Source organism: Parambassis ranga, chromosome 5, assembly GCF_900634625.1.
Source record: "Parambassis ranga chromosome 5, fParRan2.1, whole genome shotgun sequence".
NCBI lineage: Eukaryota > Metazoa > Chordata > Actinopteri > Ambassidae > Parambassis > Parambassis ranga.
Genome location: NC_041026.1, coordinates 28,513,902 through 28,579,237, shown reverse-complemented (window position 1 = coordinate 28,579,237; position 65,336 = coordinate 28,513,902). Strand labels below are relative to the sequence as shown.

Here is a 65,336-nt window from a genome sequence, read left to right as displayed (position 1 = left end):
TCGCTCCACTAGGGACAGGTTCTTGAACGTCTGTCATTGATTGTTTAGCTTCCAGTACTTCCTGTTTCAGTAAACAATGGCGATTAATAGAGAGGTGCGCATCAAGGGCTACACCGTCGATTCGATGCAGAAGTGTAAATCAGGCTTGAGTCTCAGTGAAAAACAATAACGGCTTCTCTTTGCCATAGTCTTCTTCCAGCTATTCAAACTGTGCTGTACTTTAGCATCAGCAGGAACATAGATAAGAAGTTGTGCCAGTATTTTTCATCTGCTTTTTTTCTTAAGACTGAGTTATATCTTAATAAGACTAATAGTGAACATTATGTAATATTCCTAGTATTTGAGAGTCAAGTCAAATGCATATGAAAGTGCTGTAGTGACTGACTGGTGGTGTGAATCCCAAGCATGTTCCTTTTGTGTGTTTGTTCACACATTGAGAGTCTTTGCAATCAGAGGGAGGACACAGCAGTCTTCCTACACAAATAAAATGGTGAGGTACATGTCTTTGCAGACTGCAATGTCTACTCATAAGACAAAAGGCGCTTTTTAACCACAGGAACCTTAACCAGGAACTTTCCCCTTAAACATATTTAATATAATAATAATATGCTGCTCACAAAGTCTGACTATGTCTGCTTCTAATTTTTCATTGTATCACACATCTGTTTCAGCATCTGTTACGCTAGTACATGAAGCCACTCACCAACCAACCCATTGTTCCACAGACTCTCAATGAGTGAACATTACAGAGCCTACAATAGCCGGGATATCCCATCTGTCAGTCAGGGTTAAAGAAACCTGTTGAAACTCTACAGCCGGTTCTGTTCCTTATGATCCAGTCCACAATTTATTATTGGTCTTAAATGATGTTGAGACTGTTCGGGGAGGATAGAGGTAGAGAAGCTATCCAGTAGTCAGACAGCTCAGTGTGTTCAAGTGCCCTTAAACCAAGCACTGAACCCAGAAAACAAGGTCTAGGGCACAGTCTGGGCAGGGGTTGTGTTTATTTAGGAGTGACAGTTTTTCTACCTCTACAAGTGGATAAAGAGAATAATGGCACCATTCAAACCTCTGTCAGTGAGTGAGAGCAACAAGGGGAGAAGTTCAGGGCAAACCTGCAGGGACTTCAGAGGGATGTACAGCTGTGGATGTTACACTTTCAACCCTTCCCCTCCATTTTCCTCTGTGGCAGAAGTATTACATGTGTTTAGTTCTGGTAAATGAAACTATTTTAAATACTGCAATGAAAAAGAAATAATATATATATATACTGTATGTATTTTGACAGATGTTCTCTTTTTTCTCAGTGAGTTTTATGCCATTAAAAAGACACAAAACAAACAATAGAGCACTGTATTTAAAATGAAAGTAAAGAAACACTGCAGATGTCTAAATGTTTTTTAAAAGATACGTTTAGATTTTGTATAAGATGTGATATTTTGTGTGATTTGTCTACGGAGAAATTGAATGTACTGTGATTGCCAACAGGCATACAATTAATTGAATAATTAATCAATTAATGAATAAATAAACTATTGAAATTCTGGAAAAACGTTTGCCCAGATTGTTGTCCTTTTTAAAAAAAAACATCTTACAGTTTTTTCTGAATGCTTAAACACTAACAATGATTCTTATAGCACAATTTCAAAAACTATTAATAGTTTTAGCAAAATCACTCACTGAGTTTGCAAAACTAAAAGCAGAAACACTGCTTTACACTCAATTTGTACTTTTGTAACACACAATTTGCAATTGTATGAATACTGCACCGCTGCACAGCACTCTTTTTGCTGAACTGTAAACACAACTCACTGCTTTACACACAATTTACAAATGATCAACACACTCCTAGTAAAACTACACACATTTATGACTGGTATTTACACTATTTTGCCAACTGTCTGGCTACACTGTCACATGTGAGAACTGTTTTACATCATTAGTTCACTTTGCAATCAGCATGAGCACTGTGAATAAGCCACAGGTAAGCTTCAGTGTGGAGAACAATGGAGGGAGAAGGAGACTGAGAAGAGAGAAAATTAGAGGAGGATGAGGACATGAGGAAGCAGGAGGAAGAGGAGGAGGACGAAGACTAGGAGGTGAATTTAGAGGAAGAGGACGAGGAGGTGAAGAGGAAGGAGGAAGGGTAAGAAGAAATAAAATTACTGATGTCATCAGAGCTACAATAGTGGATCATGTGATCAACCATGGATTGACCCTGAGGGAAGCTGGACAACAGGTTCAGCCTGAGCCGCTACACTGTAGCAAGCATCATAAGGACATATTGATGAGAATGGGTTAGCACAGTTCCCTCACACTAAGTTTTGTAGGTGTATCATACTCTAATGAGAAAAACAACAATACTGTACATGTAAAACTGAAACTGTTACTCCACAGAATTACTAGACATCCAGCATCTGGAAGGAGGCATGCGAGGATATGGACCAGGCATCATGTCAGGCCTGGATACGGCACTTCAGGAGACATGTTCCCCGGTGCCTTGGACTAGAAGACATTGCATGCGACGTTGATGAAATTCTGTGGCCGGACCCAGAGAGACAATGAGACTGATTTTCTCTCTCTCTCTCTCTCTCTTTCAGTGAAATTGTATATTTTCTTGTGATTGTTTTGATGTGTGTGAATAAACATTCATACTTGAAATTTGAATCCCTGTGTGTTTATAGAACTATTTATGACAAAAGTTTGACCTCACATGGACAGACCTTGTGCACAGAGAAAGCAAAAGCCAGATGTGTTTTCAGTTAATACCATCAGTGTGTAGTTGGCACATTGTGTACTTAGTAATATGATGGTTTGTGTTAACTGTGTGGTACAAAAATACCATTTTTACAAAGGTTTGAAGAGTTAAGCAAGATGTATTAGCTTTTGCAAGAGATCTACAATGTTTTGCTGATTTGGTGTAAGGTTTTTTTATTTGTGTGTAGAGTTGGTTGTAAGCAATCAGAAAAAACTGTAAGCATTCAGAAAAAACAGTAATGACATTACTGTGAGGTAACAAAATGCAGAGGTGCAATAACACAGATGAACAGAAGATGGCACTATTGGTAAACTATATGAAAGCACTGTAAGGCAGCAGGTGTATCTTTATGCACATGATTCTGTTATTATTATTTTCCCAAATAAACTATTAAAAAGTATACTTTGGAAAAAATATATTTATATCATATTTTTATATTATATATATATTTAATCTGACAATTTTTGCACTTACAAATAACATCCACAGTGTGTAATGTATACTTATATTAATGTATACTAAGCTATACTGAAATAAGAAATAACTATAAAGCAGACAGGCAGGAAGTGGCCATCCCAGGTTATGGATGAAACATGGAGGAGTCCCACAGTCATGGTTTGGACACATATGGCTGCTTCTGCAGAATGTTCTGGGAAAATGGTTCCCAACCTTTTCAGAATCAGAATTCCTTTTATTTATCCCAGAGGGGAAATTATTTTTGTTACAGACAAATAGAAATAGAAATTGAGACAGGGAGGAATGACTTCCTGTGTCTCTCAGTGGTGCATCTCCTGTAGCTGGTGAGTAGCATGAGTAGCATAGTGAGGAGCGGGTGTCAGGGACAGTCAAGTATAGCCTTTATTTTGGACAACATACTCCTCTCACACACCTCTGTCAGAAAGTCCAGGTCCTCTCCCACAACATGGCCGGCCTTCCTGATGATTCTGTTAAGTCTATGTCCCTCACCCTCAGACTGCTGCCCACCACAGACTCATAGAACATCCTCAGCATCGTCCTGCAGATGTTGAAGGACCTCAGCTGCCTCAGAAAGTAGAGGCGACTCTAACTTTATCCTTAAAGCCTGCCTTGCCTTAGCCCCCCAACCCCAACTCATATCTAGGTCTAGCCTAGTCTATAGCCCGCTAGCTGACCTATAAGGTTTAGATTATCTCTTGGGTGTCTTATTGGATTTTATAAATTTAATGTACACATATATATTTTTGGTAACCTCACAACCTCAGTGCAGACAAAATTGTGCACACCCGCTGCGATCTCTACACCCCAGGTTAGGAACCGATGTACTAGGACACCGAGCAAGGACATCCCTTCAGCTACAGTGCTCTGCTGTAGCTGTTATCACAAGTGGTGTTGTGACAGTTGTGTTTTGATATGATGTTTGCTCGCAATAATAACATCCTTGACTGTAAATTACCAACAGTTGAAGTCAGGAGATTGAGAGAGTTCAGCCCTCACACTGTTTGCATTTGCACTTGGTACTGAAAAAATAAAGAGTGCAAACTAAAACAACAACAAGGCTACGCTCTGTAAGACAGCACCAAGATACAGTGTTGTGTCAGGAGTTTAATAATGCATGCTGATTTTTTTCATTTTATACATACAGTTGTAGTAGTCCCTGTCTATATTTTGTGTTTTGTGTTTATTATATTCGGATATTTTTATATTTATTATTAATATAATATTATTTATTATCATTTTTTACTGTGGCCCTAAAGCTTCTTGCTGCACATCGAAATAAAGTGTGGGTCATATAGATTTGAGAATAAATACCTGGCTGGACATTAATCTGTTATCTTCTAATCTATTTATTTAATCTCATTTTTCTTACGTAAAGAAGGTGAAGGTGAAGTGTCCAAGTTCTTACGCACTCCCTGCTCTGACAGAGGGCGGTACTTTCTGACATCAGCCAATCAGCGTCTCGTTCGTTAATAGGACAACTGGAACTGACTTGGAAACTTCCCAGTGACACGTGGGTTCCGTTTACTTTTCCTGCACCCCGCTGAAAATGAGCGCGTCTGGCTGCGTGAGGTGTGTCGGAGCTGCAGCCTGATGTGAAAACAGCGTCATGATGCTGCTGGACGAGCGGATCTGTTCGCTGTTTAAGCTCCACTGGCAGCAGACGCTCACATACTGGAGCGTGTTCTTCAGCTTCGGCCTGTGCATCGCCTTCCTGGGACCCACCATCCTTGACCTGAGGTGTCAGACACAGTCCACCCTACAGCAGATCACCTGGGTCTTCTTCTCCCAGCAGTTCTTCCTGTTGGTGGGCAGCTGTATGGGAGGACTCTTTAAGAAAACGTGAGTGAGTTTCTGATACGAATTTTGCATATATGGGTAAAATAACAATACAGTTAAATGTACAGTGTTTCTGTGTGAATTTATACACACGGTAAATATTGACATTCTTTATCAGTGTACTGTACAGGCCACATGGGACCACTTTCAGGGCCATACACAGTAGCTATAAGTGTGGACAGCACACTAGTTTGGTGTGGTATCTCCAATATTGTAACAACAAATAGTTTTTTCCCATAAGCATAAATCTGTATATAGTCTAAAATAAACATGGGATATTTTATAAAAATACCATGAAAAAGGTTTAAATGTATTAGAAAGAATTCATTGAATACAATTAACCCTTCAGGTAGAACAGTTAGACTGAATGTTGCATTTGACTGTCAAATCTATAGTATTCAAATGAGGACTGTGTGAGGGCTGTGTGGGGACTAACACAGGATGTAGGACTGTTTATAAAAATAATAATAATAATGAAAGAAATGATCCTAGTGAGATCACTATGAGGTTTTGGAGCAGCCATAGACTGTAAATAAATGCTGACCTATAGGTCACAAAGCATTGTGAGAGCTTCATCATCTTGGCAGTGACTGAGTCCACCTGACTCTTCTGAATGTGCATGTAAAGGCAGGCAGCCAGTGAAACAGGCAGAAATCTCCTATGTCTCATTCAATGTGGCCACTTAAATATTAACCCGAACATACTACTACAGATACATGTTGTCAGTTGTGGGTTCCTGTGTGAGTTTATCAGTCTGTCACATCACTGTGGAGGAATTTTGGTTCGTTCTTCATTGCTTCAGTTCATTGAGGTTTTTGGACTTTCACTTATTCACAGTCCTCTGAAGGTCTCACCACAGCATTTCAGTTGTGTTGAGGTCTGGACTGTGATTAGACTAAATGAAATTGCTGCTGTGCTTTGGATCATTGTTCTGTGGTATGACCTAGTTTCCACCAGGCTTTAAGTGTCAGATAGATGGACTCACATTTGTCTCTAGAACACTCTGGTATACAGAGGAGTTCATGGTCGACATGTCAATATCTCTCCACCCGCCGTGCTTGACCTTGCGTGTAATGTGTTTGTGCTGAAATGCTGACATGGTGATGAGCATTTAGAACAATCAACCTCAGACATGCTTCTATGTGTTTTTAGACAGAAGAGGCTACAGGTGTACACCAGAGATGTGCAGGATTTCAGAATTTAATTCAATGAATAAATCTGAATTTGAATTTAAATTGACTCCACCCTACAGGATGCTGAATTGAATTTAAATTACAGGAAGTGGAATTGATGAATTCAGAGAAATTCATTCTTATCACATATCAGTGAGAGTGTGATACTTTCAACATACATTTTCCGTCCAAATGGAAGCACAGACTTCCATTCTTCTCATTTACATTAGGTATACATTCACTTAATGTTGAATATTTAGCAATATCTTCATTCAAGTAATGAAATGAAATGTTTTGGTAAATGCAGTTATCATTTATTAAAGTAGGTTACAGGATAACATTGTTGCATCTAATGGTTAACAGTTCCAGTATTTTGTCATTAAGGCGGCATTGTTCTGGCCAGAATACCACACTAAATATCCTCCCATGTGTGTTATTGTTTTGCATATTACAAAAATCAAAGTACAAACCAGCTCTGGCCCTTAATTATTTCAGTGTACTCCAAACACAACGGCCCAACCATTTTGAAGTGAAGTCTTTTCACAATTTGAAAGTTATTACAATTGAAACACAACACTGTGTTTCAAGAGTGTTTTTTTTTGTTATTTAACTTTTTATTCATTCAGGAAGAGAACAAAAAAAAACAAAATATAGTACATGTTGCACTTTTTTGTACATATCCTTATGAAAATCCCATTAATACGGCAAAATAAGAGTAGAAATTAAAATTATGTACATATACTTTTATATAAAAATCAGAGTATGAAAAAAAAATAGAATTTATCATTTGTAATTTTATCTCACTTTTGTAAAACATCAGAAGAATTAGAAATTATGATTCAAGTAAATAGGATGGATATGACAAAAATGTATGTAAACTCAGCTATAGAAATTATAACAAAACAGTGAGATAACATCCATTGTAATGTCAAAACAAGTAAAGTACGTTTTGTGCATACATGTATAGTTTATACATATAAACTATAATAGCAACAAGGAAGAAAAGATTAAAAAAAAGAAAAAAAAACAGCCAAAACGGATGAGTGGAATCAGAACAAGGTGGTTTTGTTTTTGCCCCATTTTACCCAGCATTTTCTTTATACGTTGCTATATAGGTCAGCCAGGTACCCCACAACCTAAGCTAACCTTTTTCCAACCTAAGAATGAATGTTAGCTTCTCCATTTCATAAATATCTTGGACCACTTTAATCCATTCCTTAATTGAAGGAGGATCTTTTGTCAGCCATCTCCTTGTAATCGCTTTCTTACTGGCGAGCAGAAAAATGTCATACATATATTTATTCTTGAAACCCTTTACTGTGTCTGGTCTTAAGCCCAGGTATAAAGCCTTAAACTCCAAGGGGATCACTATTTTCATGATATTTTCCATCATTCCCTTAATTTCTTCCCAAAATTTTAAAATAGCCGGACAGTCCCAGAACACATGGAAATGAGTTGCCTTATTATTCCCACAGGATCTCCAGCAAGAAGTGCATCCTCTTAGAGAGGACCCCAGAGCTGGAGTTTTGAAAAACCTAACCATGTTTTTCCACCCGAATTCTCTCCAAGAAAGAGATGATGTACTTTTCCATTGTTGTAGAATTATTTTGTCCCAGGTCTCCAACTGCAGTGTTATGTTACTCTCCTTCTTCCATTTCTCCTTTATGTATATAGTATCTCCCCCATTTAACTCTTGTAACACCTTATATATCTTTGATATGTTTCCCTGGCCGGGATCTGACCTGTAACCTAGAAGAAAAATCTTCAGTATGAAGATAGAATGGATTACAAATATCAACCAGGGTTTTTATCAGTGCTGCTTGATAGTAGTTTTCAATGTTCGGAAGGGAGAGGCCACCTTTGTCTTTTGCTAATTGAAGAGTCTTATAACGAATTCTTGGCTTCTTTCCCTGCCAAACAAATCGTGATATTAATTTGTCTAATTCTTGGAATTTAGCCTTAGGAAGTTTAGCAGGAATATTTTGGAAGAGGTATAGTAATCTGGGCAGCACATTCATTTTTATTGCTTCAACCCTCTGCCCTAGCCCTAAAAATGGCACCAGATCCCATCTGACCAGATCAGATTTGATTTTAGAGATTAAGGGGTCATAGTTTTCTGATATAATCGTATTTAGATCCTTTGGAATATTCACTTCTAGATACCTAATTGACTTTAAGTTCCAACTGACTTGAAGTTCCTCTTTAATTGATTGGCTAGGAGAGAAATTAAAAGACAATATTTGGGATTTATGGGTGTTGAGCTTATATCCTGAAAATAACCCATATTCACGCAGGGTTGGAAGAAGCTCCTGGAGGGAAGAGGATGGCTGTCCCAGGTATATCAAAATGTCGTCCGCAAACAGAGCAATTTTATGTTCTTCAAGAGTGTTTTTAATGTCTTCATTGTTAAATATACTTTAATTATGTATTATGAATTTTCTTCTTTTACTTCCTGCAATTCCGCTTTCTGTTTGCAATCTCAACTCAAATTCCAATTCAAGAATGGAATTGGAATTTAGGGGTCATTCTCAATTCAATTCTGAATTTTGTACAACCTTTTTAACATTTATACAAATTCCAGATGATGAGGAAATCTGTGATCATTGTCCAAATGCACAGGGATGAATGACCCCTATAGTTACTGTATCAGTCAACTCACCCTTTGACAGACTTGTGGCCAGTATAACGTATCCTAAACAAGGTTAGGAGGAAGGTGGAATGTTGGCAGGAAAGAAGGAGAATACAAGGTGAAGATAACACTTCGATAAACATACTGAGTAAACAGACGTTCGTGAAGTAGCAGACTATCAAGGTGATCTTACTGCAGCAATATCAGACTGGGATTTCCCTGTTCAAGCTGGCCCAGGTGGAGTACACTAGTGTCACTATTATAAAGTTGGCCGGAATAGCAAAGCCATAAAGCTTTGAAAATGTTTTATTGGAGGAGGAGCAGCATGGAGGACTTAGTGCCAGCAGCTGATTTAGTGCAGCTAATATATAGCAATTACTGTATTACATTTCTTTTGATAGATACCTGTAAACATTGGTCCTATTAATCCCTAATAATCTGACTGCATGGTGTTGTGTCTTCCTTAGTCTCCTGTCCTCCCTGTCAGCCCTCTTCTCCTGCACTCTTATCATCTCTCTCGTCTTTGCCATCATACCGCTATGCTACCACGTGACACTGCTGTCCATCGCCATGGCGCTTGCTGGCAAAGCCATGGGGGTCATTGACACGATCGCTAACCTGCAGCTGGTGAAGCTCTATCACAAGGACTCCGCCATCTTCCTGCAGGTCAGAGAAATGTCATGCGCACTTAGACCTTCAGGCGTCTTGGTATATAGTTTCATGCAGATCTATGTTCATGTCCCTCTTTAGGCCTTGCATTTTTTCATAGGGCTGGGAGCACTGGTCAGTCCCCTGGTGGCTGATCCCTTCCTGGCAGATGACAGCTGTGTTGTACAAGTTAACAGCACCGCCAATTCTTCCATGAACATAGACCACCTCCGAAGCAGCCTGGCCGGGCACGGAACGACACTACACAACATTACCCACTATCCTCTGCAAACCGAAGGTGTTGTCATCACGAGGGTGGCATATGCTTTCTGGATCATGGCACTTATCAATGTGAGTATTTGTCAAAAACAGCATATTTACACAGTGCATGCTGGTAAATGACGTGTGTAATAAACTGAAGGACGCAGAGGGGAAACACAGATATAAATGGAGGTGTGGCTGTACCATTTGATTATGATTAAGGATACCTTTTCAACTGTGGCTTCCCTGCACAGTTTACTGTTGAAGATGGTATCATTGCTAATGCTAACAGCAAGTTTACACACTGCCCAAAACAACCAGATTATTATCAACCTAACACAAATGATTATAGATTATAATATTTTTGTTGTCATCTGCCACTTCCAGTAAGGTTTTACCTTTAACCTTTAGGGTAGAAGCTACAATACGCATTACCATGCTTGCTTTAAGATAGTAAAATATTATTCCAGCTTGGTAGAAATTAAAGATTGTTTTTTTTAAACTACATTATCTACTTGTTTGTGCCACTTAAATAAGATAAAAGTTAAAATTATACTGTAGAAATAAAGTATTATATTATTATTATACTGTAGAATATAATATAATAATAATTAAATAAAAAATAAAATAAATAATTGACCTATATTTTCTCGTAGCCTTAGTTGGGTTTGCATGATAATTTTAGTGCTGCAGAGGTTTCCCATATGGATTAACCTGAGATAAAGTAGAGCTTCTTCCTGCACTATTTTCTGTGTGTACGTGTTTCAAATGAAGACAGTGTGGATTCCACTTTTGAGAGACGAGGTTCACAAATCCAATCAGCCGAGAGGAAATGTTGTCTGTTGACCTGGTGAACAACAGTGTCTTTGTGTGTTTGTGTGTGTGTGTGTTCTGGCAGCTCCCTGTACCAGCAGCAGTGCTTGCATTGATATACCATGAGAGACTGCTGCCCTGCTCCAGCAAAAGTCAACGTCTGCTCGACAAAACCATCCCGTCAGGATCCAGCCCTGCTCCAGAGGGCGACCAAGGTGTGTGTGTGTGTGTGTGTTTGTGTGTGTGTAAGAGAAAGAGAGAGCTCTCTATTTAAATACAGTGAGAGACCTCTGAGTGTCCCTGTCTCCTCAGGACACGGTAACGTGTTTGGATGCTGTAACCCTGATAAACTCCGCGGTCACCCTGCCACTTTCTTCATCCTCCATGCACTAGGAGGGGCCATCCTCTTCATCAGTGACGGGATTATAGTGAGCATTCCGTCTACCACTACACAGAAACATATACACTGATACACATTTATCTGAGGTAGGCAGAGGCGTGAGATGTAGGGAGGAGGCCTGTCAGAATTTTAAAAATAAGGTGAAGGTGGAAATTATGGCAATTTATGTAAAATATTTTATGTAACTTGTGGGAAAATACATGTATGTACACACAAACATGACACTGTTATGTACTTTACAGCATTACATTAGGAAATAACATAAACCAGGAATAAGCTAAGCTATGGAAAGTTTTTTTGCTGGCTAGAACTGCAGCAACAGAATACAGTGATTTCAGTACTAAATTGTTATTGCACATTATCAGGCATGGTGACTGTGTATATAAAAGCCTTTAATGGGAGATAATTATTGATAATCTGTATTATAAAATGCCAGGAATACAAAGTTGAATGTTTTACTGTAAGCTAACCCCCCAGGTGTCTGATCCTGCAGGGCTCCTATGCCGGCTTCGTCTACACCTACGCTGTGTCCCCTCCTCTGCTGATGGGCCACAAGACAGCCGGCTGCTTAAACAGCATATTCTGGGCTTCCATCACAGCAGGAAGGCTGGCTTCCATCTACTTCTCCTACAGATACACAGCACCCAGACTGCTCATCTTCAGTCTGGTATGAACACACAAAAAACCAAACCACACAAATTGAGTCAGGACCCGGCTCATAAGGGTGAACCTTCCTGCTGACAGTCGGCCGGGTAGAGGAGGAGAAGAAGAGGTAGACAGGACAGAGAGGATAAAGAAGAGAGAGATAGTAACATACATGCACAAACATCATACATTATGACACAGAGAACAAATATGACAGGTTGTTATGATTGTAATGCTGATGTTGTTAAAGGTAATTATACTAGTACTACAGAGAAAACAACAAAGGCAGGTGTTGACAGTACACACTGGGTTTTTCAGAGGGCTGGATGCCGTTCAGCATGTTGATCTGGACTGAGAGAGACCTGCAGAAAGATACACAGAGAGAGAGAAAGGGGGAGAAAGAAACAAAAAACTAAGAGGAAAACTGGACATACAGTTAGTAACATGAAATATTAGACATTAGGTCGGCCTGATGAGAGTGATGAGGGTAGAGGAAGAAGAAGAGAGGAGGTGGGGGAATAGAGATGGTGGTGTTGAGGAGATGGGGGGACTGCTGGTAAACCTGCACTCTAAGATCTGAGTGTTCGATTAGGAACATATGGTACTATCAGGTCCTGCTGATAGAATGGAGCTAGTCCATGTAGAGCCTTGTAGGTAAGGAGAAGGATCTTGAAGTTTTTTCTTGACCCCACTGGGAGCCAGTAAAGAGAAGCTTAGATGGAAAAGACGCTTTTGGTGATTCCTGTCAGAACCCAGGCTTCACCTGGCTCCACCTGACTGGCTGTAACCATATAAGTTCCAGCACAGCAGCTGACTGATGCAATGCAAATATTTGATGTGGGTGTGTGTGCAAATGATTAGGTTGCAGTGTTAATTGGAGGATCTTGTAGAGTAGATACACAGGGCATCTTTGAAGTAAGATGCCCATTATGGCATGGCTTTACTGTCTGTTGTCCTTGTGTGACACAGTGTTTATCCTGGAGACTGTATATAAAGATGAAGGACATGACAGCTCCTCAGAGATGAGGTCTAAAACATCTTGACTACACCCTGGTGGATTTTATCACGTTGATCTGTGTGCAAAAAAAATGAAACGTAAAAGAAAGTAACATTGCAGTCAGCAGCCATTGCTGCGCCAAGCTACGCAAAATGCTAAAGGAGGGGTGTGCTCCACACAGAAATGGATGGGTGTAGAGGCAGAAGATGAATGATGCAGCTTTACCTCTTGACCTTTAGACCCTGGTTTCACAATGGCATCATTTTCCAACATAGCCCACACATGAGATATTTTGGCCTCATTCTTGCACAATAGGTGAAGGTAAAGTCTTGTCGTCCATCTTTATACACAGTGTAAGTTTCATTAAATTCATTAGTGAATTGACTTGCTGTTTTTGATTTTATTGTTTTCAGTCATGTTCCTATCCACTTTTCATTGTGTTTTGTGTTAAGAATTACCTAATTGGGACAGTTGACGAAAAACTGAATCTGTTAAGATGAGGAAAGGTTGAGGAAACCTGGCCAACCTGCTCTAATGTCCCACAGTATTATTAGTTGCACTTACAAGTGCTGGCCACTAGGTGTAGTAGCTGGTAAACCATTTTGTGTAGTGGCATTTAACAGAGAGCAAAACAACACCCTCCCATCCCCTGTGTTTCTCTCAGTTGGGGGTCATACTGGTTCAGTGTCTGTTGATGATCTTCTACACCAGCTATGTGTTTCTGTTCATTGGTACCTGTGTTTTGGGCCTGTGCATCAGCTGTGTGTTCCCCTCCATGCTGGCCTTCACAGAGGACATATTAAACTACAAAGGTGACATTAAAACCACTGATTTTGTTTTTTTACCTCAAAATATTATTATCTCACATCTATAGATTATTTCTGTGTCTGTTGTCTTTTACAGGTTGTGCCACTACAGTTCTGGTGACCAGTGCCAGCACAGGAGAGATGATGCTGCAGCTGCTGGTTGGATCAGTAAGAAAAAAAAAGAAAAAAAACATGCTGAACTAAAGGCTTTTATGTCAGTTTTTGTCAGAAATGAGTGGCGTCCTGCTGTGTGAGGATAACTAAGGCTGAAAGTAGAAACACAGTTGGTCTAAAGCTGCTTTGTTGATACAATGGCTTCCAGTGGTGATTGTCATTGTCTGCAGGTGATCCACAGTCAAGGCAGTTACTCCTTCCTGTTGTGCTGTACAGTGGCATCCATCATCGGCCTCTGCCTGTTCCTGCTGCTCCTCTATGTCCAGCATATCTACAGGGATAGCCACACAGGTAGATACGGACACACAGATAAGTCTGTGAACCCTGCAGAATTTTCTATAGTTTTCTAATTAAAAAGTGTAAAATGAGAACCTCATCAAACCCATGGAACTAAACTATTTCACATTGTCATGTATTTATTTAGTAAACTGATACAATATTACATATTTGCAAGTGGCAAAAGTATGTGAAGGCCAGGCAGACTGTGTATAAATGGATGAAATGTAACTCCAAGTCCAGTGTTACAATCCCCAGCAATGGTCCATCAACAAAGATTACAAGTCATGTAATAAGCCACAAGGTTGAAAAAGTAACATGGTAGCCTCTAAACAGCTAAAGGCTTCTCTCACATTGGCTAATGTTAATATTCACCATCAGGAGAACACTGAACAACCATGGCGTGCATGGCAGAGCTGCAAGTGGACAGACACTGCTCTCTAAAAAAAACAAACATGGTGGTTGTAGTTTCATGATTTGGGTCTGTTTTAAAGGTAGGGTAGGAGATTTTAAAAACTCAGTGAGAATCAGCCAGATTTTGAAAGTAAACACACGCCCCTTTCTCTCCTCCCAACCAGTCTGTGACTTCGGCCATCATGCACGTACCTCTCTGGTGCGCGCAGAGCAGGAAGAGAGTGACAACCAGCCAATAGTCCACGCAGGGGCGCCTCGTAGGATTGGCTGATGTTTTTAGCATTTTATAGCTTCCACAGATGATTCATATTCTTCGTTTTAAAGCGAAACTGCCAAACTAATTGGTTGCTATCGGATTGTAAAGAGAAGTTACACTAATTTAACAAAAAGTGCATCAGAATGAAATCTCCTACCCTACCTTTAATTTTTAAATTTCAGGACTCGTGTGAAAGTCCTGAAATGAATATGAATGAAATATGACCCAAAATCACATATTATCATGGATATAATCTGAAATATCACCCAAAACACCCAGGATGTTTTAAATTCTATTTTATATTATTTCATATTTATGAAGTTATAGAAGTATATAGAAGGTTCTAAAGGGTTTACACCATATGTAATATAAATAATCTGAAAATGATAAATGATCATTCAAGCACCCTGTGCGTGCCAGTTGCTAGTTCTGGTGCGTTTATGTCTAATGAACAGTGTTGTCCTCTCAGATGTGTCTAAAAGCATGGACATGACAGAGAAGCCAATGACAGGAGGCACGTGACCAACCAATACAACTCAATACATCAAGGGGTTAAAGAACAAAACCCACCTCAGGACATTCCTACATGTTTCCAGTGTGGGGGGTTCACATCCCGACACACAGAATCAGCTCCTACAACACATTTTCAAGCCTGATGATCAACAAGTGGTTAAAAATGATTTGATTTGTTACACTGTATTCTCTTTCAGCACATTAAACTCTGCTTCAGCCTAAGTCAGAAGACTCTTTATTGATTTTACTTACTTTACTTTTTAGTACAAAAGTTAAGGTAGTAATAAAATGTGATTCATATCTGCCTGTGTCTTTGTGCTGTGGTTTCCTAATGTGTTGTATGTAATGTAGGTGTCCTGGGCCAGTAAGAGTTTAAAGATTTATTCCACATTCTGCTGGTATCATGAGGTAGTACTGCATCCGCAGCCCAGTCAGTCCAGGTCCTCCAGGATGGTGCACCTATATGGGACACATTGGAAATACCAGGAGACAGGAGATTACATGAGGGGAGCCGAGCTGGACAGGGAATTGGCAGGTTCAAACATTTGTCCACACCTGGCTACCTACAAAGCCAGGAAGTAGTTTCAGCAGCCAATTTACAGTTTTTTTTTCAATTGCTAACAAGCGCTTCCCCATTCTTCAGATCCTTTTTCTAAACTCTTAACACAGACACACACCTACAAAGCACAGTCGGCCAAAGGGTTTATTTCATTCTCAAAAACACATTTTGTTAAATAAACACTAACTCTTCGTTTCAAAATACGATACATCTTTCACTAACACACTAACCTTACCAAAACACTGGAAATCAGACTCAAAATGAAATCATTCTGTCACACAAAAACACGTGTTTTCAGTTCACAAGTTACATGCAGTCAATCAAAGTGCACCAGGCTTAAAAATACTAGCAACTGTTAGCATTACAAAAACTGCATAGACTTTCATGTTTCAGTTTTACAGGTATTTGCATGCAATCCAGCGTTTTTACACTACATGTCTTGGTTGGGAACTGTATGTCCCCATGTAATGTTCACATTCTAAAGCATTCCAGTAAAAAGTCAGGTTTTTTTACTGTATACAACAGGACACACAGTAGAAATATTGTTTATGAAGAAAAGGGTTTATAGTACACACAAAAAACAGCAGCAAAAAGGCTCAGATGGAGGGGGGTGATGGATCCAGCCTTGGCAGTCTTCAACTGCAGTGTCCCTGCAGGCAGCATCCATGGCATCAAGGACTGACATGTGGTCATGTGGCTGATGGTCAAAAACTTTCCACCTCCATGAAGAAAAAAAACTCCTCTATGGGATTGAGAAAATGTGAATAGGGTGGAAGGAAGACATGGACCAGTCTTGGGTGGACTTCAAACCATGTTGTGATGGCTTGAGAGTGATGGAAAGCCACAACATCCCAGGTGATGACAAAGATCCTCATGTCCTCTCCCTCCCGATCCTGCTCTGGAACCAGGTGCTGGTAAAGGTCATTCAAAAAGGCAAGAAGGAGCTCGGTATTGTAGGTCCAATCTGACATCTATGACGGATCAACCCAGTATTTCCAAGTGCTGCACACATTGTGATGTCTCCCCCTCTCTGTCCTGGCACTTCAGCTGTGGTCCTTTTACCTATAACATTCTGTCCTCGCTGACGCCTTTTGGCCAGATTGAACCCTTGTCCAGACATTACTTTGTTTGTCTTTTCATGTGTACTCTCCCAAAAACATCACTCCTCAAGGTCCTCCTTTGTGTGTCAATTTCATTGAAGAATCCTCAGCACCTGTCTCTGCAATCCAGTCTACAATCAGTTGTGGTTGGCCCAATGTATCCAACATAAATCAGCTGTTTGTCAATGTTTGAACTGTTTGTTAATTATCAGCTTATTTTTGAGCTCATGTGTTGTTTTTGAGCTGATATTGTTGCAGAAGTAGAGGTTTTATACTGTAGCTAAGGTTTGAAATATTGTTTTTATTGTGGTGTTGTGTGTAAAAAAGACAAAAATGATCTATCATTTTGGTGGTGGGTATAGCTTGTCTGTTAAGAAAATGTAAGCATTGTTTACTGACTGCATATTGTGTAAAAACGTCATGAAAGTTTTGAAAATGTGACCCTTGTTTGGACAAATGCTTGTTAGTGTCTGAAAAAACTGTAATGCCTGTCATGTCTACATTTGTCTGAAGAGCAACCTGTCAATCACACTTCAAGGAAATCAGCCTGTCCAGTTAGGATCAACACTGATTGTGAATCAGTTTCAGCTGCTGTTGTGCAAATGGAACAGACAACAGGTGGAAATGAGAGGCAGTTATCAAGACAACCCCTATAAAGGAGAGGTTCTGCAGGTGCTGACCACAGACCATTTCTCTGTTCTCATCCTTTCTGCCTGATGTTTGGCCACTTTTGCATTTTGTCAGTGCTCTCACCCCTAGAGGTAGCATGAGGCGGTGTCTACAACCACACAAGTTGCTCAGGTAGTGCAGCTCATCCAGGATGGCTCATCAATGAGAGCTGTGGCAAGAAGGTTTGCTGTGTCTGTCAGCACAGTGTCCAGAGCATGGAGGAGATACCAGGAGACAGGCCAGTACACCAGGAGACATGGAGGGGGCCGTAGGAGGGCAACAACCCAGCACCAGCACCGCTACCTCCTCCTTTGTGCACTCAAGTTGGATCAGCCTGTAATGTGATTTTCCACTTTTATTTTGAGTATGGTTCCAAATCCAGATCTCTATGGGTTAATAATTTTGATTTACACTGATCATTTTTATGTTATTTTGTTCTCAATGTATTCCACTGGTTAATGAATGATTGAATGAATGAAAGATTTTCAGCTTAATTATTTCTCTTATTGAGACCTAGGATGTTTTATTTTAGTTTAGTGTATAATCAAGTATTTGCTGCATGTGGCCAAGTCAGTAACTGACATTTTAGTAACACAACACTGTTGATCTTACACTGTGACACTTTTGACATAAAACCTGGTGCTCAGGCCTCTGTTGCAGACAGGTGAAGTCTTCAAGACATCCAAACACAGGTGTGCACAGGTGGCAAACGTCCTCATCCTCTGAAAAACACACAGAGCTGATTTAGCATGTTTCAGACTTTATTCAAAGAGTGTCACTTCAACAGGAAGCAGCTACCGTACACACAGCCTGCAGCTGGAGTCCTCAGCATGAGACAGGCCAGATACATACAATACAATTATAATCAGACACTAATACAATAATACAATCGCCACAATGAGCAAAAACAAGAGCTGCCTGTGAGCCAAGCACCTGTTATGTACTGCAGTGATTGTTGGTTCACGTCACGTTTAATTATAATCCCACATGAATGCAGCACAGTACACTGACTCAGTACACCTTGTTTTAGCTAACCAAACGCCGTCTGCTCACTGTTAGTCAAACTGGACTTTTTAATCAGGCTTTGGCTAAGCAGCTTACTTGAAACTGATGCAGGAGTCATGTTAGTGAGCTAGCATGGCTAGCAAGGAGTCCATAAAATCAGAGTCCTGAACTTCTTGTAAAAAAACAAAACTAATTAAACAGCAATGCTTAAATGACAAAGTGCATTAAAATTACAAAGCATAGTTAAAATAAACATTTTTATGTACCAAATTTGAATCCTCCAAGTGTCTAAAGAAAAAAGGGAAAAAAGCAAACAGACAAACCGAGTGTAGACAAAGACATCTACACCTAAAAATAAAAATATCATCTCAGCACTGAAAACAGCAGCTCCTGTTCCGGTGGAGTGGTGCGTGAGCCTCCACAGCCCCTCAGTGATTCGAGAGGACGCCACTCAACCTCGCTAAAATACTTCATCAAACAGTATCAGAGGTCCGACGATGAAAGCCCAATAAATAAAGCAACAACGGCAATATTAGGTTGCTCATCTTGTATGAAATGTCATACAAATTTACACATGAACGGTATTAATTTGGCTGCTAAAGCTACTTCTACAATTGGCTATGAAGTTCACCTTACAATGGAAGCTAACTATGTTAGCAGTGAGCCAGTAAAAGTTAGCTTGGAGACCGGCCGGCCATGTAGGTAGCAGGCTGTAACCACCCCTCGCTGCTTCCTAGCTCTGCCCCCTAGATCCAAATATGGTTAACGATGGCGACCAGGAAGTAAGAAAATCGGGCCTTCAAAACAAGCACGCGAACCAATGGGTGACGTCACTATGGCTATGATGTCATTATGACAAATAAGATGTCATATGTGTCAAACCAAGTATGTATCTGGACTGAGCAAATGCCTTTTTATCATTCAGTTACTCAGGAGCAATGGAAACCAGTCAATTTAACCCATACGGCTTGAAGGGTTTTGTGCGCTGCTGCAACAGGGCAAGACTCCTGGCAGAGCCTACTGATCTCAATATGTTTTTGGTGGAGTATACAAAAGAGCTGCAAGATTTCATGGAGTCCTATCCTGGCACAGATCCAGAAATCATCTGCTTTGATTTTGAAGAACATTATGAGATGCGTTTCTTCAAAAATCTTTTGGAACACAGGACCAACAAGGAGGCTGCTGATGCACCAACCTCCACTGCTTGCAACATGACGGCCGGACCTCAGTTTGTTGGAAAAAAACGGACACAGTTTAGGAGACGTAAGGTGCCAAGGCGTCGTATTAAGCAGGAACATGCTCCACGACCACCCTGGGTTGACACCGTAGCACTGGTTCATACAGAAGCAAGAGTACCGTGGAGCCGGTGGCCTAAGCCGAGGCCTGTTGCAGGGTTCAGTCTGTGGCCTAAGCAGGTGACTGTTGCAGCTGACAATTATCTGAACTCTGCCCCCCCACACACACTCAAACAGCTGTGCCTACAGAAAATGAAAAAGCCTCACTGAAAGCACTCTCATGCCACTTTGATTGGTATCTGTATTTAATGGCCAATGCAAAACATTTACTTTAGAAACAGGAAAAAGTCAAATGTAGAATGACTTCTTTATGTTTTCTCCTATGTACTAACATTACATATGCAAACCATCTTAGTAGTCAGAAGTTTCTGGGAGGACTTCTTTCTTTATTAGTTTGATTGCAGAGCAAAATGCATTTTGTCAGTGCTCTCACCCCTAGAGGTAGCATGAGACCGTGTCTACAACACACACAAGTTACTCAGGTAGTGCAGCTCATCCAGGATGGCACATCAATGAGAGCTGTGGCAAGAAGGTTTGCTGTGTCTGTCAGCACGTTGTCCAGAGCATGGAGGAGATACCAGGAGACAGGCAAGTACACCAGGAGACGTGGAGGGGGCTGTAGGAGGGCAAAAACCCAGCAGCAGGACCGCCAGTGGGGCTTGTGCTTACAGCCCAACACCGTGCAGGGTGATTGGCATTTGACAGAGAACACCAAGATTGGCAGTCTGTGCTCTTCACGGATGAGAGCAGGTTCACACTGAGCACATGTGACAGAGTCTGGAGATGCCGTGGAGAATGTTCTGCTGCCTGTAACATCCTTAAGCCTGACTGGTTTGGCGGTGGATCAGTAATGGTGTGGGGAGGCATTTCTTTGGAGACCACACAGCCCTCCGTGTGCTAGCCAGATGTATCCTGACTGCCATTAGGTACCGGTTCCTTCTGATGATGACAATGCCAATCCTCATGTGGCTGAAGTGTGTCAGCAGTTCCTGCATGATGAAGGCATTGATGTTATGGACTGGCCTGCCCATTCCCAACATCATGTCTCGTTCCATCCACCGCCACGTTGCACCACAGACTGTCCAGGAACTGACTGATGCTTTAATCCAGGTCTGGAAGGAGATCCCTCAGGAGGGCATCCGCCGCCTCATCAGGAGCATGCCCAGGTGTTGTAGGGAGGTCATACAGGCACGTGGAGGCCACACACACTACTGAGCCTCATTCTGACTTGTCTTGAGGAACTTCCACTTAAGTTGGATTAAGTTGGAACTCCCTGGTTGTAAAATTGAAAAGGAGTCCTACCACAGCTCTTGAGTGCAGTACAATACTGTTGCACTGTAAATAGTTTGTATAGTAACTAGTTTTGGATTTTCATGTTATCTTTCTGCAGATTGTGCCTTTATGCATATATTGATGCTCCCTCTAGGAAACATCATCCAGAAGCAAGGCATAAACTTTCATTGTTATGCTGATGATACCCAGCTGTATTTATCCATGAAGCCTGAAGAAACTGAGCTGCTAGTCAGACTACAGGCGTGTCTAAAGGACATAAAGGACTGGATGACCTCCAACTTTTTACTATTAAACTCGGACAAGACTGAGGTCATTGTTTATGGACCTAAACATCTCAGAACTAGTTTATCAGATAATACTTTCTCTCTGGATGGAATTACTTTGGCCTCCAGTACGACTGTGAGGAACCTCTGAGTTATTTTTGATCAAGACATATCGTTTGTCTCTTATATTAAACAGGTTTACAAGACCGCTTTCTTTCACCTGCGTAATATTACTAAGATCAGGAGCATCCTCTCTCAGAGTGATGCTGAAAAGCTCATCCATGCTTTTGTCACTTCAAGACTGGACTACTGCAACTCTTTATTGTCTGGATGTCCACATTACTCCATCAACAGTCTGCAGCTGATCCAGAACGCAGCAGCTAGAGTTCTGACAGGAAGCAGCCAAAGGGATCATATCTCTCCTGTTCTAGCGTCTCTTCACTGGCTCCCAGTGGGCTCAAGAATACACTTCAAGATCCTTCTTCTAACCTACAAGGCTCTTCATGGACTTGCTCTATTATATCTGCAGGACCTGATAGTACCATATGTTCCTAATAGGATACTCAGATGTCTAGCTATCAGGCACCGCTACTATGGAACCAGTTACCAATATTGGTCCGAGAGGCAGACACTGCCTCCACCTTTAAGACTAGACTTAAAACTTTTCTGTTTAGTAAGGCGTATAGTTAGCCTTAAACATAGTGTGTAGGGCTGGTAGGCATAGTTATAGTCGCCTCAGGTATAACAGGTGTCATAGGGCCGATAAAATCTTAACTTTAAGCACAGCTCTGCTGCTCTAGGCCTACGCTGTCGGGGGGCACAAACATGATCCACTGAGCAGTTTCCCTCCCACCCTCTGACCTCTCCTCTACTCTCATTAGTCTGGCTCATACTGGTAATATCCTCTCTTAAATCTGTGTTTACTATCTTCCTCGTAGTTTTGTTCCTTGCTCTCGCTCTCTCTCTCTTTGCAGGTCTCAAGACCCAGGTCTCAAGACCTGCATGCTGACCTGCAGTCCGGCCCCTGAACTCTCCTGTGCTCATTGACTTCACTAGCCCCTGCTACTCATCCTTGTTTTAATTACTATCAAATTACTATTCCTACTTATGGACTGACGATATATATAGTTATCCATTATAATACAATCACTGTTTCATCTTGTTTGTCATGTTTGCTCTCTGTAATGTATCATGTTTGCTACATGTTTGTTCCTCTCTCTCTCTTTCATCCTCTCTGTCCTGTCTCCCTCTTCTTCTCCTCCTCTACCCGGCCGACTGGCAGCAGGAAGGTTCTTCCTTAAGAGATGGGTCCTGCTCAAGGTTTCTTCCTCTTAAAGGGAGTTTTTCCTTGCCACAGTGCTCTTAAGGGGGTTCAGGCTCTGGGTCTCACGCTCTGGGTTTCTGGAAGCACTTTGAGACAATTTCTGATTGTAAAATGCGCTATATAAATAAAACTGAATTGAATTGTGTATGTTGTGTTCTCCTGTTCAGAAGTTTCACCACAGTAAAAATCGATTTTCATTTTTGTTATTTATTGCACTGTATATTGAGGAGTATTGTCTAATACAAAGCTATCTATGATCACAAGCTTCTAAGAAACACTTTGCAGTTTGCAATTTAATTGCACTGTTATAAATGGTAATTTTGATGTTTATAGTATGTTTTTTGCAAAGTGTGCATGTTTTCGTTTTTTTGTTTTTATAAATTTGAGTGTGATCTCAAAAACTAAGCAATGAATACACAGTCAGTCAGTGTCTGGTGTAGCAGTCTGCAAACCAAGAAACACTGATTAGGACAGCTATGCAGGCCTAATTTCACTTATGGCTCTTTGCTGCTGAAAGGTTACCATGTCAACACTCACTTTTTGACATTGACATTCCATCCCAGTCAAACAAATGCTTTTGCCTTATTCCTAAAAATGCATCCTCAGACAAGACTACTATTACATGTCTTTTAAATCTCACTGTTCAGAAACTTATCGATTACTAATCCAACAACAACAGGGACACATCAGCATTCTTGCATACCTTCTTTCAGCTCCAATGAGTGTGAACCAGTCCAATACTGACTTGTGTTCGAGCTCTTGCTCAGTTGCTTTTGTACTATATATTCTCCTCTTTTGTTTCTTCGCCCGTTTTGCCATAACATCCACTCAGAGAATAACAAGCTTTATAACTCCAGATAACAGTTGCTTATGAAACAGGATGGAGGACATGCCTGAGGAGGCCTGGGATCAATTATCCCTACAGACAAATGTGGGACATTAAAACAGGTAATAAGGATATTAATTATTTCTACCGAGCTACTGATCCAGCAGGTTTCTGTTTCTGTTGCACAGGATAGACCGACACCCTGAAGCCAATTATCAACACGCCTGGCATGCTGGAAAAAGAGCCTTTGTTTAACACCGGGGCCACTTCTTTTACTCATGTACTTAATCAATACGACTGCACGCACACACACATATATTTTCCCTTCTCTGGACCAAAAAAAGATCTACTGCTTCTATTCTATCTTGCCCTTATTTCTCATCTGTGCATGTAATACAGTGATGGGTCACTGTGCCACCACACATACATTAATTATGCTCACACATGAAACCCTGTCATATATCCTTAAATGATCATATTTGATAGCTTTACCAAAAATGGAAAGAAAAGAGGCTATTCAAATGATACACCAAATTTATCTGATCATCCTTTTACAAAGGCAATGTGTCATCTGAGGTAGAAAGCACACAAACTGACAAACTAGACTGTGCTATACTGCCATCATGTGGAGGAAATGTAGAATACAGTCTATATTTTTTAATTATGGAATTATCCCTCTAATGTGTACAAAATGATAAAATTAGAAACATAGAAAACAGTCAAATGTGTGATAATACTAATAATCCAGAGTGACACAAAAATAATGCCTGAATTCATATTAAATTAATCCTCCTTGCGATTGATGGATTTGATTATTGTTTACAAGATAATTAAAAATGCACAACTGCCCACAGGTGTTGCCATTCTCACCAAAAAAAACATCCATAGATATTTAACTGTTGATATTTGAAATTTTGCCTTTTTTAAACTGAAGCTCACATGATGTTTAGATGTTGTCATGGCAGCTGGTGATGTCAGTGGTGATAGCTGCCATGGCTGCTTTGATCTTCCTGCTATATATACACAGGCTTTGTTTCTTGCTGTCATGGCTTTAGAGAAACACTCCATCAACCGCAATCTTGACGAGCTGAATAATTCCCTCAAGGCCAGGAACAACCACCTTGAGGATGAAAGCAGCAGACTGTTGAACGCCTCTGAGAGACTGACGAAGCTTCTGGAGATAAGTGAAAGACACTTCAAGCAGCAGACCGAGGAGTTCAACAAAAGCAAAGCTGCCAAGGAAACAAAAATTGCTAAGCTTGAGACAGACCTGCAAGTCCACGCTCAGCAAAACCAGGAGGTCGTCCATGAGCTAGAACACCAGAGCACTTCCCTCTTCAGCCGCAACAAAGATCTGGAGGACGAAAACAGCCAACTGTTGACTGTCAACAAGAAGCTGAAGAACGAGCAGAGCAAAGCATAAACCTCTGCTGACAATGACAGCACCCTGTAAGAACAACTGGAGCAGAAGAGGCAGTTGCTGGAGGCCGAGAGGCAAAAAAATAAGTCTCTTCAAGAAGAGGCCTCGTCTCAGTTGCTGAAATGCCAACAAGAGGTTGCACAAAAGAAAGAGGAACTCGCACAAAGAGATCATGAAATCCTCCAACTGAGGGAGGATAAGGAGACTCTGACTGAAGAGGTTCTTATGAAAAACATTGAGAAGCTCCAGAATGAGGAGGCCTGGAAGCCCCAGTGCAGCGATCTGGAGCAGAAGCTCAGACACGAGACCGCCCTGAGAGAGAAGATGGACAAGGAAAACAACGTCCTGAAAGAGGCCAAGAACCAACTACAAGACGAGAGGGACCAACTGAAAGAGGTCTCTGAACAATGCAAACAGAGGAGTTAAAGAAGAAGAAGCAGAGGAATAGAGGAGGATGGAAACAGAGGCAGAGAAAAAAAGTCATGCAGGAGAGGTGCACACACCTAGAAGAGGAGAGGAAAACTGCAGGAGAACTATGAGGCCCTAAAAGAGGAAAAGAAGTCAGTTGAAGAAAGGTGTGAAGAACTAGAGAAGAGACAAGAGAGTCCTAGTTCAAGACAAAATGGAGACAAGCACAAAAGAAGAAGAAAAGAAGATGGTGGCAGTATTTTAGAAAAGACTGTAACCTAACCCCACTTTTCAACTCCATCAGATCCATTCAGATAACTGACTCTGTGAACATAGTTTTTTAATTGTTATTTTTTTATGTTTGACCTTTTTGGCTGCAATAAGTGACGCTGGATTGGTGTCAATGAAATATGAGAATATCAGCAACAATAAATGCAAAAGCAGCATTATAGTCTCCTCTCATATCCAGACAGACACCAAAACATGTTTATAAGAGACATTTCCTGCTGCCAGTATGTGGCGCTCTGAATATTGTTTTATAAAACAATATTCAGAGCGCCATGTGTTTAGGGTCAGACTCTGACCAGACAGTAAAAACAGAAATTATACACTGCAACAACTTAAAATATTCAAATGTGGTATATAATGCTTAAATGACAAAGAATGCATTGAAATTATAAAGCATAGTAAAAATAAACATTTTTACGTACCAAATTTGAATCCACCAAGTGTCTAAAGAAATAATCCTGATGAACAGTACATTCGGGAAAAAAGCAAACAGACGAGCCGAGTGTAGACAAAGACTTCTACACCTAAAAATAAAAATATCATAATCTCAGCACTGAAAACAGCAGCTCCTGTTCCGGTGGAGTCTCGAATCACTGACGGTCAGTGATTCGAGAAGACGCCACTCAACCTCGCTAAAATACTTCATCAAACAGTATGAGAGGTCCGATGATGAAAGCCCAATAAATAAAGCAACAACGGCATTATCAGGTTGCTCATCTTGTATGAGATTTACACATGAACGGTATTATTTTGGCTGCTGAAGCTACTTCTACAATTGGCTATGAAGTTCACCTTACAATGGAAGCTAACTATGTTAGCAGGGAGCCAGTAAAAGTTAGCTTGGAGACCGGCCGGCCGTGTAGGTAGCAGGCTGTAACCACCCCTCGCTGCTTCCTAGCTCTGCCCCCTAGATCCAAATATGGTCAACGATGGCAACCAGGAAGTAAGTAAATCGAGCCTTCAAAACAAGTACGCGAACCAATGGGCGACGTCACGATGGCTATGATGTCATCAAAGGACATGACAAATATGATGTCATATGTGTCAAACCAAGTATGTATCTGCACTGAGCAAATGCCTTTTTATCATTCAGTTACTCAGGAGCAATGGAAACCAGTCAATTTAACCCATACGGCTTGAAGGGTTTTGTGCGCTGCTGCAACAGGGCAAGACTCCTGGCACAGCCTACTGATCTCAATACGTTTTTTGAGGAGTATACAAAAGAGCTGCAAGATTTCATGGAGTCCTATCCTGGCACAGATCCAGAAATCATCTGCTTTGATTTTGAAGAACATTATGAGATGCGTTTCTTCAAAAATCTTTTGGAACACAGGAACAACAAGGAGGCTGCTGATGCACCAACCTCCACCACTTGCAACATGACGGCCGGACCTCAGTTTGTTGGAAACCGACAACGGACACAGTTTAGGAGACGTAAGGTGCCAAGGCGTCGTAATAAGCAGGAACATGCTCCACGACCACCCTGGGTAGACACCGTAGCACTGGTTCATACAGAAGCAAGAGTACCGTGGAGCCGGTGGCCTAAGCCGAGGCCTGTTGCAGGGTTCAGTCTGTGGCCTAAGGAGGTGACTGTTGCAGCTGATAATGGTCTGAACTCTGACCCCCCACACACACACACACTCAAACAGCTGTGCCTACAGAAAATGAAGAAGCCTCACTGAAACCCCTTTGATTGGTATGTTTAATGGCCAATGCGAAACATTTACTTTAGAAACAGGAAATAGTCAAATGTAGAATGACTTCTTTTTGTTTTCTCCTACAGTATGTACTAATATTACATACACAAACCATCTTAATAGTCAGATGTTTCTGGGAGGACTTTCTTTTTTTATTTATTTACTTAAATAAAAATAATTTACTAAATAAAAATTTAAAAATACATAAAAAACCGTATTTATATTGTGTTATGTTTAAAACAACAAAACAAGTTACAGTTACAGTTGAGATAAAGTAGTAAAGGTTTTGATGAGTGCTTACTTGGGGTAGCCACAGGTTTGAAATAGATGCCGCTTCAAAATGATGTGGTCACATGACCATATTATTCTATGGTTTCCTAAATAACAGGGGTGGCACTACTTGCCCCTTGGCACAAATTACCCCACTCTCCCCTAAGTGGCAAATACACCTACTGTGTGCAACTGGAATAAAAATAAAAAATAGGATAGTGGATGGTGATGCTGAGAAAGTGAATGGGGAGGGCCATCTGTGGGGGATGTGGGGTGTGGGCTGTGGATTTTGCACCACCTTGTTTTTGTAGGAGATCAGGTCAGCACTTTTACCTTCTATTTTAACAATTGTAAAGGGCCCTAGCATTGACGTCTCTAGTTTACCCCCCTTCCTTTGCTCTTGACGAATATTTTGTCTCATGACCTGATCTCCCACATCAAAGTAGTCCTCATGCCCTGCCTCCTCCTCCTCCTTCCACTTCACTTTTGCCCTGACCTTCTCTGTGTTTTCCAGGGCAACTGCATAATGTCTGATTTTAGTCCACGGGACAGTGATTCCTGCCCTAACAATTTTTCCACAATGCTATCAGTTAGCAGAGAGGAAAAATATCACTATGTTGGTAAACCAGTTTGACGGATTACAGTTTTTAATACGTGTGGACACCACGGACATGAGCACCAATAGAAATGAATGAGCCTTTTTGATACAGTCATGTAAGCGATTTGACCCTTAATAAACCTTTTTAGGAAACGATCACTATTATATTATTATTAAACACAAACGAACCGGCCCAACACGACCATCTATGTCGACATACACGTTTATTTGATCGATAAAAGTTGTTTTCTAATGCAACGGTGCTGGATATGATTGTGTGCGACAGCATTTCCTTATGAAATGACGGGAAATGGGGCGTGTAGAAGTAACGTGGAGACACTTGTTGAAGTGAGCACGTGGTTAATTTATTTTTGAGAACGACTGGATTGAAACACGGTGAAAGCTAACGTCGGTTAGCAGTTGCTCTGGACGGAAGCGTCGTCACGTTGCCATGGTAATGCAACTTGCGGGCCCGCTCGTGGTTACGTAAATTGCCTGCGACAACGCATGAATTTTACTAAGCGATTTCACCTAAATAAACGGGTTTTTTTTACTTGATTTTAATGTATACTTCATCTCCAAAATCTTCTACATATTTATCCGTGTCAATGTTTTGCCTGGTGCACGTTTGTTCATATTGTTTTCTAAGTAGTTGTATTAATATTTAAATTCAGTTTTCAATTCAATTCAGTTTTATTTATATAGCGCATATTACAATCAGACATTGTCTCAAAGCGCTTCACAGGAACCCCCCTAAGAGCACTGTGGCAAGGAAAAACTCCCTTTAAGAGGAAGAAACCTTGAGCAGGACCCGTCAACTTAAGGGGGAACCAGTCCTGCTGCTAGTCAGAGAGGATGAGGGAGAGAGAGAGAGAGAGAGAGAGAGAGGATGAAGGAGAGAGAGAGAGGAGAGAGAGAGGATGAAGGAGAAAGAGAGAGAGAGAGAGAGGAGCAAACATGATACAAACATGATACAGTACAGAGCAAACATGACAGCAAGATGAAACAGTGATTATATTGTAATAGATATCTATATATATCGTCGGTCCATAAGTAGGAATAGTAATTTGATAGCAAGGATGAGCAGCAGGGGCTAGTGAAGTCGATGAGCACAGGAGAGACTGCAGGTCAGTATGCAGGTCTTGAGACCTGCAAAGAGAGAGAGCGAGAGCGAGGCACAGAACTACAAGGAAGACAGTTAACACAGATTATGAGACGATATTACCCAGTATGATCCAGACTAAGGAGAGTGGAGGAGAGGTCAGAGGGTGTTCAGAGGATCGTGTTTGTGCCCCCCGACAACGTAGAGCAAGAGAGACTTCACGGGCCGGACTGCAGGTCATCATCCAGGTCTTGAGACCAGTGTGAGCCAGACTAAGGAGAGAAAAGGAGAGGTTAGAGGGTGAGAGGGAAACTGCTCAGTGGATCATGTTTGTGCCCCCCGACAACGTAAAGCAAGAGAGACTTCACGGGCCGGACTGCAGGTCATCATCCAGGTCTTGAGACCAGTGTGAGCCAGACTAAGGAGAGAAAAGGAGAGGTTAGAGGGTGAGAGGGAAACTGCTCAGTGGATCATGTTTGTGCCCCCCGACAACGTAGGCCTAGAGCAGCATAGCTGTGCTACACACTAGGTCTAAGGCTAACTGTACGCCTTACTAAACAGAAACGTTTTAAGTCTAGTCTTAAAGGTGGAGGCAGTGTCTGCCTCTCGGACCCAGATTGGTAACTGGTTCCATAATAGCGGTGCCTGATAGCTGAAAGCTCGTCCTCCCATTCTACTTCTATGAATCCTAGGAACTACTAGTAAACCTGCACTCAGAGATCTGAGTGTCCTATTAGGAACATATGGTACAATCAGGTCCTGCAGATACAATGGAGCAAGTCCATGAAGAGCCTTGTAGGTTAGAAGAAGGATCTTGAAGTGTATTCTTGAGTCCACTGGGAGCCAGTGAAGAGACGCTAGGACAGGAGAGATATGATCCCTTTGGCTGCTTCCTGTCAGAACTCTAGCTGCTGCGTTCTGGATCAGCTGCAGGCTGTTGATGGAGTAATGTGGACATCCTGACAATAAAGAGTTGCAGTAGTCCAGTCTTGAAGTGACAAAAGCATGGATGAGCTTTTCAGCATCACTCTGAGAGAGGATGCTCCTGATCTTAGTAATATTACGCAGGTGAAAGAAAGCGGTCCTGGAGACCTGCTTAATATGAGACAAACGACATGTCTTGATCAAAGATAACTCCAAGGTTCCTCACAGTCGTACTGGAGGCCAGAGTAATTCCATCCAGAGAGAAAGTATTATCTGATAAACTAGTTCTGAGATGTTTCGGTCCAAAAACAATGACCTCAGTCTTGTCCGAGTTTAATAGTAAAAAGTTGGAGGACATCCAGTCCTTTATGTCCTTTAGACACGCCTGTAGTCTGACTAGCGGCTCCATTTCTTCAGGCTTCATGGAAAAATACAGCTGGGTATCATCAGCATAACAATGAAAGTTTATGCCGTGCTTCTGGATGATGTTTCCTAGAGGGAGCATGTAGAGGGTGAACAGGATCGGTCCGAGCACAGAACCCTGTGGAACACCGTGGTTAACCCTTGTACCTGTGGAAGACACATCGTTAGTGTGAACAAAATGAAATCTGTCAGATAAATATGATTTAAACCAGCACAGTGCTGTTCCTGTAATCCTGATCTCGTGTTCCAATCTGTGTAGCAGGATGCGATGGTCTACGGTGTCGAAGGCAGCACTGAGATCCAGTAGAACGAGTACAGAGACGAGACCCCGGTCCGATGCCATGAGGAGGTCATTGGTGACTTTAAGCAGTGCTGTTTCTGTGCTGTGATGGGCTCTGAATCCAGACTGGAAAGCATCAAACAGACTGTTACTACACAGGTGGTCGTTTAGCTGACTTACAACAGCTCTTTCGTGTAGTTTGGAGATAAAGGTGAGGTTGGAGATCGGTCTGTAGTTTGCTAGGACGTCCGGGTCCAGTGAAGGTTTTTTAAGTATCGGAATGATCACAGCAGTTTTAAAAGCCTGTGGTACATATCCTGTTTCCAGAGACAAGGTGATCTGTCCTAATATAGAGTCTCCGATCAGAGGAATAGCATCTTTGAGGAGCCGTGAAGGGATCGGATCCAGAAGACAGGTAGTAGGTTTAGACTTGCTGATGCTGGTGGTCAGCTCAGGGAGGCCGATGGGCGCGAAGCAGTCCAGAGTTAGATCAGGATCCGTTTCCAGAAGTGGCGGTGTATCCTCAGCGGTCACAGGGAGATTGTGGTTGATTAGTCCTCTAATAGTGGTGATTTTATCGGTGAAGAAGCTCATGAAGTCTTCACTACTAAGAGCTGCAGGAATGCGAGGCTCCACAGAGCTGTGGCTCTTTGTCAGCCTGGCCACGGCGTTAAAGAGAAAGCGCGGGTTGTTCTTGTTTTCTTCTATTAGTGATGAATAGTAGGCTGTCCTGGCTTTACGAAGGGCCTTCTTATACGTCAGCAGACTGTCTCTCCAGAAGATTGCACTTCATATTGATAGTAATCACGACGGTAAAGATATTAATATTATGATGTATAGTATTTAGATAATATTATAATACAATAGTATTTATAGCTGCAAAGTTCTGAAGAAGACTACCGGTATAAACCATATGGTTTCCACGGCAACGGACGTCACGTGTCGCCTCATCAAGCTGTCATTCATTTGGCGGCTACTTGCCAACTATTTGCTAGGCTATATGCTACATGCTAACGTTAACTGTCACATCAACACAGCAGATTGACGTCACCATCAGTTAAATGACGGCCGTTTGCATGGTGGTATCTCCACCACTGAAATTTGTTCAACTTGTAGTTACTGTCAGTGAGTTGTCAACAAAATGCAAAGCTGCACACTAGGAGCACATTTCTGCTTTAACAACTTTGAAGACAAAGTGTTCACTGCACATGTTCACATTTTCCCCATGTTCACAGGTGTTAACTTTAATGTGTATGGCTAATCACTTACACCCCAGCATGTTTGTTATAATCTTTTCACAGTGGAAAGACGAGGCCTCCGTCTCTGCAGCCAGCCTGATTTCAGTCCAAGGCATCTACTCTGCAACTTAGATCTACAGCCACGTCAAAATACTTCAGATGATCTAATAAAATACAACAGTTACACAAGGAAATCCAACCAGTGTCATGTGATTATAGTTTTTTTCATTCAAGCATGTGAAAAGCCAGGTTAGGCCTCAAGCTACTGTGTTTGCTAGCAGCAGTTCAGACTAATCAGTTCCTTTTGAGGAACTACTGGCCGCATGGGCCTTTTAAGGAGTGACTTACATAAGTAAGTTATAACTTAAGTTACATGCAAATATTCACAATGACATGCTTTCCTTACTAATGCCATGTAACCCTCTTTTACATCAGATTTTATGTTTTACTGACACTGATTGTGGTCTGGCCACAATCTGGTCTGGTCTGGCTGTTCAACAACTGTCATGTGTGAACTATAGCTGTTGGCACACCAGCTTTTCCTGAGGCCATCGCAAGATAGATAGGTGGTTAGGTCCAGGTCAGTGCCATCTAGTTGGCACTCATATATGTAATAGAACTCTGTTCAGTACACATTGGTAGCAGGTTTCTGGATCTTCTATTGACAACATATAACAGCAAGTAGCCCCCTAAACCTCAGAGGCCAGATTCTGCATTTTCATGGGTTTTGTCAGTTTCAGGTCAAATCAGGGGATTGACCTGAAAACAGGGAGCTGCAAATCTGGTTCTAACATACACATACATATATGCAATTTCCCCATTGTGGGACTAATAAAGGTTTCTTAATCTTAGGTTTCTTAATATGTGACAGAGTTCTTCAAGGGCTTTCAAGACCACTTAGAGCCATGTTGCTGACCAATTGTATTGTAGAGTTATGGCCATTTAGATTTCAGAGGTCAACAGGTCAAAGTAAACTTTGGCACCCTCTAACATGGTTCCAAGTGTTCTTGAAAGCTCCTGAAGAATTTAGCTGTCAGAACCAGATTTGCAGCTCCCTGTTTTTGGGGATAGCCTCTGGAAAGTCAGGTGTCCATGCTGACCGACTGGACCATGGAGCAACAGAAATAATGGCCTGGTCTGATGTGTCTTTTTGACATCACATGGAAGTGGGACCATGCGTGTCACTTACCTGTGGAACACAGAACCTTCTTCCCATAGTGCAGCTTGGGGCCACTTACCTGTGGAACACAGGTAAGTGGCACTATGGGAAGAAGGTTCTGACCCAATAAGCAACAGCTACTACAGGTCACACACGACAGTTGTTGAACTGCCCCTATGCCTTTATACCAGACCACAATCAGTGTCAGTAAAACATAAAATCTGCTGTAAAAGAGGGTTACATGGCATTAGTAAGGAAAGCATGTCGTGAACATTTGCATGTAACTTAAGTTATAACTTACTTATATAAGTCACTCCTAAAAAGGCCCATGCAGCCAGTAGTTCCTCAAAAGGAACTGATTAGTCTGAACTGCTGCTAGCAAACACAGTAGCTTGAGGCCTAACCTGGCTTTTAACATCAGAATCAGAATTGTTTTTTTATAGCCATGTAAGTGAAGAGGATTCACATTACTACGAATTTGCCTTAGTGATTGGTGCATACATAAAACATATAATAATTAACATGAAATAAGATAGAACTAAGATATAAATAAGGTAAATAAGATAAGGTCAAGTAAACAAGGTAAACAATGTAAACTAAAGGTAAGGCTATAAATTGACATGACATAACAGACATGACATGCTTAGATGAAAAAACTATAAATCACATGACACTGGTTGGACTTCTTTGTGTAACTGTTGTATTTTATTAGATCATCTGAAGTATTTTGACGTGGCTGTAGATCTAAGTTGCAGAGTAGGTGCCTTGGACTGAAATCAGGCTGGCTGCAGAGACGGAGGCCTCGTCTTTCCACTGTGAAAAGATGATAAACATGGTGGGGTGTAAGTGACCAGCCATACACATTAAAGTCATTGTAACAACTGTGAACATACTGAAAATGTGAACATGTGCAGTGAACACTTTGCAGATATAAATACTATTGTATTATAATATTATCTAAATACTATACATCATAATATTAATATCTTTACCGTCGTGATTACTACCAATATGAAGTGCAAATATAAATATTAATACACAGCTACTTAGAAAACAATATGAACAAACGTGCACCAGGCAAAAGATTGACACGGATAAATATGTAGAAGATTTTGGAGATGACGTATACACATAAACGAGGAAACCAAGTAAATAAATAAACGTTTATTTAGGTGAAATCGCTTAGTAAAATTCATGCGTTGTCGCAGGCAATTTACGTAACCACGAGCGGGGCCCGCAAAATAACCATGGCAACGTGACAACGCTTCCGTCAGAGAAACTGCTAACCGACGTTAGCTTTCACCGTCTTTCAATCCAGTCGTTAAATAACCACATGCTCACTTCAACAAGTGTCTCCACGTTACTTCTACACGCCCCATTTACTGTCATTTCATAAGGAAATGCTGTCGCACACAATCATATCAAGCACCGTTGCATTAGAAAACAACTTTTATCGATCAAATAAACGTGTATGTTGACATAGATGGTCGTGTTGGGCCGGTTCGTTTGTGTTTAATAATAATATAATAATCGTTTCCTAAAAAGGTTTATTAAGGGTCAAATCGCTCAGAGAAATGCGTGAATTGTCAGAGCAACATGACTGTAATCAAAAAGGCTCATTCATTTCTATTGGAGCTCATGTCCGTGGTGTCCACACGTATTAAAAACCGTGGTGTCCCTACGAAAATGCCCCGCATTGACTTTCTATGGAGACAGTTTTCCGTGGTGCCTGCACGTAATTTAACTACTTTTCGTGTCGGTGCCACGTAATTAACTGCTAATAATCCGTGTGTATGTCACGTATTTCTGTGAGATCAGGTACGTTTCTGTGGTTAGCTTTGTTTTTAGCTCAGCCATCTTCTTTTTGTAACGAGCTTCCAGGTGGGTAGTAATGGTCACTCTAGAAAGGATTTTATATCCCCCGGCTCTATGAAGTACAACAGTTCTTGCCGTTGGTGCTTATTGCATTATATCTTTTTCAATCATGCTGCAAATCATCTCAGTAATGCTCTCTGCTTTCCTGACGTCACACGCTCGGCTTCCCAACAACGCGGCAGTAGTTGTTGGTTGTGAAGCTAATGCACTCCATTCGCTGTGGCAACCCCTGATGGAAAAGAAGAAGAAGAAAGTGATCAATGTGCACTGAGAAAACAAAACATCAGTCACACAATCAGTGCAAACAATGTACTCCTGAAAACAACTAATGCACATCCAAGTAATGTAAACAGGAATAGAAACAAAAGTAACAGTGCAACAAAATGAATCCTTTTCTAGCCTAGCTTGCCACCATCCTCTCGTTAATTGTTATGTTCTGGTGAGGCTGGAAAACAGAGCTACGGGCATTCACAGTCTTGCCACAGAGGGGCTTGATTTTGAACAACCTGTCAAATTGGGGTGATTCTGTCTTTCTTTCATTCGCTTTATCTTTGTGACATCTGAACGATAAAGAGACCAAAAGATGGCCTCAAATCGGTCCCTGGACATGGTGGTCTTGGGGAAGGAGAAATTGTATGGCCATTTCCTCCTGCAATAGTCAGCCCTTATGTGTACATACCATGACAGAAAAAAGAGTGATAGACAGAAAAATGTAAAATGTGTCAACTGAGAGGGGAGACCACTTGTACAGTGCACCTTGTGCCAGTCGTTGTGCTGCATTGGCATTGGTGTTATTTATAATGGTGTGTACTACATTACTGCTGAAGAACAGCTTGAAGAGGCTGAGAGGAGACGAGCTGATAGTTGTGTCGATCCTGGGGCCAGGTGGGTGTTTCAACTCAAACCTTGATGTTGGAGGTTCGACATCTGGGTCTTCCTTGCTGTGCCACCTCTCCTGCTGAGGCTGAAACTCTTCAGTCGCTAGCCTTGGCTGCTTGCTGGCTTGCCCACCATGGCTATCTCTGATGGCCTTGGGTCAGGGGAAGGGGATCCAGACACTGAATTGAAAGGTGGCTGCCAACTTATAAACGTAACCTGTTACCACTCCAATGTCTATTGACAGCATCAGTATTCAGCGAGGCAGCCAAAGCAAACAGACCTGCATCCTTGATCAAAATGATTTGATTAGGTTTTGTTGTTGTAGTTACCTGACATGAAGTAACCTGTTTGTCCATTGAATACAAGCCAATGAAGAAAAACAGATATAGGTACGAGCAGTGTTTTTGACAGTTTTGTGGTCAGAGTGTGACACCTCCTGTGGGTCCTGAACTACCAGAACCCAACAACAAGGTATCACACAGGGTAACGTCCAGCTCAGATACCCTAAGGGATAGATAGCAGTGTGAACACATGAACAAACCCTGACAGAGGATATAAATGTCTACAAACCCCTGTTCAAGCCCATGCAAGATAAATAATTTCACAACTTTTTCCACCTTTCATGTGACCTATAACCTGTACAACATAATTGAAAAACAAACTGAAACCTTTAAATGGGGAAAAAATATAAAATAAAAAACTTTTAAAAACCTGGTTGCATAAATGTGCTTTGTTGCAGCACCTTTGGTTTGTATTACAGCACTTGGTATGGTTTCATCAGACCATAACACATTTCACACATGCGTTTGGTAGAGTTCAGATGTCTTTTTGCATGGATTGGATGTTTTTCTTTGTAAGATAAGGCTTCTGTCTTGCCACCCTACCTCATAGCCCAGACATATGAAGAAGACGGGAGATTGTTGTCACATGTACATGTACAGCCAGCACTTGCCAGAAATTCCTGCAGCCCCTTCAGTGTTGTTGTCGGCCTCTCGGCAGCCTCCCTGTGTTTTCTTCTCGTCTTATCATCAACTTTGGACAGACGTCCTGTTCTTGGCAATGTCACTGTTGTGCCATATGTTGATGAAGATTCTCAGTCATCCAGGTCATCATACGTAGAGAAGATTGAAGCAAGGCGTCTGGACTTGTAGAGTTTTCTAGAAGACGTTTCGCTGCTCATCCAAGCAGCTTCATCAGTTCTAACTGTTTGGAGGGGAAACATGGTTTATATGTGGTTACAGACCTCAGTGGGTGGGTCTGGGTAAAACTTTAAAAAACTTACAAACAATAGCACTAAATGTTTCCATACTTACCTGTGATGTTCTGGCTGACTGGGCCAGGTGTGTCTAACGACTGGCTAACGACTATGAAACTGCCGGAGGGGGACTGGTTGACAGCCCTTTGTTCTTGCTGTGAGTATGTGCAAACTTCCTGGGAATGGATGGAATCACTGCAGCGGTCTTGCAGAAAGACCTCTATATGGGCATTTTTTGGAGCTGCCAGAAAATCACATCAGCTGATACTACAGAGCCTGCGGACTGAACAGCTAACAACAAACTGAACCTTTGTCAATAGATGAAACTTCTGTTGTGGAAGCTGCTCTGCGTTACACTTTAGCTGACTCCACAGTCCATTACAGTGTGTTGGTCATTTTGTAGAGCAGTCTGAGTGTGAAGTGAGAATCATTACACCCTAATATCAAGAGTGCACTCACCGCATCCCCAGTATCCATGAGCCGTAGTCTAATGGCTTCTTTGGCATTATTTACTGTAATGCAATGTGTTCAGTGCTGCACCGTTTTAACTGTGAACCGTGAGAAATGGTGCACAGACTATGATGTCATGAAAGCACCCTAGATCAAAATTTAATAGAATCATTCAATAATAATTCAATATTCAATATTTTTAGAGAGATTTTTTTATTATTATTGGTCTCACCTTACTTTCCATTTCACTTCTTCTACACAACAATATGCCACTTAAGACAAGCAGCTTGTAAACATTGGAAAAAAGCATCAAACAAATAGAGAACTGGACAAAACATAGCAAGAAAGGTGTTGTTTCTTTTAACACAAGATTTACATTTAAGGTAAACTAGATGAAAAACATCATCAGAAGATGTATAAGTGACATATCCAGATGGAGGAAACTTTTAAAATGGCTTTGGGGTAATTTTATTTTTGTTCTTTTTTTAATGTTACTGCAAAATAGGCTACAAATGTAATAGGGCTCTACTATAAATTCTCACAAGTAACTATTTTGTGGTAATGCCTAATTATTAAATAAATGATTAGACTCACAGGAACCATGTGTAGATTTTAATGGCCTCTTGACCCATTACTGTGTATATAAGCTAACAAAGACACATAGTTGTATACTCATGAATGCATAATCAGAAAAACATTAGAAAACATTGCAACCCGTTGCAGCCATTAGATCCTTAAATCCTACGTATGGGTCTTTTAAAATCACATTTTGCCATATATAAAATATGAAGTGCTGCGTCCTCCCTTTGGGAAAATATACATTTCTCAGTAAGCAAACAACATTTTAAAGATAAATCTGAGTCATAGAAAAGTGACAGAATCCAATACTACAGGAACCCCCAAATTTTAAGTGCAAACGTTTCATCACAACATCTGCATTTACAATGTCAACACTATATCAAAACATTGAACATATAAAACATAGATTTCTCCCCCATAAGGCTTTGATTCCCAAAAAATAGATAACTGCACCTCTTAAAATCTAGGAGAGAAAAACAACTTCGGGAAAATTAAAATAAAATAAACATGCACAAAGAAAACATTAAGTCAGAGAACCCAAAATAGCAGATGTCTAAGTATTTGGCCGTTACAAAAATAGAAATTAATCTTAAAATTCTATTGGCGTTACAGGAAAATTACGAGTAAGATTACACACACACAAAAAATGCACAATCAGGTTTTCTATATATATTTAGATACTTTCTGAGTAGATATGTTACCACAAACATTTAGAAGCGGGTCAGAAAGAGTGACTCAGTCACTTAAAAAAAGTGGAATTGCCATGTTGGTCCACATCTGTGTCACAATTAATGTTCTACAGTTTTCCGATGCGTGTGCACGTCTCTTTACTATCACTACTTGGCTCGGTTTAGGAAAAGTTCATGATTCTGGTTAAAATACAGCTCATCACAGCATAAACTAGACACGCCACTGTTTGGAAGGGAGAGGTGAATGCTTGGTAGCTGATTGGATGAATCATCTGTCAGTCAGTGTCTACCACAAGCTGATTTAAACCGATCCACAAAGCAACAACAAAGAAAACATAACAAGCTGCTAACGTTCTGTGAAAGCTAAATTGCACTACCACCAAAAGCTCAATTTTTCCCTAGAGTCCAATGGTAATAAGACCCCAAATCAATCAGCATCTGTTTTTATTGTCCTGTGGACCAGCATAACAATGACACATTTTTCTGTATGACTGAGCCAGGCAGTCTCTAAAACATGGCCAGATAAAATTTTACATGCTGTGCATATCAGCCCACGTTGCCATCTGTATGTACAGTAATGCATCCAGAAGTACACTGCAGCTCATCTGAGCTGCAGTGTACTCGTGCACAAAAATATCCCTGTGTGAAGTTTTTTTTTTAAACACCAAACTTCTGGGGTTTGCAAATATATGGCATGAAAACAAACAGTAGTGCTGTCGTGTACTGTTACTGCCTTTTTTTTAAATGACAGAACTAAGCTTGAGCTTAGTAAGGCACCGTATATCACCGTGAGAGATGGGGCAGATGTAGATGAAGCCCCCCACCTTACAAGATTCGCTGGTCATCCATCCCTGGGTTAGATTAGAAACACTTTGGTAAACACACACGTCAGTGTGTTCTATCCAAGTATCATGTAAACAAGTGTGATGTACAATTTCCATGTGTAATAGCATAGATAGGAGGGATCTAACTGTTGAGTCTGTGTCACAGACTATGGCTTTAAAATCAGTTACAAAGCAGGTTTAACCTCTCATGGCTGATAATCTGTACAAGAGGTCTGCAGGGAAAGAAAGGTGCTTAGATACTTCAGAATATTCTGCAGCCCTCAGGATGAAAGGTTAATGCAGAACGAATAGCCAAAACATTCTGAACTGCTGCTCACAGATAATTGTTGATTATCTTGCAGCAATAGTGCATGTCCTAGAAATTAGGGCCATGCTGCTGATGGTGAGCCCAGGCCTCGGTGGGTGGGTCTAATCCTGCAGGGGCGGTTACAATGTTTTGGCTTGTCACGTGTGTTTCAGATGGCTAAGGCTGTGCAAAGGTCAAGGTGAGGATGACAGCTGGTTAACTTCACGAAAACTATGAGCAGCAAGTCTTTAAATTGTTCAATTCAAAAATGAAAGTGTGGACTATCAAATAGGTTTTAAGGTTTGCTGTAGCTTGATTGACTCTGGGATTAACGGGACTATAGTTTGTCTTGCGTCAACTTGCCTTATGTCTGTGGTGAATTTGTGGCTGGATGCATCTGTTGCTTCAACTGGAAACAGAAGAAAACAGCCTGGATCTGTAGCTTACTGATAACACAACGTATATCCCAATTCTCATTTTCAAAGGCTGCTAGGCAACCAGTGACTACATAGCCACTGCTGTTTTTTCACCTTGTTCGTGGTCAGAAATGTCGGATTTGACATTAATAAAGCATGTGTTATTTTCATTCATATGAATAAAAAAATGCAGCTTATTTCAGCATTCGTGTATGCTCACAACAAAGTGACAAGTGATGTATATTAGCGATTTAACAGACTGAGTGAAAAGATTTTGTTGTCTGTTTTATGGCCGTCAGCATCAATAAAGTGCATTAATCATGATTGACATCATGTATTCATGTAAGAGTCTTAATTTATGTATAATTCATGGTGAGGAAATTCATATAAAAATAGAAATGCAGGGCAAAAAATAGTATTTAGTATTTTACACCCTCTAAATTTCACTCATCAAGCTGCTCCCCCTCCAATCGTTCACATTTCTTTCTAACTGATGTTGGTTTTTGTCTACATTGAACCCACTAGGCTATCAGAGGTCAGCTTTAGAAGTGCTAAGAGGCAAATTCTGTTGCCAATAAATAGACACAGGTTGTGTTCCTCTGTTTCCAGTTATGTGCTAATCTAATCTCAAACTATATTACTACACAGATATGTGGTATCAAACTTTCTTCTTCTCTTATTTTTTAACATAAATGTCATGATGATGATGCCTGCAGAATTAGGATTAAAAAGGCAATGTGAGGCCAGTAAGAAGTGCAGGATTTCTGCCTTGTTGCTTGCACAGAAAGTGTTATGGCTTTGCTTTCTTTCATTCGCAAGTGAAAGCTTACCAGCTGTAGGCGGCAGACCGGGCCACACTGGATTTCAGGGCTGTACGTATACTGTAGATTACACATGATACACAGAGGCATGATTAAAGGTTTGAATGGGATTATGGCCACAATAAGACAGTTAAGGTAAACATCCTGATGTCCGAGCAAAGGCTTGCCATTAAGGTCAGTTTGAGAGCTGGGCTACACATGAAAGAACGGTACGTAAACATGCAGGTTTAACACCACTACTGCCCCTGCACAGCACAAAAAGAAAGCAAATTATTGTCAGCATAGGACAAGTCAGGTCAGGAACTGATAGCATAAAACCTGTGTAGTTTGGCAATAACACTGTTGCACAAGATAAGAAGTAGGTTCTATAAAAGGAAAGATTCCAACCCACTGCTCTCTGTGTCCAAGTGTGAAGCAGACTGTGGCTGCTGTGGGTCCAATCCACATGAATACACTGTTGCCATGGAAATATGTTCGGAATTGTTGTGACTGAGCCTCCCAGGAAAAAAGCCAGACAAACTGAATATGAGTGCATTAGGATGAATGGTGTCGAATGCAGAAAAGCAGCTTGGACACAAGGTGAATGTATTACCCTCATCCATCAAACCTGCACTGCCTACATACCTCCTCTACACACATGAGTGTAATGTGGATTCTGTGGCAGCGGACAACAGCACCAGAGGAATTGCAAAGACTCAGCTCCTGTGTCATTGTCATGGATCAGGGAGGAGGAGCTGGAATGGTAAGAGGGACTGTCTGTGACAGGGACTGACTGTCATAATATGGTGATGCTGCTCTTCATAAAAGGTCCTATGTTGTCTGAGGATCTGGTGAGATGGGGCCAGGTGTGTTGGTCCCATCTATGTTGTGTACAGGGATCTGGAACTGCGGTGTGAGGACTGACGGAAACTGAAAGAGAAGATACAGAATGGTGTGTCAAGAGGCAGGGTATTCAACTTAAAGTCCAGTTAAAAAAATTCTTGAAACAAAGGTCCATGTGTATATACACATATGCTGAAAATTCTAGACTCCTCCATGATTTCTAAGTAGGAGAACTTGCAAAATCACAGGGTGATCAAATACTTATTGACCTCACTGTATTGTGTAACCTTTGTGAAACTTGCCTCTCTCTCTTTATTGTAGAGTTGCAAATTTTTCCACCTGCAATGTCTAGTCTTGATTGGCTGAGAGTATCATGTGGGATGGATTAACTTGCATGCAATTGGTTTCCTCATGCTCTAAGCCACTATCGGAAAGTCAACAAAAGCTGGGCCAGTTAAAATAGAAGGGCCCCATCAGGTATTAAAAAACAACCGGCCGGGATGGCTACTGGGCTAAGATAAATAATACTGATGACGAGTGGAGACAGGACACACAGTTGTGAACTGACCTGGAACAGGTGTGCTCCCTGGCGTCGTGTGGCTGGGCTGAGCGGAGCGACAGGACTGAGCGTGCTCCAGAAGTGGATGTTAGAAAGAAGGGGACTGGGAGTCAGGAGAAGAGTTGGAGTCTAAGGAGGAAGACAATCAGTCAAAAGTGGTTGATCTTGATGTATATCAGATAAGAAATCACTGTTCAAAACCACTACAATTAAAAGGACTGAGTGATCGTTTGCTCACAGAATTAAAATAAATATTAGAGGGAGAAACCGAGCACACAGAGATCTGTTCTTATACTTCAATAGATCTGATTAATTAAAAACAGACTATAGCAGGCTGTCCCAGCAGTTAATCGGAAATACTAATCCCATGTGGAAATAATTAAACCTTTAATGTTTGTTATGACATCATGTGCTCTTGGCTCTGGTCTTGTGTTGCTTGTTCAAAGTTGTACTTCTTGATGTCATTCTACTCATTTTCAATATAAATAATTAGCCTTATAACAGTACAACAACAACCTGTTCAAACACAAGACAGGGTGTAGGTTTGGTCTCAGCTTTGGTAGGGACAATCACTGAACCTGATGAGGGACCACAGACTACAGGGTTTGTCAAACCAACTAAAGCCAACTGAACACAGCAATTACACTAGCTGGTGGCCATAATGCAGCAATGTGCTAATAGAAGAAGAAAAAGGAAGAAGAAGGAAGAGAAAGAAGAAGAAGTAAACAAACACTGATGACAGTCAGCTCGCTGCTGCTGTTATCTGTGCAGCAATCTGCTCGACTAAAAAAAATATAACACAAAGAAGAAAAAAACCTGTTTGAAACGAGTAGTGGAGGACTCGATCATTGTTTTGATACTTGCTACTTCCCATCATCTTCTGAAACTATTTCCAGTGTCTATCCCTGTCTTTTCATTGGCTGCTAACAACGCATGTTTGCACTCGACACACTACAGGACTGCATCCAGACTCGGCCTGAAGAATTCAAACACGTTTGAATGACTGTGACTGAGGTCGGCTCAGGTCTGTTCCACTCACACACGTGCAGATTTGGATTTTCACCCCCTCAGATTTTGGTGGCGACTACACATGACAACTGTCCCCAACTAGTGCAGACGGGTGCAGACTTTGCTCGACAGGAAATCATAGGTAAAAATTTTGTGGAAAATCGTGCAATGTGTCCCCAGCTCTCTGTGTGTTGAAATAGCTTTGTATATATTTTTTCTTTTTTTTATCTACAAAGCAGAAAATCTGACAAAATGAGTTTGAATAGCAATGTAATAGCCATGTTAAGTTTACATATATATACTATTGCATTTGCAAAAAAATATGTGAACAGATTCATGTTTTTGTTATATAAAAATAAATGCTAAATACTGGTAGGGACTATTTTGCCTTCCCAATATATTGGTTGTGACATTTCCCTTTGGTCCATATTTAACCCTATTGCCCTTGTACACAAGCATGGTGTTTCTGGAATTTGCCGAACAAAGAAATGCTAATTATGAATGATACTGATTGCATGGAAATAGCCCTGAACATACATTTGAAACCCTTCCAACTCAACTGTTCCAGTAAATGCCCTCTCATCTCCTCTAAGATGTCATGACCAAATCCCATCTGAACCAGCAGATCTAATAGACTCAGAGCATCTATACAGTAGCACATCATGGGATCTGCAAACCATCTGGCCTAGAAAACAGACACAACACAACACTGCTGCCACCTGCTGTTTAAGAATAGTACATGCAAGAAGTGTACTTGGTTCTGTTCACTGAGGCTGTAACTGCTGCTTAAGTTGCAAAACTGGATTACATGGGCTCACCTTCAACAAGGACTATTTTCATTTCACAGTAACAACATTTGGCAACAATATTACAACTCCTGTTTTTCTGTGTGCTGTGAAATGAAGAAAACCAGTTGATAAACCAGTTAGGCTAATACAAGGCTAGCCATCACTATAGTTAGAAGCAACTGACAGAAAAAACTAAGAGCATGTTCTCACCTGAAGCATTGCTGGTGTAAGAGAGGCCGTAGGTAGTGACGGGCTGCAGAGGTTCATGGGGGAGAAGTCGGAGGTGGTGACCAGCAGAGTTGGAGGGCTGATCTGAAGGACTTTGGGCGGCTTGCGTGACTTTCCTGAGCTCTGGATGCTGACTGTGGTGCAGCTACTTACTGAAGAAGAGCTGGTTGCAGTGTCAAGCAAGCTGATCTCCTCTCTTGACACACCAACCTCACTGTCCGCCTGGTGGGTATCAGAGATGAGATTTGTGCAAGTTCAGAGACAGAAGTGAGAAACCCAGTTTTTCTTGTATACCTCACAGCACAGGTGCGTGAGTACTTACCACAGAGAGCCTAGGCAAAGGTGTTTGCAGTAAACTGATTATTTTGCTGTTTTCAATGCATTCAATGTTCCTTTCCTTTTTGAGATATTACCCACAGGTGCCATTTCTTAAAATGTCTGAATAAATGAAATATTTTATTTTAAAAGTTACAGGTGGTCCTAGCCAGGCTGCTGTAGAAGCAGCAGTGAGTGTGTCCTACTGGCAGAATATAGCTTCACTGTTTTGGACTGCAGCTGGTGACTGGAGGAATGCAGTGTCTAAACTATAAACCATTTACATACAATACAGTACTTTTTGTGTGAAGTGTATATGCATGTATACTAGCCTTTTCGTGTGACTGAGTGTCCGTGGTTTCTGGTGCCTGAGTGTCTGCAGGCTGAGAAGACAGGGACTCGATGTCGCTGTCAATCACCAGTTCCTGGGAGGAGTCGGGTGCTTGGTTTATGGACGGGCTCTCCGAGGTCAGGTCTGGTAGGCAGAATGTTGGTTCTGATGGGCGAATGTGTTCGAATGAGTAAATAGATTGGGGTGGAAGGGAGGAGTGTGTGCTGATGTCTTCAGCCCTTTGGGGTGGAGCTTGGAGAGAATCCAAATGGTTGGGCATCAGGGTTGGCTCTAGGTCTACCTGAGGAGGCAGTGCTGGCGCTGGTGCTGGTGAAGGCTTTGGAGGGGTGTTTCCAAATTTAATGACAGATGGCAAGGCGGTAGGTTGTTGCGGCTGGGAGAGAGTCTCCTGGCTCTGTGTTGCGGCAGTGATGCCCTTCCTGTCCGTCATCTTCTCACCTGGATTCTCTATTTTGATGGACTTGAAAAGCTGGCGTCCATTTTGCAGAGAGTTGAGAGTGAAGGAGGTGTACAGGCCAGAGTGGATGTAGTCGTTACGATTCGACTGCTTAGTGCTGGAGCTAAGAGCTGATGGTTGTTGCTTGGTTCTGTCACTAGACTCACCCTCCTGCACAACACTGTCTCCCCTTTTTAATAGGGGAGGGAGGCCCCCAGCACCAACATCCCCTCCCTCTGGTCGGGTGACATCTCCTTTGAGGATGTCGGGATAAGACACAAAGCGATACACAAACTTCTGCCCATTCACCTTCTTTATGATGTTCTAGAAGACACAAAAAAGCAACATCATGTGAGCTGTAAACACACAGTAAGAGCAGACTTTTCCTGAAGTTATTATGACTTTACCGAAGGAGCAAAAAATAGAGGAGTCAGACCACAGAAAAGCAGTGTGCGTGGGACAGCTCTGTCCTTCCTGTCTGTACCAAACTAGTAACCATGAATGCTGCAGCCAAACATACCAGAAGAGCCCTGCCCTGAACGCCCACAGGGTCAGGCCGTGCCTCTGTCAAACCACAAGCTAAGTGAAAGACAAGAACTTTCCTTCTCCTCCACATCGTTCAGCACTGGACATCAAAGTCCCCTCAAATAGATATTGAGTTTGACCTTCACCATGGACAATGATGACAGACATTGGTACTTTGAGACATTACTCAGCTTACTACAGCTATGTATCCTACAGTACAGAATAAAGGTTTACCTTGTCATAGTAATATCTTAGTGCCCTGCTGAGTTTGTCATAGTTCATATTGGGCTTGTTCTTGCGGGCTCCCCACAGCCGGGCCACCTCCTCCGCCTGCAGCAGTTTGAACTCCCCTTCCTCATTGGTCCAGCAGATGAGCTGCTCATTATTGGAATCCAACAGGAGCTGGAGAAGGAACTGCCACAGGGTGACAGAGTTGTCCATGTCCCTCACTGAAAAACAACAGCAGGAAAACTGTCAAATTAACCTCAGCTTACAAACACATTGCACTGTTTACCAAAAAACGAAACCAACCACGCTATATCCTGTTCATGAAATGCAGTAAACAGTACTAAAAATAGTACAGAAGTATAGACAAAACCCTAGTGTGATGACTATATTACATTATGCCTAGCAGGCAAGCAGGTTGAGAAAGTTTTACAGGTGTGTGTGCACCATCTGCTACAAGCACCATTCACACATGTGGTCCCCAGATTTTAGGATGACAATGCCACCATACACTCAACTGAATTAAGAGTGAGCTGGATTAAACTGAATGAATATCTGCCATCCAGGTTTAATAGTCAATTTTCGTCCTCCTTATCGCTTTTACCACTGAAGCATGCATTAGTAAAGAACAGTGATCTTCTCCACAATCTGTAGTGGACAGCGTTCTAATGACTAAGGCTGTACAAATGGAAATGGGCACTTGAAGTACTATGATGCTGAAATAGAAGAATTTATTAATCATCATAAAAATAAAAACCAAATGTATTAAATTCTAAGAAAACATAATGTATAACTCTATTGCACAAGAAAATGGCAGTGAAAGTGCCTCACCAAAGCTCTTCATTTTCCAACCACTAACCTTCCTTCAAAAAATTACTGCAACCATATATTTAACATAATATAACATCCTACAGCCTCTAGGAGTTGGCTTCAACAGCAAGACAATCCCTACAGACCCCAGTGTTTGTACTTTTCAGCAGAAATAAACATGTTTACAGCCTGGTCTTTGTTGCTGTCCCTTTCCTTTGCCACCTCCTGCAGCTCCTTTGGGGTAATACCAAGGCTCTCTCAGGCAGTAATCAGTGTTTTTTACATTCTGGTAATTTCGTTCATTTATTTTTGCATGTTATTAAGCTCATATTTTGTTATGGAGACCTGTTCAGACCAATATTTTTTTCACCAGCCTGTTACTTGCTGGTGTCTTGTAGCATTTAGACAGTTGTTAACAAACAAGTTACAAAAAGCTGACTTTAGATTATGCTTTTATTTATCGGTCGTCTTAATATTTCGGAAACCACACTATGCTTTGATTGCAGGCCATTAACACCCACTCAGGTGTTTTGACTTTGGCTAATTAGATTTCCTCTCAGCGTTGTGTGGGAGAGTACAGAATGTTCCTCACATCTTATTACACATACTTATCAGCACCCTTCAGAGTGGGACACATGTTCATTCCGTATGTTTTGCGACCTTATTCTGATTCTCTGATACACTCACATGCAAAAACATCTTTTATTGTCTGACGCACCCTACTAGAACTCTAGATATGAGACTGGCTACGTCAGACCAAGTTAACTTGAACTTGCACTAATAACAGTGCTTCCTGTCTTCACCTCAGCTGGAAAGGGGTTGCCTGATTATATGGTGTCCAGAGAAAAGTGACAGGTACCTCTCGGTCACGAGAGGAAAGGCTGCTTCTCTGCCGATAAAACAGATGATGGTTTCATGCTGTGAGTGAGCCCAAACGTGAACACGGGGGGCCGGTTAAAATGTAACTGCATATGGTGTGGGTGTATCCAACACATAACGCTAACACCACATGAGAGCATAGACACCCTTTGTCCGCCTCACTTCTCCTTTTCCTGCTGTTTTCCTGCATCCTGACAGCCTGTAGTTGTCTGAGACATGAAAGAGGAGAAAACCTACAGTCTGTCTAACAGCACCAGGCTTTTTATGAATCCTTACTCTGGAATTTCATACCTTATCACATACTTTAATTCCCTGCAATAACAACTATTCAGCTTCATTTTCTGTACCCAGGGAAATGTGTAACAGGCGAAATTCATCTGACTACTGAAGGCAAAAAAGGAAAACAAAGCAGGATTTTAGATCATGGTTATTTATTCCGTTTTGTCTATCATACAGCTGCAGCTAATTATACAAAAATTATTGCCACACATTACACATGATTTTTATAATGCCCCCCCCCCCCCCCCCCCAAACCCACCGTACATGTAAAACCTGTACTCCAGAATGGTACAGGTTTTTGTAGGGTGTCTTCTAAACTTGCTGAATTCATAAGCTAGCATTAAAGGGACAATTCAGAGCAGTGCTAGTTTGAGTTTTGAAAATTATTCGGAGATATATAGTCTATATATACCTTTGTAAAGAAACACATGGCACACCGGCACAATATATATATACATTTAAATTAAGGTCGACCTGTCCCACAGTCAGTACACTGGTACTACATTATGTATATGTCAGCTGAATTAACCCTCCCTCTGCAGCTGCTCACAGCCATGAGTGATAATCTCATTCTTCCAATGAGGCAGAATATTCTGATTTATCAAACCAGATCATTATGAGACTATGAGACTAAAACTGCTTCAGCAACTACAAACACCTTTAATTTAAAAGGTAGTAAATAGCTTAGCAATGACTTGTGGCAGAAACTACCAACTTCGTCCATGTTTGTTTTTAAAGCACTGCAACAAACATGGCAGATGCTGTGATGACATGTTGTATGGTCAGATGCAGTTATCATGCATACACATTTGTATTTGTTGTCCAATATTATAGCCATGTCCCATTCCATGTAAGGCATGTGTGAGTATCACACTCAGAATAATAATTTTCTTATTTATAATTGTATTATTTTTTTATAACTCTAGTTGCACCTGTTTTTGTGTACCCAATTACTCATACTGCCTCGAAGAACCACACACAAAGTGAGTTGACAGATGCAGCTGTGTGACATCCTAATAAATCTGCTTTTTATTTGGTATTCTTGCTACTTTGTCCACTCCATATTAAAGGATGAATATGACTTGTGATCTCCCTGTCAGTATCTGTCAACGTGCGTGTGTGTGTGTATGTGTGTGTAAGCTTCTTATGAGGACGAATAAATCTGCCCTGACTCATCCAGACCTGCTGGGATGGAGACACCCCAACCTACACACACACACACACACACACACACACACACACAGACAGCACAGTCATACAATCTGTCCCAAACCGTCATGTTAAAACCGGTGATATCAAAGCAAAAATAGGACAGTGTCAAAACTGCTGCCAGGGGAAAAAGATTACCAGCTATCGTTATGTAACGTCTGACATTAGCAGCAAACGTTATCAGCGGAGCATCAAGATACCGTCAGCGGGTCAGATCAGTCACATAACATGAGTTATTCATGCGTTAAGAGCCCTCTGACTGGCGTGGCTGGTTTCTAATGTCAGTCATTCACGCACCCATACAGCGCAAAATAAAAGACCACTTGTTGATGGATAACGTTTGGTTACTTTCGTTACCGACAACACGGGCTATAGCAGTACTTTCCTGGCTAAATGAAGTTGTAAGGTGTTAGCTGAGGATCTATACTAGTATTTAATATTCGTGTATACACTCTAGATGACAAATAAATCAAAGCACTGACACTGTTTGCTTACTGTAAGTTAGCTTTTCGCTAGCTTCGCGTTAGCTTGCCTGCTAACATTACCTCGCTCGCAGAACCCTCTGAATTTCCGAGTCGTCGAGCCGCGTCGAAATATTTCCAAAACATTTCCGTGAAGCTTTCTATGCTAACATAACTCAGAAAACAAGTTCAAAACAGACTGTCAAGCTCAATACCTAAACATCAAATTCCTACAACTGCATTTGGCTTCCACAGACCATATATCCTTTGAACAGGAAATAATGTTGCATTCACGGCTCCTCGTAGACCTCACTGAAGACCTACCAGCCTCTTACTGTGTACAGATACTTTTCTAATGTTAATTTTAAAAAGTTGCGAAGGAGGCAACTGCACTTTAGCTAAACTGTGTAGTGTTAGTAGTATTTTTATTATTGTAATATTAAAAACTGCAGGAAGAACACGATTTTTACGCAACGTCCGCTGTTTCACTCAATCTAACCCGTTTGTGCTTTTCATCAAAATTCCTACGATACCAAAGGCCATTAATGTGTCATTAAAACTCACGCTGAGATCACTTCCTCTCTCGTTGTGTTTATGATTTTGTTGTTGGTTTATCTCACAGATAAATACAAATAAATACCACATTGAGAACACTATAACGTACTCTTATTATTTATTTTACTTTTGGAATAACACCATGCCCTTAAAATTCTCATTAAATTCGGAAAATTGACTAATATATCTATAGAAGTTTTGTATAATTGGGTATTTATTCATTTAATACATTTTATTTAACACGATTTCTTGTAATTCACTGTTCATTACAGTCAGCTTTCTTAATTTTGTGTTTTTTATTTCTCCCTTGCTTTTATTACATTACCATTGGAATCTAATTTTAATCTTATACGTTGCAGTCTTTGTAAATATTCCTAAAATATTATCGATATAAGCAACATAAAATTATTATTATAATACCTTTATAGACAGGAGAACTGCATGTTTTCATGTTAGCCACCGAGTGGCAGCACATCACACCAGCGACACACTCATCAAACAGCCCTCACTAAAATGTTTGTTTGTGGTACACTTTTGTTTGTTGGTGTACAGTGCAATCATAGATTATGACACCTGCTAATATTTGGTTTCAATAGGATAGAGTGAATCTACAAATCCAGCTATTGCTTTTGCAAGTATACTGTACATAGAAAATATTAAATGTGTTCACTTGAACTATATCATATTTTTTATACATACAGTAATTGAAATCTTAATAAAAGAACCCTATATTATAATTTAAACAAACATAATGGGACTGTAAGTAAGTCTAACTGGCTGCTAACACTTTTGGCTGCACTTAATGGCAGCCAATCAAAGTGGCGTACCAGCTTTAATAGGATTCTGACATTCTGCCAAAAAACATCAGGACTATTCAGGCTTTAATGTGAAGCAGTCCAGAGGGTGATTATTTATAGAGTGGTGGTGACAGATTGACTTGCTGCTTTAAAAGACTCCTCACAGCTGAATCTGCTCTGTATGGATTCTTCTGATTAATATCTTCAGACAGATTTACAGTGTGTTCATACTTTACATGCGCGGTGTTATATTTAATGAGTATGCAAGCCACTTTTCCATTCATACATCCAACATTAACACAGCAACATTATTATTTATTTAGAGTCTTCTTGCTATACTGGCCACTTTTGTAGAAGGGCGTTAATTTCTACCAGGAAATATCAGAGCCATTTAGGTCAAAATGCTATGTTTTTTTAACTATTTCCTAACTGTTGTCTGGCTGCTGTTTTTGTTTTTTTTTGCCCACTGTGGTCAGGAAGTTGCCTGCTGCTCCTGGAAACCAGGTCAACAAAAGAACCAACAGCGGCTGTGCTCCAACTTACAAAAGCAAAACAATGAGATAAAAGACACTAAATGAGTTGTAGATCTGCACAGTCACTCTCTGGTAATGAGAGTTTATTGTGAATCTGCAACAGAAATATATAAACACTCACTGAGCAGGTTCAATTATGCATTGCTTTACAAGTACTACAACCCATTCAAAATATATATTTCAAGGTAAAATTGCCATTTTCTTGAATACCACTGACACTTTATACTGTGTAGATCTGACCACAGGATTCACCAGATATGTATGTAAAGCGTGGATATCCGCCTCTCTTCTCATACATATAACGGCATGTAATTTTTTTCCACTGTGCCATTATTTATGTAGTAAAACTCATTGTCCTGTTGCATGACCCAATTTGGACCAAGCTTTACCTTTTGGACAGATGGTTTCACATTTGCCTCTGGCTGCAAAACAGCTGTAGGCTCTGACATGTAGCTCTTGGGGTTTTTTTTGTATTTCTCTGATCTTGGGGTGAATTAGCTGGGATGTCCACTCCTGTGAAGATTGACAGCTGTCTTCAATGTTTCCACTTGTAAAAATCATTAAACTCCAAATAGAAGGAAAGTCTTTCCAGGGCTGAACACACACCTGAATGTTCCAGAGCAGCAAACTGTCAGAAGGTCTGTTTTTAAAGAGGTCTGTACACCTGCTGATGATCAATTGATCAAGGACTGACGATCAGCAGCACCTGCTGCAGCTCAACTTATTAAATCCTATGGAAGCAGTAAGGGCTACGATCAGATTATTTTTTATTATGTTTTTATAAAAAAATTGATATAGACTGTATATGATAAGTAAAGTTTAATGTTTAGAGTGAAATAATTGCTCTGAACAAAGCACACTGATAGAAAAAACTTTCCTCCGCTCTTTAGCGTAAGGTGATATGTTTTTGCCACGTCTTATCATAGTAAATCTACAGCTTTTATGGCAGTGCTGTACCTCTTTAAAACACAGTACAGTGCTCTGCCCTACAGTAAACTCTGGTTACGACTGTTGTCAGCTACTCCTGTTACAGTACAGCCTGTGGCCACATTTCATTTCTAATAGGAACCTCCTTCCCTCCCTCCTTCTACCCTTCTGTTCAGGGCTGCCTTCTAATCAGATACCTGCCCACAGATTATAATCAAATTATTACAATCAAAATACCACAGCAGGAATCAGATGAGCTTTTTCCCCCTGACTAAATCATGGCAGATTAGTGGCAGTGTGAAAGAGCAGAGCAGGAGAGGAGGAGGCAACTCTAATGTTTTTGCTTTGAAGCTGGTCCCAGTTTCCTCTGAGTGCTCCCGCCCATGTCGAACACAACTGGAAAACAAAAGCAGCCAAAAAATTCAAACATGATATGCGTGCAGATAGAGCTGCAGCTTCCTCTCCGCTTCCTGGAGGACTGAACCATAAGAAACGACACTGTGCATAAGCTGAGTTGGAAAGTGATTACAGGATTGAAACCTGCCTGCATTTCTTTAAATCGTAGAGTGGCCTTGATGTGGTTATCCTGCCACCCACTCTGTGCTGTTGCTAATCCCTGCTGTCATTCAGCGCCGCAGGAAATTCAGATTGGTGTAATTTAAATGAGACAATCTCTGGTTTTAGTATAAAGCAGGTGACTAGACTAACAGTAGAGCGTACTGATAGTTTTATTCAGTATTTTGGAGATGCATGCATGATCTGATTGGAGATACCTGATTCGCATTGCTTTTTTATTTGGAGCTTTTATAGAGCCCATGAGCCTCCTTTGTTCATTGTTTTGGTGTCATTTACTCCATAATTGTAATTTATAGCAGTGAAAGGCAACTGGTTCTAAGCAACAGCTTGAAAAGGCTGCTCTAGCCTCTACATACCCAGAACCAAACAGCAATCAAAGATAGCCAATAGCCACCTAGTGACAATATTGGTCTATTTAGCATCTTAAGACCCTGGTGCTAACAAAGCTAAAAGGATAAATCATGGTGAACACTAAACTTGTGATTAGGTAACTTCTTTAGATGCTAATCTGACTTCTATGTTTATTTTGTAAATATTTTTCTTAATATCTTTTTTTAACATCTCTTATTATATATTGCTTGTTTATTTTGCACTGAAACTGGATGACGCTTTAATCTCATTGTACTTGTGTATAGTGACAATATAAGGCATTCTATTCTATTCTATGTCAGCAGTATAAATGTTTGCTGTCATTTAGCACATTTGATGTGCATGGCTTTCACATCACAAAAAAGGATGAAAGATGCTAACATTATATTAGCTAACTACTATATTCACCAATTAAACATAGAACATGTATCATATTGTATTTACCCCCAGTAGGTAGTATCACAACACAAAACATCATTTCCATTATGACTGTAATGACAAACATGCTAGCAAACACAGCACAAAGCAAAATTAGCTTGTATACAGTTGGTAAAAGTACTACTGTTTTCAAAGTTGCAAACTCTAAGAATACATTTCTTTACCAGCCACATTGTTGTCTGTTGGTGGGGAGTGTAAAGCAAATCTATGTTGCTAATTTTTCTTAGCATGTCTTTGTATTGTTGCTTTCTAAGAATTTTGATTTTCAAGCCTAACTTTACTGTACATGCCAATGCACTTGCTAATGCTGTGCTGCGTCTGTGTAGGAACCCCTTTTAATAACAGAAAAACAAAGGAACTTTCTTTTTTTTGCTTTTTATTTTTGCAAATAGGAAAATAGCATTTCTGGTATTCAAAAAAAAGTCCCTGTGCCAGATACACAGGCTTGACTGAGAGAGAGAGAATTTGATGATGATTAGGGAATACAGGTCTGGATGTAGGTCAGTAGAAGCAGCCTGGGGAGGCTCAGACACAAAGACAGCACTGGTTCAGACAGATAAACACGTCTGCCCGTCTGTCTGCTTTGAATAGGTTTCTACGTTAGCTTGGTTGTTTTGTAATGAATGAAAACTAGTTTCCAAAAAAGCTAAGAGAAACAGATACAGTATGAGGATGATTGCTGTGTAAATGTCCGTGCACTGCTACATGTAGAAGTGCTCTACTTCTGAGCTTATCCGAAAGCACCACTGTTGCTCGAGCTAAAGTTAAGATGCCAGTAGCCTAGGGTTTGTAGTTCTAAGTATCTGGTGGTTCAACAGAGACAATCCAGTTATGTGAGGCTTTATGCTTTCAGTTAAACAGTCTGTTTTTGTTAAGCACTGGTAGGTTAACAAGCACCAAAGAGTTGAGATCCAAGGACAAATGATAATAATGGCTGCACTGTTTAACCTTCCTTACATATTTTTTTTTTTGCATTTTGAGTTCCATTACTTTTTTTATGAAACTGCCATAAGAGCACAATAGTTTCTCACTTTCCACTAACACAAGTGCACTTCAGACCAGCAGGCTCAGCGTAATGGTTTGTGGATGGTAGGTTGGGACTCCAAATCCCAGACTTATAATCAGTCTGACATTATACAGATTGATCACGCTACAATCAAACTCACATAACAGACCAAAAACCTCCACTGAATAGCTTAATGCACTGATTGAAAATCCTCTTTGATAAAAAAAACATCTATATAAAGGCTACAAGCTGTACATGTTAAAATTTGTCCTTAATATGCAATACACATTATACTGAGTATGCTAATACAGATGATTGAATAGATGTTAGCTGCCTTTCCAGCTGTTTAGACTAATAGCTTTTCTTGCTGCTATAACCAACAGAAACATGTTTACAGTAACTGCTACTGTAAATAAGAAAGAGCAGTGTTTCATATTACTGTCTGTTACGTTAGTGTTAACGTATAGGCCGAGTGGTTTTCTAGGCCACATGAGTCGGCTGCACAATGACTTGCAGAGAACAAGGAGCTTATGAACCGTCATGCACTGAGGGTGTCGTTTTCATTCTCTCACAGGGCCAGAACAGGGATTTCTGGTTTGGCAACCCCCTGTTTTAGAATCACAGTTAAATAAGAGCAGTCATATGATAGCAGTACAACAGTAAGATCAAGAGAGGGTCTGGGATATGTAGAAAGGCATCAATAGAGATTAGGACATATTGGGACAGAGAGAAAGGCGGTTCGAACGTGTTGGATCATGATTGGATGAATGCAATAAAGGCCAGGTTTCCATTCCTAGAATGTCACAGCTCGTCCAAACTGTGAGCCAAGCCAGTTAAGTGTGACTAGATTAATATCTTCGATAGAATGAGTCATTAAGTGCTATGAGGTGACTTCTTTAATCGTGTTTCCACCCTGTAGGAAAGGCTGCCAGGCTCTGTCACGAGTCATGTCCATCCAGGCCTTATGAAGAGTAACACATTTGGAAGCTTCATGTGCATATGAACCCTGAAGTTTGGCTTTGAGGAAGAGGGATGATTGCAAAGGTATATAGATACATTAAATACAGTGCATTCAGAAAGTATTCATGTTCGGTTATGCTGCAGCTAATAGAGCTTTTCCCTTCTTCAGTCTACACTCAATACCCCACAATGACAAAGTGAGACAAATAAAATGATCATACACAAAAACTGTAAAAACCATGATTCGAAGTGTGAACTTTGTAATGGTCCTTGAATGCATCATGTGCAACTCACAGCACTATAAAAAAACCTGAATGTCTGCTAAAAAAAAAACACTAAACACTAAAAACCCCTATACTCTTCAGTATAGTCTTCTGCAGGTTTGGTTTGAAGAGGCGGTACGAATGCACATAGTGCAATATCTATCACACAACAAAGGTATCACCTAGGGCCACTTGGAAACCTACATTACATATTGATTCCAACTTATCAATAATAATAAAAAATAACCATTTTCTCATTTATAAGTTTATATTACAGCGACAAACCCACAGTGGCCAAATATGTGACTGACACTCAACATGATGACCAATACCAAGCATGGTGTTATAAGAACGGAGAATACTGTCTCTTAGTGAATGTAATATTTTTCACATCTATCATTTTCACAAAAATGTTTCTGTTTTCACTTTGGCAATATAGGGTATTGAATATAAGTTAAGAGAGGAAATTTTAAAATGACTCACATAAGCCTGCATCACAATAAACATAATCTGAACACATTGTAATTACAGATGCTCCCATTACTGGTTACCACCATACTTCCAACAGCACCTAGTAGCTTGGTAAATGGAGCTGTAGTGCAAGTAGTGGCTACAAGAGATGCCTTTGTAAGACTGCCTCCTGTTATGCATTTTGCCTTGTGTGTAAAGGCCAGGAAACCCACACTAAGTTCTTCCTGAGGTGGCTGTTAGCTCAGTATGAGATGAGCTGCTTCTGAACATTGAAAGACAGAGAAAGGAAGGAAAGTATGAGGGTGGGAAAACAGCAGCCAGCTCTCCAGGTTCTTCTGAAAGTTCTGCTCGTAAAGCACCAAAAGCCCTGAGGGGAGAGGAGGGGTGGGGCAGCTGAAGATATCAAACCGTGGCTCTGATAATCCTGCTGGGCCTGGAGCTGCGGTGGACCTTTGTGTGTTTGGATAAGTGGTCACTGCGGGCGAACTTCTTTTCACACATTGAGCATTCGTACGGCTTGATTCCAGAGTGAGAGCGGCGGTGGCGGGACAGTTCATCAGACCTGGAGAACCTAGTGAAATGAGCAGATCCACAGTTATCCAAAGTTTGCCAAATCATTTATCTTAAATTTTCACTCATCTTGCACTAATGCTTCACTTAGTCATCTAAAAGGCTTCCCTCCCAATGAGTCCAAATTAGCAAGCTTTCTAAAGCAAGAAGCTATGATGAGCAATAACAGGTGAACTTCACTGCTTTGTCTTAATTTTATGAAAAATCCCCACCTCTTAAATAAATCGGCTTGTGTAATTGCCCCAACAAATAATATTCAACAGCCTTATGAATAATAAATGCTATGATATTACTGAAAGAAAGTTTACTTTACTTTGTTTACTTTACAGCTATTGAAATTTAGATCTGCTATCTTCTTTTCCAAGGATCATTTCACCCTCAGCAAAAAAGTTTCTTTTCTGAGGATCAAACTTTCTTTCTGGGGGTGGGGCTTTCTTATAGATAACTTTACCACAAGACTGCAATTCTGTTTATTTCAAAACACAGCGCCTCTTAGGGGTTCTAAGGGGGAAGTTCCAGTGCTAAGATTATCAACACGACACAGGCCAGAGAGTTCCTGCAGTTGAAAAGATGGCTCATCGAAAAAATTCTAAACCAAGGTTATTGTATACAGTAAATCTCACTGTAGGCCAGATGTCTGTTGTAGCTGGCTAATTTTAGACATTGACTGATCAGCATGTTATAATAAAGTTGGTACTGATAAAAATCTGATTTTTCTAGTAGTCATTATACCAGTTAATGTTTTATTGATGTTGATTCCTGGGAGCTTCTAGATGTCTGGATGTTTTCTGATTTATGTTTCGTACAGCAATTAAATTCAATGTTTGATTGGCCTGTTGTTAAGACAAATGAATGAAACCTATGACAGGCATATTTAAAGCAAGCAGCTCCGAGCTACTTAACAGAGGTGTTGATCCCACTGAGGCAGCCACTGATCCTTGGGTGTTGTCTGGAACAACCACATTTTTAAACCATGTTAAAACTAAAGTCACAGTGTATCATTTATGTGTTGTTGCCAGATTTGTTTTGATTAATATCACTATCCCCCCTTCTTGTTCATTTCTGTGAGATCTCCGAGTTGGCACAGCAGGGGTTGTCTACGTGAGGGCACTGGCAAACAAAAAAGCAAGGTCATCTGGCCAAAAAATGTGAATCTGCTCAGTGACATCCTCCAGGAAGGACACAGAAACAAGTCCAAGCTACATTCCAGGTAGATTGCAAACAATGACATAGACTTCATCAAGATGATGCCTTTTCCTCATAGTGTTATAAACACAAACAACTGTTGTCTAGCATCTGATAAGTCCTTGCTGGACTACCTAGGTCTGTTTTTTTACTGGTACCTGAAAACACCCATCTCACTAACACAGATACATGCATCCACCTCTGACAGAATCTCCCACATTTCTGTATTCCTATAATCTTAGTTTGTGAAGCAATATTACCTCCAGCCACACTCAGGCCAGCTACATGTGTAGGGTTTCTCTCCCGTATGCCGACGGAAGTGAGCTTTCAGATGGCTGCTTTTGGTGTACATCTTCCCACAGCCTGGGTGCGAGCACTTGTGGACCCTCTCTGTAGGCGGAACTCGGGTCACCCGGGGGGCCACTGCCTTTAACAAGCCGCTGCCCTGGCCCCCAACCCCTGTAACTCCTGTGATCTCTAGAGTCCTCATAGTGATTGGCAGAGGGGCTATCTTCACGTATTTCTGGTCAGTGGGCTTGCCATCCCTGCTGTTTATTGATAACAAGGTGGTGGTGGGGGTGGAGGGCACCTGGGGGGCCAGCAGGGTGAGATTTTGTCCTGTTCCACCCTGGAGGCCCATTACCAGATGTGTGAGCCAAATGCCGCTTTGGGCCCCAGGAGCAGAGATGGCTGGAGTCTGAGGCTGGGCGAGGGGCAGGGGCTGGAGCTGCAGGACTAGGGGGGCACCCAGGAGCATCTGTGGAGTCGAAGTGGGTGATGAGGTGGTAACCTGGGCAACAGGAGGGGAGAGGTCACCTGGGCTGGGGCTGTATGTTTCGGTCTGAAGTATGTCTGTGCTGGAAGTGCAATGGGAGGCACTAGCCCCTTGGTCACTGACTGCCTCGAAGGAAGCAACCAGGGGCTCACTGGAGGAAGGAGAGCTGCATGGCAGAGGGGAGGGTTCCTCTTTTGGGGCCAGCAGTCCCTCTCTGACTAGCTCCATCTTTTCTCTCAAAAACTCCTCTATATCCTCAAGAGTAGGGGAAAACGGGGATGATGGATGAAAGGGAAATTCTGGTAACGTGGGGTCCTGACTGGCAAGTCCCCCTTCTGCTGCTGCACCTAAGAAAATATGCAGCCGCGCCTCGTCATCGTCATCCTCTTCCTCCTCCTCGTCCTCCTCCTCTCCGGGGCTGCAGCTGTGCATAGCCCCCAGCTCCCCTGCCTCAGGGCTGTCGCAGGAGGCTGAACTGCCCGCCTCGCTGTGGGTTTCATCCCCCAGGCCGATGGAGAACAGGCTGCTGCTGCTGTCCCTGAACAGGTCATTCTCCAAACTCAGCGTTCTGCTGCTGAGAGACACCATTGATCCAGGCCAATGCTGTAGAGGGAAAGTTGAGGAAACTATCCAGACGAGGAATTGGAAAAACCTGCAAAGGCAGCAGTGAGATTGGATTTTATTAAGAAGCAAAAATTAAAACTGCAGGAGAGGCTGCAATACAACAAACACCAACAAATCCAGTAAACATACAACAGTAACTTTTCCGGGCACCTTACTAGGACACACTAAGATTAAGCAAAATACTAGTGAATGATGTGACCAACCAGGATCTATCTCAGAAAGTCTCGATTTCAGCACAGGGTGTAGTGCAGTGTGTCAGGATCTCTAAGCCAGCTAGTAAAATGTAGGCAAAATATGCAAAAAATAATCAAAGTGCTGCTCTGTTGTTAGCTGTTACAAAACAGATTCATCACACATGCCAAACACAAATAGGTAATTTTCAGGGTTCAAAACAGGGATACATCTGTCCTGAAATCCTTGCCCCTTCTCTTATGCCCACCAATGTCATGTGGGCATAACTGACACATGTATACCCAGCACAGTATCAGTCAGTAGCCAACTTTGATTTTTCTTTTCCCACATCAGCCAATAGCAATGACGGGAAGACAACATTGTGCATCATAATTTAATAATCTCAGGACCAATAATTTTACTTTAGTCAAAGGACAACACTACATGTTACCCTACTGTCAGCTTAAAGCCGATAAATACTTAAAAAAAAGTTCATTTACATTAGTGCATGTGTCAGATGTATATATGTATGTATATGTAAACACACCAGAATTTAATGAAACAGATTCAGACTCAGTGTGACCACACAAAGAGGTGTTTGTTTACAGCCCAGTTAACCTGTCTGATATTCATAAAGTCCAACGCAATGTCTCCTCCATGCTAAATGATGATTTAACTAAACATAACTTTATGTGGAACGTGCATACTTATTAAAAAGAGAAGGATTGACAATGCACAGTAGTGATGCAAATTGCAATTAATTCATTTTATTGTGTTCAAAAATCATTATTAGCCAATTAAAAAAATCTAACTGAAACAGTGGATATGTAGCTTTTTTTGTTTAGGGGAGTTTTGTTTGTCAAAAACATGGCTCATTCTTAAACTGGACGTTTTTAAAAACACAATTTCTTATGAAAAATTATCTAGTATAAAATGTGAAGCAGGGGGGGGGGGGGCACCGCAGCACTGTATTGACCTCTAACGGGTCCGCAGACCCTATATTTCAAACAACAGTCCACAAACAATGTTGAAAACATCCTCGTCCGCTTATGTAAAGGATGTTTGTTTCCGCTGTCAGACCGTCGGGCACATGTTGCAGCAGGGCCTCATACTTCACAGAGCACGACCACGGCACTGGGTAAACACGGCCCGCACAGACGCACCCATTACCGTTTGAGAACACCGACGGAACAAAACGGAAAAAACAGCAAAATGTGTGTGGTGTGTGTGTGTGTGTGTTTGTATAAGAAGGAGCGGTCCACGGCGTGGCAACACAACTGAGCCTGAACAGTCTCAAGTTCGCCTGGGTCAAAAAAAATGTTCTATTTATACTCCTCCATTTCTCCGGACGAGCCGAGCAGGAGAAGCCCGAACATTTGGCTCGACTTACCGTGTGTTTCTGAGAAGAAGCTCGGTGCGGAGAAGCGGCGCCGTCGACGGCTTTCCGTATTTTCGTGTCTTGTCTTCGCCTCCGTCGTGTTATTGTCGGAGCATACTCACATCCCGTCCTTGCCACGGGTCCATGTTGGCATTCCTTTTCCCTGCGTCACGTGACAGCATCGCTGCACAACTCGGAGGCACGGGTCCCGTTCCGCGTTCGTGATTGGACGAGCGACGCGGAGGCTCGCCCTAAAAGTAGCACGCTGATTGGCTACCGCTCGATAAATTCTGACTGCCATGTGTTGGGATCACTGTAGCACCGTTTAACAGGACACAATGTGGCCTATTGAGGGTGTACACACAGCAGGGGGGCACGGAAAGATGGAAACACCTATAAATATGGTTATCAACTATTTCATAAAAGCAAATGCAGCTTTTGCAGTGGTTTGAAAATGTCCTTCCTTCTTCTAAATTGTGCAGGTTTTCTTCATTCTAGCATGTTTTTTCTAGACCTACATCAATATGACCCAGCTCAATCATATTACTCATCACTGTATTGAAGAGCATCTTGTTTTATATAAGAGGTTTCCCACCATTTAAGCTGAATATATAAGCCTATTTTATTGGGAATATGCACCATTTAAGCTTATGAAAACACGAAGGTTTATTTGGCATAGGTTTCATCCAGTCTGGAGTTTAAAATGTTTACAAATTTGCAGTCAACTGCACTGAAATTTTTTATGTTAACAATGCAGTATTGGTACACATTGTTTTTAGAATGTTTTAAACAGGTCAAATGGGAAATTTGACTTCAAAATTTGCACTCTCATAATAAATTGGGCTGCTTTAACAGTAAAATGATATCCGGATAGCACTGATGAAACATTTTATCTCATTTCCTGGGACATTTTTATCAAAAGCAATACAAATAATAATAATAATAATAATAATAAAAAACACAATAACGAGCACACTGACAAAACTGATTTTACATTTTATTATACTATTATATAATTATATAGAAAAATAGCATAGTGGTGCCTATAACAGTTAAAAAACAGGCAAAATAACACTAATGCTGTCCTGAAGGTTCCACAATTAGCAGGTTAACTGGTAAGTGAGACTGTCAAGAGGGCATAAGGAGCATCCACCAACACTTATGTTGTCTTCAATGTCTTCAAGTTAGTGAAAATACTGGAAATGTCATTTTTTTTGCCTCATACTGTTACGCAAAGGCTCAAACAGATTGTTGTTGTTATAAGTGTGACAGCTCATGTGTAGCAGTGGCTCTAGATTAGGGGACAAGGGGCCGCTCTAACCAGTGTCCATCACCAGTATGTCATAAATAATCTGACACCAGCTAAATGTTTCTTCATTTTCTTTGACTTTTGTTGTTATTGGAAGGATTGTAACAGTGTAACAGAGTGAGTGTAGTCAGGCAGGACCCCCTCAGCGATGTCTCATTGCAAACTCATTGCTAATGCTGTTGCTTAATGTTTGTTGCCCCTCCAGGGCCCCAACTGGGAATTGGCAAGTAACATTTAACCCTGAGGTGTGTGTGAGTGTCCACAAATCTGGAGTCCCTCTTAGGATCCTGTATCAAAGCTATACACAATTAGTCATACCAGGGAGAGAGGTCTGTAAAGTGAGCATTGACTGAACACTGATTGTTGTTACGTTTTATTAGTATTTGAAGTGACATGTTCCTACTAATCCCTACTTATTGAAATCGCCAAGCACTACAGAGCTCAGGGCATGAAATTGACATACTGATCAATTCTGAGACTAATTTCTGTGCGATTTGAAAATAGTTCCTCATTAAATTGCTCAAAAAAGGTCTGTGAGCCTTCTAGAGTAACTAGGTCATGTTTTTCTGTAAGATAAGCTACTATTGACTTTTTTATTTATAAATGTTGGTTTGTTTATAGCTTTGTACCGTCCGACTGGTCATATACAGTATATTCACCTCTGATGCCTCTGCCCTATTATAAAAACCTATTAAATTCATTTTCTTCATTTAGAAAACCCTGACCTTAAGCTTCTGGTTAGCATAATGATGTTACTGTTGTTTTCAGTGGCAACAAGGTGACCTCTATAGTAAACGGAACAGACCTTATTTGACATTTTATTAACAGAAAATCAGAGTGGTAACTGACATGGATCAGAAGCACATCAGTAAGACAATGTTGGCACTTATTGTGAAAGACGCACAGCTACATGTTACAGGAACAAATTCAGCGACATGAGATTCCTTCATGTCTTGGAAACTCTTCTCCATGTGGAACCGCTCTCAGAGTCAAACTGCAGGATCTGATCTGTGTGCCAGTGGCAACAGGAACACATGGTGATTCACATTGGGACAAATGATGTCAGGGTACGACCATGGACAGGAACACGTCCTGAGTGTGTAGACACAGAATATTTATCTTCATGAGGGACTTGGCAGTTAGCACTGTCGCCTCACAGCAGCCCCGACTGGGGCCTTTTTAGGGTGGGTTTTCTCCGGGTACTCCGGCTTCCTCTCACATTCTAAGGACGTGCTTGTTAGGTTAGTTAGTGACTCTAAATTGCCTGGTGTAAGTGTGAATGGTGTAAATCTATGTTGCCCTGCCATGGATTGGCAACATGTCCAGGGTGTATCCTGCCTCTCGCCTGTAGATAGCTGGGATAGACTTCAGCCCCCTGTGACCCTGTACTACAGGACAATGTGGGTTCAGAAGATAAGTGGATGAGGGACTTTACTGGCAGTTTTTGGCTGTGTGAGGTTGTCCCACTGTTTATTATGGAAGTACTAATGAAGGTCTCTAGGTGTCTGTAGGAAAAATATAAAACATATATGTCAGGTAATCCAGCAAATAGAAATTAGTGTTTACAATTTGTGAATGCAAATGACCATGTCTTTACACAATACATAAAGAATTCCTTAGAGATAAAAGTGTGAATAAAAGTAACAGTTTGAACTTTGTTCCACCCAGAACTTTTCTCTTAGACACACACTTAGTCTGAATGGGTAATAAAAAGTGACAGGTAGACTTATAATGCTCTGATATCCTTCTCACAGTGGCTTCTACTAACATCAGTGGCTCCTGTTCTCCTGGGGAGCTTGTCATTACGAAAAAAGTGTTTTATAAATTAAACATCCATTAGTGTGAATTAAATGGAGATGTGCTGCTTTTTTGTTGTGCAAAAGCGCCCTCTGGTGGTTGAGCACACTCATAACAAGTCCAGATTGTAAAACTTCACAAATCATTTATTTTCACACACACACAAACAAAATAACATATAATACATAAACAAAATAAAAAAGAGAAATACAGTTCGAGGAAATTACACACACACACACACACACACATATTCATGAAGTTAGAATATTACAATTAGAAAGGTTGGGTTAGGCTTTAGGCTTTAAAATGGTGTTTACGTCCACTGCAATATTTCCTAGCAACCCTGAAAGACTGACATGAGTGCAGTATTTCTGTGTCCTTGGTCATGTGGTAGATGGATAGATACGTCAATATTGCTCTGAGAT

At 41.1% G+C, this 65,336-nt stretch overlaps 4 protein-coding genes across 7 annotated transcripts; 2 read left to right on the top strand and 2 right to left on the bottom strand.

Annotated features, from left to right (window-relative positions):
* Positions 1-4,749: 4,749 nt before the first annotated feature.
* mfsd4aa (major facilitator superfamily domain containing 4Aa) lies at positions 4,750-15,299 on the top strand. 3 transcript variants are annotated; one of them, XM_028407052.1, is made up of 11 exons: positions 4,750-5,074; positions 8,538-8,579; positions 9,340-9,538; positions 9,623-9,871; positions 10,680-10,809; positions 10,907-11,022; positions 11,488-11,661; positions 13,396-13,448; positions 13,540-13,610; positions 13,787-13,907; positions 15,032-15,299. In XM_028407052.1, exons 1-10 carry the CDS (start codon positions 4,842-4,844, stop codon positions 13,897-13,899), a joined length of 1,380 nt encoding a protein of 459 aa, XP_028262853.1. In that variant the 5' UTR covers positions 4,750-4,841; the 3' UTR covers positions 13,900-13,907; positions 15,032-15,299. The 3 variants fall into 3 exon arrangements, with proteins under 3 accessions (XP_028262853.1, XP_028262850.1, XP_028262851.1); XM_028407049.1 differs by having other exon boundaries at positions 13,301-13,448; XM_028407050.1 differs by lacking the exon at positions 8,538-8,579 and having other exon boundaries at positions 13,301-13,448.
* Positions 15,300-24,454: 9,155 nt separating this feature from the next.
* On the top strand, positions 24,455-25,255 carry LOC114435941 (tropomyosin-2-like). The gene is made up of 2 exons (XM_028405930.1): positions 24,455-24,821; positions 24,864-25,255. The coding sequence occupies exons 1-2, from the start codon at positions 24,455-24,457 to the stop codon at positions 25,253-25,255; spliced, it is 759 nt and encodes a 252-aa protein (XP_028261731.1).
* A 12,609-nt stretch (positions 25,256-37,864) lies between these two features.
* On the bottom strand, positions 37,865-50,475 carry elk4 (ETS transcription factor ELK4). Of its 2 annotated transcripts, none has more exons than XM_028406088.1 (6): positions 50,242-50,475; positions 46,579-46,793; positions 45,364-46,143; positions 44,699-44,938; positions 42,702-42,821; positions 37,865-42,220 (listed from the first exon to the last, which is right to left on the bottom strand). In XM_028406088.1, coding segments are annotated over exons 1-6 (1,455 nt in total). In that variant the 5' UTR covers positions 50,243-50,475; the 3' UTR covers positions 37,865-42,121. The 2 variants fall into 2 exon arrangements, with proteins under 2 accessions (XP_028261889.1, XP_028261891.1); XM_028406090.1 differs by having other exon boundaries at positions 50,292-50,475.
* A 4,378-nt stretch (positions 50,476-54,853) lies between these two features.
* LOC114436551 (Krueppel-like factor 15) lies at positions 54,854-61,966 on the bottom strand. Its single transcript, XM_028406864.1, has 3 exons — positions 61,818-61,966; positions 59,118-60,284; positions 54,854-57,673 (listed from the first exon to the last, which is right to left on the bottom strand). The coding sequence occupies exons 2-3, from the start codon at positions 60,218-60,220 to the stop codon at positions 57,505-57,507; spliced, it is 1,272 nt and encodes a 423-aa protein (XP_028262665.1). The 5' UTR covers positions 60,221-60,284; positions 61,818-61,966; the 3' UTR covers positions 54,854-57,504.
* Between the last annotated feature and the right edge of the window lie 3,370 nt (positions 61,967-65,336).

Excerpts from the sequence above, each read along its gene's own strand:
- elk4 (XM_028406088.1), bottom strand. Across the intron at positions 46,144-46,578 it reads TAAGATATTACTATGACAAG|AACATCATAAAGAAGGTGAA; the intron begins GTAAACCTTTAT and ends TGTGTCTTCTAG. Across the intron at positions 42,822-44,698 it reads TTACACCAGCAATGCTTCAG|ACTCCAACTCTTCTCCTGAC; the intron begins GTGAGAACATGC and ends CTTCCTCCTTAG.
- LOC114436551 (XM_028406864.1), bottom strand. The coding sequence starts at position 60,220 with ATGGTGTCTCTCAGCAGCAGAACGCTGAGTTTGGAGAATGACCTGTTC. Across the intron at positions 57,674-59,117 it reads TGGCCTGAGTGTGGCTGGAG|GTTCTCCAGGTCTGATGAAC; the intron begins GTAATATTGCTT and ends TCATTTCACTAG.
- LOC114435941 (XM_028405930.1), top strand. The coding sequence starts at position 24,455 with ATGGCTTTAGAGAAACACTCCATCAACCGCAATCTTGACGAGCTGAAT. Across the intron at positions 24,822-24,863 it reads GAAGCTGAAGAACGAGCAGA|AACAACTGGAGCAGAAGAGG; the intron begins GCAAAGCATAAA and ends GCACCCTGTAAG.
- mfsd4aa (XM_028407049.1), top strand. The coding sequence starts at position 4,842 with ATGATGCTGCTGGACGAGCGGATCTGTTCGCTGTTTAAGCTCCACTGG. Across the intron at positions 5,075-8,537 it reads GGAGGACTCTTTAAGAAAAC|GGTTGGAAGAAGCTCCTGGA; the intron begins GTGAGTGAGTTT and ends ATATTCACGCAG. Across the intron at positions 13,908-15,031 it reads CTACAGGGATAGCCACACAG|ATGTGTCTAAAAGCATGGAC; the intron begins GTAGATACGGAC and ends TTGTCCTCTCAG.